General features: G+C 40.7%; 1 long non-coding RNA gene, 2 other non-coding genes and 1 pseudogene across 4 annotated transcripts; all 4 read right to left on the reverse strand.

Annotated features, from left to right (window-relative positions):
• Positions 1-7249: 7249 nt before the first annotated feature.
• On the reverse strand, positions 7250-23138 carry LOC100457453 (pyruvate kinase PKM-like; annotated as a pseudogene).
• A 3311-nt stretch (positions 23139-26449) lies between these two features.
• LOC100455393 (uncharacterized) lies at positions 26450-28137 on the reverse strand. Of its 2 annotated transcripts, XR_002915407.3 has the most exons (6): positions 28063-28137; positions 27504-27558; positions 27324-27400; positions 27165-27238; positions 26798-26866; positions 26450-26557 (listed from the first exon to the last, which is right to left on the reverse strand). It is a non-coding gene; the product is annotated as an uncharacterized LOC100455393 (long non-coding RNA). The 2 variants fall into 2 exon arrangements; XR_655217.4 differs by having other exon boundaries at positions 27504-28100.
• On the reverse strand, positions 26670-26742 carry LOC112134045 (small nucleolar RNA SNORD50). Its single transcript, XR_002915629.1, has one exon. It is a non-coding gene; the product is annotated as a small nucleolar RNA SNORD50 (small nucleolar RNA).
• On the reverse strand, positions 26964-27033 carry LOC112134046 (small nucleolar RNA SNORD50). Its single transcript, XR_002915630.1, has one exon. It is a non-coding gene; the product is annotated as a small nucleolar RNA SNORD50 (small nucleolar RNA).
• Positions 28138-62830: the final 34693 nt, after the last annotated feature.

Here is a 62830-nt window from a genome sequence, read left to right on the forward strand (position 1 = left end):
CTACATGTGACTTGAGATGAACACATCAATGTAGAACTTTTCCAATCTTTGCAGAAAGTTCTACTGAACATGTTTCCTTAAAATAAATAATACTCCCTCCCTTTATTTGGCTAGATTGAGGTCTTTAATCTAGCACAAAAGGACCCAATTAGAATAGAGCCACTTGAGACTTAACCATTTATATAAATTAATTTCATTATTGTGTCTGTTTTTTCAACTCAGCTGATAAAATGTGACTAGTTCTTCTCTCCCTGTATTTGCATAGAGATTAGTGAAGAGATGAAAAGCCAGCAAGAAGCATATGAGGAAATGAAAGTCCTAGATAACTCAATCACAGAATTCTCCAAGAAGACAAGGACAATCATATAGTTTATCAGATTACTAACTTGTATATCTGTAGTCCTACTTTTATTTTAAATATTTTGTTATAAAAGATAATACATGCTCCAATAAAAAATTCAACCATTATATAAACACATAAAATAGAAGTAAAAATGTCCTGTAATCTCATTGCCAAATAGAGCTACTATATAAAAATATGTGTATTTCTTTCAGTTTCTTTCTCTCTAGATATTATTTTCACATGTTTAACAAGAATGGTTTCATATCATACATGTCATCTTATGACTATAACTAGCTTTTTCACCTAATATGTATATTTGGGAACGTTCTCTTGTCAGTATACTTCATACTTCATATACTTCAATTTTCAATAGTTGCATAGAATTTTACTTTATAGAAGTTTCATAATTTCTATAGCCATCCTATTACTGGTGAGCATTTGGATTGGTTTTTGTTTTTTTTTGTTGTTGTTGTTTTATCCATTACAAACAATTCCATAATAAAAGTCTTTGAGTATTTCTGTTATATAAGCATATTTTGATCTACCTCCTTTTTCATGATCTTGACAATTATTTAAATTTATTGTTAAATTGGCAATTTTATATAGAGGAATTTTCATGTAAATAAATGAAGAATAGAACTTTTACAATATTAAATCAGTTGCTAAACTGATTCAATCGTGTGTGTATTTACTTTGTGTAAATGTTGGTTAGGGAAAAGAGTACAAATACAAACCCCAAAGTCTAAAAATGCTCAAAACCCACTCTATAACTGGAAAAGAGGTACAAGTGTTAAAGTACAGAAAGGGTAGTCACTGGGCAGAAGGAAAATATAGCTTTAGGGATGGGAAGAAATAAAACTGCATGAAAAGGAAATAAAAGTGCCATAGGAGATTTTAATACTGCACTTTCCTAGGCTAAGGCTGACAATAAATAAAGAAGGACAATAATATTAAGTAATTTAATTAATTTAAAGTAGTATTTTATATATATGTTGAACTTGGTATTTTACAGAAAGTACAACTTTTCAAGCATTTAAAGAATACTGACAAAAGGCCGGGCGTGGTGGCTCACGCCTGTAATCCCAGCACTCTGGGAGGCCGAGGGGGGTGGATCACAAGGTCAAGAGATCGAGACCATCCTGGCCAACATGGTGAAACCCCGTCTCTATTAAAAGTATAAAAATTAGCTGAGCATGGTGGCGGAGCCTGTAGTCCTAGCTACTCGGGAGGCTGAGGCAGGAGAATCCCTTGAACACGGGAGGCGGAGGTTGCAGTGAGCCGAGATCACGCCATTGCACTCCAGCCTGGGTAACAGAGCGAGACGCAGTCTCAAAAAAAAAAAAAAAGAATACTGACAAAAATCATGCTCTAGGTCACAAAAAAACCTGCAACAAATTTTTTTTTCTTTTTTTTTTTGAGATGGAGTTTTGCTGTTGTTGCCCAGGCTGGAGTGCAATGGCGCCATCTTGGCTCACTGCAACCTCTGCCTCCCGGGTTCAAACGATTTTCCTGCCTCAGCCTCTCGAGCGGCTGGGATTACAGGCGCCCGCCACCACACCCGGCTAATTCTTTGTATTTTTAGTAGAGACGAGGTTTCACCATGTTGGTCAGGCTGGTCTTGAACTCCTTACCTCAGGTGATCCACCGGCCTCGGCCTCTCAAAGTGCTGGGATTACAGGCGTGAGCCACCGCTCGCAGCCAACAAATTTTAGAAAGCAAAATTGAATAGCCTAAATCTTCTGAATTCGATTTCATACCCCTACAAATTAACCACAAAAGTTTAGTCAAAGACTATGCCCCAGTTAGAATATTTAATTGGATTTTATTTATTTATTTATTTATTTATTTGAGACGGAATCTCGCTCTGTCGTCAGGCTGGAGTGCAGTGGCTGGATCTCGGCTCACTTCAACCTCCGCCTCCCGGGTTCAAGTGATTCTTTTCAGCCTCCCAAGTAGCTGGGACTACAGGCACGTGCCACCACGCCCAGCTAATTTTTGTATTTTTTAGTAGAGATGGGGTTTCGCCATGTTGGCCAGGATGGTCTCCATCTCTTGACCTAATGACCTGCCTGCTGCGCCCTCTCAGAGTGCTGAGATTACCTGCATGAGCCACCAAGCCCGGCCCAATTTGATTTTAAAACAAAAATTTAAATAAATTATTCTAAGTATATTTTGGATTAAACAAAAAATTAAAGATCAAAATAGAATTGCAATAAACATTTATTTGGGCTGAATAACAAAAAGCTGAGCATTAAAATCAATATTCAACAAGACCAAGGCCAAATATGAGTATCATAATGATAAAATAAACTTCTAGAACACAAAAATAAAACCTGATATTTTATTTTTTTAACTTTAATTATTGCCAGGAACAGTGGCTAGCACCTGTAATCTCAGCTACTCGGAAGGCTAAGACAGGAGGATCTCTGGAGCCCAGAAATTCCAGGCTGCAGTGAGCTATGATCTCGAACGGCACTCTAGCCTGGGCAAAAGAGTGAGTTCCATCTCTAAAAACAATTTAATTATTATTGCAATTCTATCATCAAATTATAAATGCCTAAGACTAGCATAGAGGAACACAAATTTCTCAGCACTGTTACCTGCTAGATTCCTCCTGCAGAAATCTGCTGCATGTTTGCCATACTAAATAGATGTTCGCTTTCAAGTAAGGCAGTCTGTACTGGGACCTCAAGTCTGAATAGGCATTATCTAGGTGAAGAGGTAGGGAAAGAGGAATCCAGGCTGAAGGAACAACACGTGTCAAAGCAGAGGGGTAAGATAAATATGGGGGCTTCTAGAAATGGAAAAAAGTTCATTGTAGTCAGAATGCAGAGTGGGCAAAAGGCAGGGCTGGGGAAGGAGAACTTCTTGCAAGATGTGATATTGGTGAGGTAATATACCATCATATTAGGAAAGCCTTGCACACCACCTAGAGCTGAGGCTTTCACACTTTTTTGACCATGACTAAAAGAAAAAGATATATTTCATAATACCACCAGCTTACACATTTCATGTATATGTATATAAGAACTATATTTCATGAGAATACTTTTACTATGTCCAAAGCTCTTTTGTATTTTCTATTTCATGTTCACTTTTACTTTTAAAAAATTCTGTTTGTCTTCTACTAGACTACACTGAGCCTTTGTGTGAATTAGAAATAAGTATTCTGTCTAGGCAGATATAGCTTAGAGACTGTGAAGACCAGGCCTTGAAGACTGGAAGGGGCAGTGGAAAGTGACTTTATCCAAAAAAGATGCCCCTTCCTCAAGTTGGATTAAGCTCCACATATTTGCCCCCAACATTTGGAGAGCGTGGGGCAAGAGTGCAAATGGAAGCCTACATACCCTTAAGTCTATTTAAAACCATAGACCAATCTAACCAATCAATAAATAAAATGTGTTCTGGCCGGGCGTGGTGGCTCACACCTGTAATCCTAGCACTTTGGGAGGCCGAGTCGGGCGGTTCACCTGAGTCAGGAGTTCAAGACCAGCCTGGCTAACATGGTGAAACCGCATCTCTACAAAAATACAAAATATTTGCTGGGCATTATGGCAGGTGCTTGTAATCCCAGCTACTCAGGAGGCTGAGGTGGGAGAATTGCTTGAACCTGGGAGGGGGAGGTTGCAGTGAGCTGAGATGGCACCGTTGCACTCCAGCCTGGACGACAGAGAGATTCCATCTCAAAAAAAAAAAAAAAGTGTTCTACCCTTCTACCTCAACTTATATAACTTCATAATGACCTCAAAGATTCAGGTTCCAATTTAGAATTCTTGGACTCAGAATTCAATGTAGGCACATAACTTCAAGCCTGCTCCCCTTCTTTTCCCACCCTGAATTCCACCCTATCCAAAAAGGGCTTTTTGTCCATTTACATCTGAACACTCTGTCCTAGTAATCCAAGTTGTATTCACCATTCCCTCTCCTCCCAGAAAATAGTTAGAAGTGAACTCTGAACTGTTTGAGTAGGAAAATATATAGTCCTGGGTAGCTGAACTAGAATAGTGTGTGTGTGTGTGTGCGTGTGTTCATGAGATAGAGTATTGCTATGTTGCTTAGGCTGGACACGAAATCCTAGGCTCAAGCAATCCTTCTGCCTCAGCCTCCTGAGTAGCTGAGACTACAGGCATGTGCCACCATGCCTAGTTGAAAATGGATTTTCATGTCAAAGTGGCATGGCATGAGAAATCCAAGAGCAAGTTCCTCTAAAGACTTGCTACTCAAAATGTGGTCCTTGGACGCAGCATGGAAACCCCTGGAGAGTGTGCAAAAATGAGGAACCTCAGGTGTCATCTCAGACCAATTAAATAAGAATCTGCAATCCCAAATTGATTTGCATACACTTTGGAGATTAGACACACTACTATCAAGTGGGGGGCCCAGACTAGTGGCTTCTTTTCGTTGGCCTAAGGTCATTACTGCACCCCCATGTCAGGATGCAAAGCAGAACAGGCAGAGTGCAGGCTGGATTTCTGATCCCTTTTTCCTTTTGAGTATCATTGTGTAAAATGCAACTGTAGGGGAAGGCTCTGGCAAGTCTCAGAAATGTTTGTTTTTTGTTTTTCTGAGACAGAGTCTTGCTCTGTCACCCAGGCTGGAGTGCAGTGGTGCCATCTCGGCTCACTGCAGCTTCTGCCTCCTGATTTCAAGGGATTCTCCTAACTCAGCCTCCCAGGTAGCTGGGATTACAGGTGTGCGCTGCCACATCCGGCTAATTTTTGGTAGTAGAGACAGGGTTTCGCCATGATGGCCAGGCTGGTCTTGAATTCGTGACCTCAGGTGATCCGCCTGCCTCGGCCTCCCAAAGTGCTGGGATTATAGGTGTGAGCCACCACTCCTGGCCCTGAAGATTCTTAGAATGTCATTGTCTTCTTTGTTTCTTCAAAGCAAGATCTGATTCCCCAGTGGAAAGCATGGCCTTTTTGTGCTCACTGAGACTCAGCACATTTCTTTTGTACTCACTTCGAGCCTTACTGAACTCCCACATACCATGGGTCCACTGGAATCCTGTGCTCATGAGGCATCATGGCTACTGTAAAGAAATGGAGGAGCAAAAAATGGTAGGCACACATATTGCATATATCTTCCCCTGCTCACACATGTACTCTATTGTCCATTAGACTTCACTTACAAAATACAAGTTTAAAGATAAAATTATTAAGAATTTCAAGTTGGCAACAGTAGAGCTTAAAATCAAGCATGGAGCCCTTTGAGTGCAAAGCACTAGGTGACTGCACAGGTCATCTGCCCATGAATCCCACTTTGAGAGCCACAGCAGAGGCAAGAAGACCAATATAGAGAGCACTATAATAATCAAGACGAAAAAAAGATGATGGCTAAGACTGTTATCTGTTGACATTGGCAAGGGCAAATTCAGTGGAGTGATGGAAGCAAAGGTGAGAATGCAGTGGGCAACAATCTGAGTAGATCAGCATACAAGGCAGATGTAGACAACTCGTTCAAGAAATGTGGCTGTAAAAGAAGAATGAGGGATGACTTGGTAGCTAGAAGGAAACTTGAAGGCAAGGAATATTATAATTTTTATGTAAAGAGATTTGGGACATTTAAAAGTGGGAGGAGCCAGAAGAGAGGGAGAAGTAGAAAATAGAGGATAAAAAAGAGATAATCTATATGTCTAGGCTTTTAGGAGGGCAGTTAAGCTCTACAGCAAGGGCAGAGATCTTCGTTTTGCTTACTATTTTGTGCCGATTATAGCACATTAATTTCCTAGGGCTTTTATAACAAAGTATCACAAACTGGGTGGCTCAAAACAATAAAAAGTTGTTATCTCACAGTCCTGGAGAGTAGAAGTCTGAAATCAAAGTTGGTAGAGCCATGCTCCCTCTGAAACATTTCTTGTCTCTTCTCAGCTTCTGGTGGTATTCAGGCAATCTATGGCATTCCTTGGCTTGCAACTACATAACTCCAACCTCTACCTTTATCATCACATGATGTTTTTTCTGTGTCTCTGTCTTTTTTATGGCCCTCTGTTATAAAGACTGCAGTCATATTGGATTAGGACCCACCCTACTCCAGCATCACCTCATTTTAACTCACTACATCTGCAATGATCCTATTTCCATTTTGTGGTACTAGGGATTAAGACTTCAACATATCTTTTTTGGGAAGACATAATTCAACCTACAACAAACTAGTAAATTCTGTATTTGTTGAATGAATGAATGTGATTCAGAGCACTGGAGGAGAAATTTGCCTTACCCCAGAGGACACCATACTTTGTAGTGAGAGGGAATGAAAAACAGTGGATACAAATGAAAGCTGGTGTGAGGAAATTGTGTCATCTGACAACATCAAAATTCTCCATGAAGGAGGTAAAATCATATTTTTAGGTGAGGAAAGAATTGAGATAGGGGAGAAAGGAGTGAAGAGATGTGGAGGAGAAAGGAAGTCTGAGGAACGAAAACTGACAAAGTGGCTGGGTGCGGTGGCTCATGCTTGTAATCCCAGCACTTTGGGAGGCTGACGCAGATGTATCGCAAGGTCAGGAGTTCTAGACCAGCCTGACCAACATGGTGAAACACCGTCTCTACTAAAAATACAAAAATTAGCCGGGTGTGTTGGCACGTGCCTGTAGTCCCAGCTATTTGGGAGGCTGAGGTGGGAGAATCACTGAACCTGAGAGGTGGAGGTTGCAGTTAGCCGAGACCATGCCATTGCACTCTAGCCTGGGTGACAGAGTGAGACTCTGTCTCAAAAAAAAAAAAAAAAAGAAAACTGAATAGGGAAATAAGAATTGCCTGTAGTATTGACAGCCTGGTTGAGTTGGAGACTATACATTTATGGTGGCATAAGTCTGTGCTGCCATGTGATTTAGGCAGCAAGGCTCAGTAATACTGGCATGTTATTGGGAAAGGCAATTGGTTGAATCAATCCATAGCTGGGGTTTTTCCAGGTAGTGTTACAGACCAATGGGTTCTTCTTGCCCACTGCACAGAAAAGCCAATACAATGAGATAGCAGTGTTGCAACAGAGAGTTTAATTATAGCAAGGCAACTAAATGGAAGGATGGGAGATATTTCTCAAATCTGACTCCCCGAGAACTCAGAGGCTAGGGTTTTGAAAGATAATTTGGTGGGCTGGGTCTAGGGAATGAATGCTGCTGATTGGTTAGGGATGAAATCATAGGGACATTGAAATTGTCTTTGTGCCCTGAATCAGTTTCTGCTTGGGGGGTGTCAGGGAATCACAGGACCCAGAGAGTCAGTTCTTTGGCATGGGTCACAGGTACAGCTAGCATCTGCCAGGATGCCAAAGTCGGAAATTATCTCAAAGACCAGTCTTAGATTTTACAATAGTAATGTTATTTATAGGAGCAATTAGGGTTACAAATCTTGTGACCTCCAGCTCTGTAACTCCTGAAGAGTAAACAATTATAGAAAAGCAAGCTAGGGAACAATGGCTTGTTATCGTTTAACTGTGTCTACGTCTTCACAGAATTCAGGCCACTCCCATAATTCTAACCTTGTGGACTTTCATTAGCTTTAGGGAGGCAGTTTTGGTTCCTGAACAATAAGGGGTTAGTTTTAAGAAGGGACTGCTGTCATCCTTGCTTTAAACTATAAACTAAAGTCTTCCCATAGTTAGCTTGAACTACGCCCGGGAATGAGCAAGAGTAGTTAGGCCTTGTGAAGTTAGAAGCAAGATAGAGTCAGTTATGTTAGATTTCTCTCATTGTTATAATTTTTGCAAAAGTGATTTCAGTAGTTGCCCAGGAAAGAAGACAGGGTAAGGAAGTTGGGAATATTGCATGAGAGGGCCACCGATAAACCTCGAAATTAGGCTGGATAGGAAGGGAAGTTAAAAACAAGTAGGATTTGATATGAAATGCAGAGGTCCTTAACTTTTCGTGCCATAGACCACTTTGCCAGTCTGGTGAAGCCTATTGACCCCTTCTCAAAACATATTTAAAAATGCATAAAAGATGCTCTTCCATTTACAATGAGGTTATGTTCCAAAAAACCCCATTGAAAATATTGTAAGTTGAAAATGCATTTAATATAACTAACCTACTGAACAACATAGTTTTCTTAGTCTACCTTAAATGTGCTCAGAACACTTACTTTATCTTATAATTAGGCAGAATCATCTAACGCAAAGTTAAAATGTTGACTATCTCATATGCTTTATTAAATACTGCAGTAAAGTGAAAAACAGAATGGTTGTATGAGTATTTGACCTACAGTTTCTACTGAAAATGTATTGCTTTCACACCGTTGTAAAGATGAAAAATCATAAGTTGAACCATTGTAAGTTGGGGACCATCTGTATAAGATTACAAATGAAACCCTTTACATTAAAATACAACTATCAAAATATTTAAACAAACCAAAAGTGTCCCATAGTAATATATGTGCTTCTTTGCATTAAATAACAAAATCTGTGACAGGCTTAAAGAGTATCATAATTTCTACATAGAAATAATGTAGAGGTTTACATATTTGTATCTGATCTCAACTGTAAGATATATGAAAATAGCTGTGGGTCTCAGTTCCTCTGGGAAGGTAAGAGCCTAACTCTGGTGGGCAAGTGGGCACCTTACTCCAATTTGCAATAATTGCCTTTCTAATTTCATGGACATTAGATGCCACATGGATGAAAGAGGCAAACACCATATCCACATCCCATTCTACCCCAAACTTCAGATCCTGGCTGTCCTTTTCTGACATGGCAAGCAGGTCGGCAGCCACCAGGAAGGTCTACACCCTTTTTGCTGCCCAAGGAGCCACAATTTTCCATTGCTATCACCAGGAGGTCAGTACCTTTCTGCTCCGACTGCAGAGAAATAAGTTATTACATCTGTGGATCTTGCTGCCCCTTTCCACTATCTTACAAATGTTCTTGTAGTCCAGCCACAGGAAGTTCTCATCATAGTTTTCCATGTAGGCATTATCCAGTGTGATCTGAAGGTGGCTCCCTTCTTCAGCTCCACCTCCATGGGGACACTGCTCTGTGTGAGCCCAGTTCAGATCTCAGGCCCGTTAGTGTCCAGAGCCACAGCAACTAGCCGCTAGAGATTGGGGTCAGAAACAAGGCTTTCCATAGTTGTGCACACGTTCCTGATGGTCTCTGCGTGGTATTCGTAAGTTCAGACAAGCCATATTAATTCCAGACTTAATCATCAACATTTCCACCAATCAGGAAGCTAGGCCAATAGTCCAGATGATGCCAGTGTTCTGGGCTGTGGGGGTGGCCAGTAAGTGTTCAGGCAGCACACATGCTACAGCAGTGTGTCAGCCACCACTGTGGGCAGCTGCTGAGTCTGAAATGAAGGCCCTCCTGGCTTCACTGTGGGGCTTCCACTTGGCTTCTGAGGTCTTCCAGCGTTTTCTGGCTCAGACTACTTGTAAATGCAGACAGGTCAGGAGCCTAGGGACATTCACTCCTGTCCATTATATATGTTTTATTTCCAGAATGTCTATTTGATTGTTTTCATGTCATCCAAATTATTTTTGATGGTCTTTCATTGCTGTATCATACACCAATGCCTTCCTTTATTTCTTTAAACATTTTAACATACTCATTTTATAATTTTTACTTAAAATTTCTGTATCTGAAGTCCTTGTGAGTCTGGTCTTGAGGTTTGAAGATTTTGCTAATTCTTATTCATGCTGGCTCAGTTCCTTGTGTGTTTTGGATTTTTTTTTTTACTTTTGAATGTTTTTAAGTTGACATATAATTGTACATATTCATGGGGTACATACTGATGTTTCAATATATATAATGTATAGTCATCAGATCAGGGCAATTAGCACATCCACCATCTCAAACATTTATCATTTCTTTGTGTTAGGAACATTCAATATCCTTCTTCAAGTTATCTGAAAGTATGTATTATTGTTAACTATAGTCATCCCACAGTGGTGTAGAACACTAGAACTTATTCCTCCTACCCAGCTATAATTTTATATGCTTTTTTTTTTTTTTTTTTTTTTTGAGATGGAGTTTTGCTTTTGTTGCCCAGGCTGGAGTGTAGTGGCGCAATCTTGGCTCACCGCAACCTCTGCCTCCCGGGTCAAGCGATTCTCCTGCCTCAGCCTCCTGAGTAGCTGGAATTACAGGTATGCACCACCATGCCCAGTTACTTTTTTGTATTTTTAGTAGAGACGGGGTTTCTCCATGTTGGTCAATCTGGTCTTGAACTCCTGACCTCAGGTGATCCGCCCACCTCGGCCTCCCAAAGTGCTGGGATTATAGGCATGAGCCACCACACCTGGCCTTAATTTTAAATCCTTTAACAAATCTCTCCCTATCTTCCCATCTCCCATACCCCTGCCAATCTCTAGTATCCTTTGTTCTACATTTTACTTCTATGAGATCAACTTATTTTTTTTTTTTAATTTTTTTTTTTGAGACAAAGTCTCACTCTTGTCGCCCAGGCTGGAGTGCAATGGCGCGATCTTGGCTCACTGCAACCTCCGCCTCCTGGATTCAAGCAATTCTCCTGCCTCAGCCTCTTGAGTAGCTGGGATTACAGGCACCCGCCACCACACCCGTCTAATTTTCATGTTTTTAGTAGAGACGGGGTTTCACCATGTTGGCCAGGCTGGTCTTGGACTCCTGACCTCAGGTGATCCACCCACCTCAGCTTCCCAATGTGCTGGGATTACAGGCGTGAGCCACCATGCCCGGCGAGATCAACTTTTTTTAGTTTCCACATGAGTGAGAACATGTGGTGTTTAACTTTCTGTTCCTGGCTTATTTCACTTAACATAGTGTCTTCCAGTTCCATTAATGTTACTGCAAATGACATGATGTCATCTTTTTTATGACTGAATAGTAGCCCATTGTGTATATATACACACCACATTTTCCATTTTTTTTCTTTTTGAGACAGGGTCTTGCTCTGTTGCTCAGGTTGGAGTGCAGTGGTGCTATCATGGCTCACTGCATGGCTCATTGCAGCCTCAATCTCCTGGGCTCAAGTGATCCTCCCACCTCAGCCTCCCAAGGAACTGGGACTACAGGCACACACTACTGTACTTAGCTAATTTTTTAAATTTTTCATAGAGATGGAATCTTGCTATGTTGCCCAGGCTGGTTTTAAACTCCTTGGCTCAAGCAATTCTCCTGCTTCAGCTTCCCAAAGTGCTGGGATTGCAAGTGTGAGTCACTGTGTCCAGCCTAAATTTTATTTATCCATTTATCTGTTGTTGGACACCTAGGTTGATTTCATATCTTAGCTATTGTGAATAGTGGTGCAATAAACATGGGGATGCAGATGACTCTTTGGAAAAAAAAATAGCTGTGCTTTCTATTGGTGACAAACCCATAGATATTGCTAGTACTATTGTGGTGTACAGTTTATATTTGTTATTGAAAGAAATGCTAAATTTCAGTTAGTGTTTAGTAAAAGTATACATATTTTCCCCTGTCCAAGTTCATAGACTTCTTGAATTTTATCCATGGCTCTCTATGGGACAGTGGAATCCCAGGTAAAAAGGACTGAAGTGGAGGGAGAAAGTGGAGGAAGTCAAAGAACTGATAAACCAAATTGTTTGGACATTGACATGTAAATATTAGAAATAGATATTACAGAATAGAGCCACGAACCTGGTACCAAACTCTTCAAAATTAATAAGGGGCAGTAACCACAAAGTAAGAAAATGATAGCCTTGAAGTAAGACAAAAGGTAACAAGCCAGGTGGCATGAACATGAAAAGATCAGGGGGGTTTTACATAAAGATGGAGGAGTAATTGTTAAGAAGTGGCAGTAGGGAGGCCGGGCATGGTGGCTCACGTCTGTAATCCCAGCACTTTGGGGGGCTGAGGCGGGCAAATCACTTGAGGCCAGGAGTTCAACACTAGCCTGGTCAACATGGTGAAACCTTGTCTCTACTAAAAATATATAAATTAGGCCGGTCATGGTGGCTCACACCTGTAATTGCAGCACTTTGGGAGGCAGAGGCAGGTGGATTACTTGAAGTCAGGAGTTCAAGACCAGCCTGGCCAACATGGTGAAACCCCATTTCTACTAAAAATACAAAAATTAGCTGGGTGTGGTGGCACACGACTGTAATCCCAGCTACTTGGGAGGCTGAGGCAGAGAATTGCTTGAACCTGGGAGGTGGAGACTGCAGTGAGCCGGGAGCATGCCACTGCACTCCAGCTTGGGCAACAGGGCAAGACTCCATCTCAAAAAAATAAAATAAAATAAAAAAAAATAAATAAAAATACATACATTGGCTGGGTGTGGTGACATGCATCTGTAATCCCAGCTACTAGGGAGGCTGAGCCATAAGAATCGCTTGAACCTGGGAGCCGGAGGTTGCAGTGAGCCGAGATTGTGCCAATGCCCTCCAGCCTGGGTGACAGAGTGAGACACTGTCTCAAAAAAAAAAAAAAAAAAAAAAAAAAAAGTGGCAGTACGGAGCAAGGAAGATAGTAACCTTAACTTCATACCTGAGGGAGGAAGCAAGCTGCAGCAAGAGAAAGCAGTACCCTAAGGAAGGAAGAATCAGATTTTAATTAGGGCAAGGAGGTGGAAGAAATGCATGCACACAAAAAAAATGGTCGAGGATATAGGGGTAGTTTCTTATCCCTGTAGACTGTGCAGTGGAAAGACTGAGAGAGAGAGGGCCATGTTGGGGGGTAGTGTAGACTAGAATGGCTGCAAATGGATATGAGAGGATAGATTACCAAAGAGGTTTAATTTTTTAATGGTAATATAAACCCACTAGCTAGATATTATTCTACTGTCCAGAGATAACCAGTGTATCATTAAACATTTGGACTATTTATTGCTATAAACTTTGTCATCATGATAAAATTAAAGGCAACCTAAATTTCTAAAATTGATTAAATAACCATTTAATATCTACAAAAATAAAATGCAGCCAGGCACAGTGGCTCACACCTGTAATTGTAGCACTTTGGGAGGCCAAGGCAGGTGGATCACTTGAGGTCAGGAGTTCGAGACCAGTCTGGCCAACATGGTGAAACCCCATCTCTACTAAAAATACAAAAATTAGCTGGGCATGGTGGCGTGCACTGCAGCCTGGGCAACCAAGTGAGACTCCGTCTCAAAAAAAAAAATTAAAAAATAATCCAGGCACGGTGGCTCACGCCTGTAATCCCAGCACTTTGGGAGGCCGAGGTGGGCAGATCTCAAGGTCAAAAGATTGAGACTATCCTGGCCAACATAGTGAAACCCTGTCTCTTCTAAAAATACAAAAAGTAGCTGGGTATGGTGGCACGTGCCTGTAGTCCCAGCTACTCGGGAGGCTGAGACAGGAGAATTGCTTGAACCCGGGAGGCGCAGGTTGCAGTGAGCCGAGATCGCGCCACTGCACTCCAGCCTGGCAACAGAGTGAGACTGTCTCAAAAAAAAAAAAAAGAATTAAAAAAATGCTCTCAATATTGCCAATGAAAAGAATGAGTAGGAGAATTTTTAATAATGTTGAAAATTGTCAGGATAGAAATTCAATGAGCTGGGTGTGGTGGCCTTCGCCTGTAGTCCGATTTACTGGGGAGGCTGAAGCCAAGAATTGCTTAAGCACTGGAGTTCGAGGCCAGCCTGGGTTACACAGCAAGATCCCGTGTCTAAAATAAATAAATATTTTTTAAAAAAGAATATTAAATGAAAGGAATCAGGATGACAAACTGTATATAATTCAAATTTTATTAAAATTTATATCTGCATAGAAAAATACATCAAAAATTGTATAACAGTTACCTCTGAGTGGTAGGATTATAGGTTATTTTAATCTTCATATCTTCTTTATTTTCACATTTCATATCTTTTATATATCTTTTTATAATTTTTATAGGTTAAAAAATAGAGCCTGTAGGAAATTAGATACAGTCAAACACCTCAAAACCTCATGCCTAAAAATTGAAAATGTATACTTTACTTACTCTGGAGGTATGTGTTCTCCAGAATAATTTTTTATTGAAGTTAAAATTTGATAAATAAATACCAAGAAAATGGTTAACAGAAAACTGTGTAGGACACAGTTTCTCTTATTTGGATTTCACTGGATCTCTCAAGCTTAATAGGTTGTATTTATTCTTTATTTTTGAGACAGGGTCTTGCTCTGTTGCCCAGGCTAGGATGCAGTGGCACAAACACAGCTCACTGCAGCCTTGACCTCCTGGACTTCTCACGCCTCAGCCTCCCAAGTAGCTGGGACCACAGACTTGTGCTACCATGCTTGGCTAATTTTTAAAATTTTCATAGAGACGGGTCTCACATTGTGTTGCCCAGGCTGGCCTTGAATTCCTATGCTCAAGTGATCCTCCCACCTTGGCCTCCCTAAGTGCTGGCATTATAGACATGAGCCACCGTGCCTGGCCAGTTGTATTTATTCTATATTATATAGAATGGTCAAATAAATTTAAGTTTCTATTATATGAATCATTCATTAACCATAAATCTACAAAGAATATTAACATAGTTTTTGAGCGTATTGTACTTCCTGAAATATGACTGTTTAGTAAGATAGGCAATAATACAATGGACAAGACTGGTATCACTAGTTGATAGGAACTGTTTAATGTGTACAGTTGACCCTCTATTTTTTTTTTTTTTGACGGAGTTTTGCTCTTGTTGCCCAGGTTGGAGAGCAGTGGTGTGATCTGGGCTCACTGCAACCTCTGCCTCTTGGATTCAAGCGATTCTTCTGCCTCAGCCTCTGGAGTAGCTTGGATTACAGGCGTGCGCCACCATGCCCAGCAATTTTTTTTGTATTATTAGTAGAGATGGGGTTTTACCATGTTGGCCAGGCTGGTCTCGAGCTTCTGACCTCGGGTGATCCACCTGCCTTGGCCTCCCAAAGTGCTGGGATTACAGGCATGAGCCACTGCACCGGGCCGACCCTCTGTATCTGTGGGTTTCATGTCCACGGATTCAACCAACTGCAAAACAAAAATATTAGGAAAAGAACAATTAAAAATAACAGTACAACAATAAGAAATGACAAAAATACAGCAACTATTTACAACATAGCATTTACATTGTATGTATTAGTTTTTTTTTTTTTTGTTTTTTGTTTTTTTTTTTTTTTGAGACCAGAGACCAGGTCTTTCTTGCTCTATCACCCAGCAGCTGCAGTGGAGTGGTGTGATCTTGGATCACTGCAACCCCTGCCTCCAGGGGTCAAGCGATTCTCTCACATCAGCCTCCTGAGTAGCTGGGATTACAGGCGCACGCCACCATGCCCGGCTAATTTTTTATTTTTATTTTATTTGAGACAGAGTCTCGCCCTGTCACCCAGGCTGTAGTGCAATGGTGTAGTCTCAGCTCACTGCAACCTCTGACTCCCGGGTTCAAACAATCCTGCCTCAGCCTCCCGAGTAGCTGGGATTACAGGTGCCCGCCACCATGCCCACCTATTCGTTGTATTTTTAGTAGAGACAGCGTTTTACCATGTCGGCGAGGCTAGTCTCACACTCCTGACATCGTTGGCCTCCCAAAGTGCTGGGATTACAGGCATGAGCCACCGCACCAGCCTAATTTTTATATTTGTAGAGATGGGGTTTCACCATGTCGCCCAAGCTAGTCTCGAACTTCCGGACTCAAGCAATTTGTCTGCCTTGGCCTCCCAAAGTAGTGGGATTACAGGCATGAGCCACTGCATCTGGCCACATTGTATTAGGTATTATAAGTAATCTAGAGATGAAAATTACTTAAATTACAATCACGCACAGTATAATGACCTTTTCTGGCCAAAGATGGACCTCATACATGATAGTAGTTCCATAAGATTACAATGCACTATTTTTACTGTATCTTTTTTATGTTTAGATACATATATACTTACTATTATTTTACACTTGTCTATAGTATTCAGTACAATAACATACTGTACAGGCTTGTACATATATATATACACACATATATATACACATATATCTCAAACCATCCTTTGCTGGCATTAAACTCTCCAGCTGTAAGTTCTTCACCTTGCCAACTGCAGTGGGAGCACTCCAGCACTTTGGGAAGCTGAGGTGAGAGGATCACTTGAGTCCAGGAATTTGAGACCAACCGGGGTAACAGAGAGAGACCCTGTTTCCACGAAAAAAGGAAAAAAAAAAAGCCAGTTGTGTGTGGTGGCATGCACCTGCTAGTTGCAGCTACTTGGGAGGCTCCTGGGCTCAAGTCATCTGTGTGTCTTGGCCTCCCAAAGTGCTGGACTTATAGGTGTGAGCCACCACTCCCTGCCATGCTGGTTTTTTTTGTTTTTGTTTTTTTTTTGAAATGAAGTCTTCACTCTGTGGCCCAGGCTGGAGTGCAGTGGTGCAGACTTCGCTCACTGCAACCTCCGCCTCCTGGGTTTGAGTGATTCTCCTGCCTCAGCCTCCTGAGTAGCTGGGATTATAAAAGCCTGCCACCACGCCTGGCTAATTTTTGTATTTTTAGTAGAGATGGGTTTTCGCCATGTTGGCCAGGCTGGTCTTAAACTCCTGACTTCGCAGATCACATATTTTTTTAACTGAAGGGATCTGATGGACTTAACTTATTCGAACGTAGTGGCTCACAATGTTGTGTTTACTGATATGCATAGAAACACCCAATTTTATTAACAGTTATAGCTAATGCATAATGACAAGCGCTATATTAAACATTTTATATGCATTATTTCTTTTCTTGTTCTTTTTTTTTTAGATGTAGTCTCCATCTGTCATCCAGATTGAAGTGCAATGGCGCGATCTAGGCTCACTGCAACCTCCACCTCCCGGGTTCAAGTGATTCTCCTGCCTCAGCCTCTCGAGCAGCTGGGATTACAGGCGCCCACCACCACGCCTGGCTACTTTTTGTATTTTTATATTTTTAGTAGAGATAGGGTTTCACCATGTTGGCCAGGCTAGACTTGAACTCCTGACATCCAGTGATCTGCCCACCTCGGCCTCCCAGAGTGCTGGAATTACAGGCGTGAGCCACCTCATCTGGCCTGCATTATTTCATTTAATGCATGTAAAGTGTCTCTAAAGCATATGCTCTGACTGGAATACCCTGAATTTAATCACAAAGAGAACATATGAGAGCACTGTAGAATCATGAAGACATTATATATCTATATGGACAGGTGGGCTACGTTTGTGGCAGCAGGAAATGGCCCTGTTCTGTTACAGCACTAGCCAGAACACAATAAAACCAAATTATGAAGAAACACAATATCTTTTGTTAGAAATTAAATCAACTTAAAAAATTCACAGATTAAAAAAATTTTATTCTATAAATTTCAAACATGTACAAAAATAGAGAAAGAGTATAATAAACTCCCAAGAGCCCATCATCCAACATTAACAATTATCAACTTCAGGCTAATCTTGTTTCATCTCTACCCTTCAACCACTTCCTTTGTTTTCTGTATTATTTTGCAACAAATCTCAGACATCAAATCATGTCATCCATAAACAACTCAGTATATATGTCTAAAAGATACAGCCTCTTTAACAACAAAAAGAGCCACAATGCCATTATCACACCTAACAAAGTCCCCATTATTTTTTAATACATGAAATAGCCTGTGTTTAAACATATAGCTCATAAATTCATTTTTTTTAACAATATTGAATGAGAATCCAACTGGGATGCAAACATTGAGAATGTTGATATATCTTTTCAGTTTCTTGATTTATAGGTTACCCATTCATCTCTTGTTTGGTTGGTTTCTTTCCTTGCAATTTATTTGTTATAGAAATCATTTGTAGAGTTTTCCATAGTCTGGATTTTGCTGATTGTATCTTTGTAATGTAGTTTAACATATTTCTTTGTAATCTGTAAATTAGTAATTATATCCAGAGGCTTTATCAAATTCATATTCATTTTTGTTGTTTTCAGACAAGAGTCTGAAATAGGCAGAGGCAAATTCTTTCTTCAGGGACATATAATATCTCATCACCTCTTTTTTGGATGTTAGCAGTCATTGATATTTATTGCCTATATATTAATTCATTAGAATGTTGCAAAATGATGATCTTCTAATTATGCCAATCTTTTTTCATTGTTAACTGGAATATATCAATAAAGACAAATTTTTTATCACCTTTTATTTGGTTATGTCAGTACAGTTAGTATTGGAAAGTCCCTTTATTTGCAGTTCTGAAACTGATGATTAGCATCCTTTAACACTTATATTAAATTCAGTTTTTAAAAGTATCATTCTGAATTCATAGATTTGAAGACATATTATGTCTTTTTCTCTATTTTTTCTCTATTACACTTCAATAATAGTCAAATTTTCCATCTTTGGAAAGTGAGAGACTCTCCAGGTTGACTCCTGAGTTCCTTTTTTTTTTTTTTTTTTTTTGGATCTCCCTCTGTCACCCAGGCTAGAGTGCAGTGGCGAGATCTCGGCTCACTGCAACCTCCACTTCCCAGGTTCAAGCAATTCTCCTGCCTCAGCCTCCTGAGTAGTAGGATTACAGCTGGGCCATGCTCAGCTAATTTTTGTATTTTTAGTAGAGATGGGATTTCACCACGTTGGCCAGGCTGGTCTCAAACTCCTGGCCTGAAGTGATCTGCCTGTTTTGTAGTCCTCGCTGGGATTACAGGTGTGAGCCACCGCGCTTGGCCTCCTGAGTTCTTTTAACACAACTCCAGCAGTCTGGCTACCTGTTATAGCAATGTACAACAAGCTCATCTTGTACATTTCCTGTCTCAGATCTGTTTCCTTTTAGTGGTAAGTGGTATTTAGAGGCCACAATCTGGGCCCTAGGGGTAGGGTTCATAGATTTTGATGTGTATGAATCATACTTGGAGTTTCTGTGTTTTCTTTCACAGTGGTTCCCATTTGACTAAGAGTGAAATCCTTTCAATGGCCCATTAAGCCCTACATAAGCTGCAGGCCTTGCTTCCTTTCTCACTATGCATACTCCTTCCTATGGGCCACTGCTATGGAAATGCCCTTTTCCCAGATATATGCACAGATCAATCTCTCACCCTCTGTTAGGTGAGAGATTGAGCTATGCACATGTCTAAATGTCTGCTTAATTAATCTCAACTTTTCATTGAAGCCTATTCTGTCAACCCCATTTACTTCAATTGCCTCTCAGACGAGAGAATCCCCATTTGAAACTGCAATACTAATTATCTCCCCAAACCCACTCCCAATGTCTCATATTCTATTTTTTCTGTGTCATTTCTCATTTTTTAACATAGCTTATAATTTATTTATTATATAATGTCCTTCTCCTCTTCCTACAATGTAAGCTCCACAAGGGCAGAGGTTTTTGTTTGGTTCACTACTGTATCTTTAGTGCCTAGGATAGTACCTATACATGGTAGGCATTCAGGATATTTGTGCAATGAACAAATGAATGCAAACCTTAGTATATTTCTGAATCATCACACACTTAGTCTATCAGTATGGTTCAATCTCCTGAGGAACAGATTAAATTGAAAGCAAGCAATATCCTTCAAGAAAGTGAGCTATATCAATATGTGGGGACAAGTCCACGAATTTCAAAACTATCCTGACATTTCTGGGCATGAGGCCAAACTCTCAACAATGTTTGTGTCCCTCCCTTCCTCCCTCCCTCCCTTCCTTCCTCTCTTTCTTTTTCTTTCTCTCCCTTCCTCCCTTTCTCTCTCTCTCTCTTTTCTCTCTTTCTTTCTCTTGAGATGGGGTCTTGCTGTGCCTAGGCTGGTCTTAAACTTCTGGGCTCAAGCGATTCTCTTGCCTCAGCCTCCGGAGTAGCTGGGATTACAGGTGCATGCCACCAAGCCAGGCTAATTTTTGTATTTTTAGTAGAGATGGGGTTTCACCATGTTGGCTAAGCTGGTCTCGAACTCCTGACCTCAAGTGATCTGCCCGCCTCGGCCTCCCAAAGTGCTGGGATTACAGGTGTGTGCCACCACGCCTGGCTGCTTTTTTCTTTTTTTAAGGGCTAGTCAGTGTACATTCACTTTTGAAAAAGAAATGTAACATAAACTCAGAATCTCCATCAGCAATGAAATTCAAGTCAGAATTACGATGTATCTCAAGGAGTACACCTTACTATTGCTCCAGAGTAGTTTAGTGTGTTTAATGTTTATGTTCTCATTGAAGCAATTAAACTAATCAACTATTAGCAACAATTCCCAAACTGTACTTTTGTTAGTTTTTATTTTACTTATTTTGTTTTTTGAGACGGAGTCTTGCTCTGTCACCCAGGCTGGAGTCCAGTGGCACCATCTTGGCTCACTGCAACATCTGCCTCCTGGGTTCAAGCAATTCTCCTGCTTCAGCCTCCCAAGTAGCTGGGATTACAGGCGTGTGCCACCACACCAGGCTAATTTTTGTATTTTTAGTAGAGATGGGGTTTCACCGTGTTGGCCAAGCTGGTCTCGAACTCCTGACCTCAAGTGATCTGCCTGCCTTGGCCTCCCAAAGTGCTGCGATTACAGGCGTGAACCACCGTGCCCGGCCTTAATCAACTACTTTTATACAAAAGTACAGGTTAGGGCCGGTGCGGTGGCTCACGCCTGTAATCCCAACACTTTGGGAGGCTGAGGCGGGCAGATCACGAGGTCAAGAGATCTAGACCATCCTGGCCAACATGGTGAAACCCTGTCTCTACTAAAAATACAAAAATTAGCTGGGCGTAGTGGCAAGCGCCTGTAGTCCCAGCTACTTGGGAGGCTGAAGCAGGAGAATTGCGTGATCCCAGGAGGCAGATGTTGCAGTGAGCCAAGATGGTGCCACTGGACTCCAGCCTGGGTGACACAGCAAGACTCCGTCTCAAAAAACAAAATAAATAAAATAAAAACTAACAAAAGTACAGTTTGGGAATTGTTGCTAATAGTTGATTAGTTTAATTGCTTCAATGAGAACATAAACATTAAACACACTAAACTACTCTGGAGCAATAGTAAGGTGTACTCCTTGAGATACATCGTAATTCTGACTTGAATTTCATTGCTGATGGAGATTGAGTTTATGTTACATTTCTTTTGTAGTCCCAGCTACTCAGGAGGCTGAGGCAGGAGAATCACTTGAACCCGGGAGGCAGAGGTTGCAGTGAGCTGAGATGGCACCACTGCACTCCAGCCTGGCGACAGAGCACGACTCTGTCTCAAAAAAAAAGTAGTTGATTAAAATTATTTGGTATAGGTGTGGCCACTCATATCCAATAATCCCAGCTACTCAGGAGGCTGAGGCAGGAGGACCACTTGAGGTCTAGAGTTCAAGACCAGCTTGGGCTACACAGTGAGCTCTCAAAGTGGCTAGGTAAGGAGACTCACACTTGTAATCTCCACACTTTTGGAGGCCAAGCTGGAAGGATCACTTGAGGTCAGGAGTTTAAGAGCAGCCTGGGCAACATAGTGACACCCCGTCCCTACAAAAAGTAATACAAATCAGCTGAGCTTGGTGGCACATGCTAGAGGATCTCCTGGTTATTTGGGAGGCTGAGTGGGAGGATCCCTTGAGCCCAAGAGTTCAAGATGGCAGTAAGCTATGATTAGGCCACTGCATTCCAGCCTGGGTGACAGAGTGAGAACCTGTCTCTAAAATAATTAATGATGATAATAATAATGATAATGTTATTTGGCCTATATTTTTGTTACTGCTCATATCCATATTTTTAATGTACTCAGTGTGTTTTTATTGACGGTATGGCCTTCAGTTATGAAAAATATGGATATGAGCATAATAAAGACACAGTGCAAATAACTTTAAATAACTTTTTCTTTTTTTTTTTGAGAAAGGGTCTCACTCTTGCCCAGCTAGAGTGCAGTGGCACAATCATAGCTCACTGCAGTCTTGAACTCCTGGGCTCAAGCAATCCTCCCATCTCAGCCGCCACGTAGCCAGATCCTCCAAGTAGCCCAGCTAATTTTTTAACACTTTGTAGAGACGGTCTTGCTATGTTGCCCACTGGTCTCAAATTCCTGGCTTCAAGTGATCTTCCCACTTTGGCCTCCCAAAGTACTGGGAGTTTACAGGTATGAGTCACTGCACCTGGCCTAATCAACTATTTTTGTACAAAGAACAATTTGGGGTTTGTTGCTAATAGTTGGTCACTTTAACTGCATCAATAAGAACATAGGCATAAAACACACTAAACTTCTCTAGGGCAATAGCAAGGCATGTTCTTTGGGGTATATCTCAATTCTGACTTTTGAATCTCATCACCGATAATGATTCTGGGCTTACATTATACTTGTTTTTGGGGTATTCAAAATATGAATTTTGGGGGTGTACAGTCAGGCCACAACAGCTTCCAACTTTTCTCATTTCTATCTCTTTTGGAGAATTTAAATCACACCACCAGTTCCACCCTAAAAAACATGTTGAACTCCATTCCATTAGATATTTTATGGATGCCATTACATTGTCCTAGGCACCAAGTTTAAACAGAGATTAAAGGGAAGTCTCTGCTTTAGAAGAATTGACACTCCAGGTCCAGAAGGGAGAAACCAATAATCACAACATGTTATATGGCTCATTGCATAGTATAATTGGAGAGGGGCTTATTCTACCCTGTTTTCAACGGCACATTTCTATAGCACATCTGATCCTCTGTCATTACCTGTGACAATTTTCCAGCCCTCTCCTGTTTTTTTTTTCCTTCCCTGATCAGCTTGGGATTACAAGGTCAATACAGTAATTTTAGCACTTTTACCTGCATCCTCAGTACTCCTGGCCCATTATTCCTCTGCTCCTCCTGGTCAGTTTATCCCTGATTTTGGATTAATCCAGTCTATCTGCTTTCTGCTCCCAAGGAGATAAGCACCACATGATACTGAAGAAATATGCTGATTATCTTTGTTAAAGTTGGTGGTTTTCAGCCTTAGCTAATACTTTATCAATGCTAGGCAAATTTATACCTTGTCCATGGTCAGCTCCATTTTCTCCAAATCTGCAGTGTCTGATGAAAAAGTCTTATCATACTTCCTAAATTCCTCATCTTATTCTCTCCTGAAGATCACTTTGTCTGTTACTTTGCAAAGTCATGGTCAGACACTAACTTCTTCAGTTTTCACCAATGGTCTGTGTTAAATCCAAAGCAATTTCCAGCAAGTTTTGCTTGGTTCTTATCCTTCTTTTTCTTGGCTCATTTCATTCCAGGCATCCTTGGTTTTCTACTTAGTTTCTGTTCCTAACAAATATGGCCCTTGAACTTGGCAGCAGATTCCTGCGTCCTGATTTTTGTCCCTTGGCACAAATTATTCTCTAGGATTTAAATAAACATGGAATGTCCTAATCCTGAAAGGCCACAGGGTTCAACTCTTGGACTTCTTTTTTCTCTATTGGTGATCTCATCTAATCTTATGGCTTTAAATATGCCTTCCATATGTTGATGACTCCCAATTTTATTTATTTAGTCAGGCCTCTCCTCTGAACTGTGGACCTCTATATCTAACTGCCTACTCAAAAATCCCAATTTGAATATCATATGCTATTTAAACTTAACATGTTCAAAATCAAGCCAACAGAACATTTTTGGGAGTGATGGATATAGTCATCATCTTGTGTTGATGGTTTCATGAGTATATTCCTATGAAAAAACCCATCAAATTGTATACTTTTTAAATGTACACACTTTTGCACATCAGTTATATTCACTACAGGAGACAAGGACAGTTTCCTGATCTCAGTGAAGTGATGCACATTTGTAAATTATTATCACCTTCAAATGATAGATTTTTTTGCATATTCCGAAGTGCCTTTTCCATTGCTCTTTTCAACTATAATAAATGAAGTAACAAGAAAGATAAAGTTCTCAAATAGGTTGGACTGGACTGTACTTGGTTTGGGATTCTGATTAAACCCTCGTAACTGACAACTCAGCTATATGGCATGCTGAGACCTCAGCAGTGGAATAGTAGTACGGGGAGGAGACCGGGACTCATGAGAGTAAGACAAGGAGTCTGGTTCTCATACTGAAAATGTATCCTCTTCTGCCCCAAGATGCTCTCTACAAGATGTTACTCTATAGGATGGAGTAAGATCGGAGGCAGTGGCAATATTCAGACAGTTAAGTCATGTATACTAATATATACTTATAACTAAGTACTGTAAGTATTGTTTGGATCCAGAACCAAGCTTTTGGAAAGGCAGGAAGGAGGGTCCCACTCCCATTAAAGGACTGGCAAAAGATAAGTAGGTTATTCTAGTAGGCTGATTCAAACAAAGGCTCTAATCCCAACTGGGGAACTGTTACAAAAACCATGAAAACAGCTAAAAGCTCTTTCATACACACAGGGCAGTGAGGATTGATGTTAGTTCACAGGACACTTGACTGGAGAGCCAAGCACAGTGGATATTGGGTTTCTGGCAATAGAACTAATTTTAGAAAGCACCAAATGGTAGGTTTGAGCTTACTGTATTTTAAGATTACCTGGAAGCCTGGTGTAAGGCAGAGGAAAAATTCCTGTTGGCTGAAGTCACTAAAGTCAGACACGTAAATTATCTTTCAACTTCTGAAACCAATCAGAGTCAAGCATATCCCAGTCTATTATAGTGAAGCTCCTTAAGGATTTTTTTTTTTTAGCCTGGTCGGTTGCCCAGGATAGAGGATAGAGGTGCAATCATCGCCAATTGTAGCTTCAACCTCCTAGGTTCAAGTGATCCTATCTCAGCCTCTTGAGTAGCTGCAACAAGCGCATGTCACCACATCCAGTTTTTTTTATTTGTAGAGATGACAACTTGCTGTTTCCAGGATGGTCTCTTCCTGGGCTCAAGCAGAGTGCCGGGATTACAGGCATGAGCCACTGCACCTGGTCCCAAGCAGCAGCTATGCTCTGGAGGGTAAACTTAGGCAAATGATCTTAACCAATATCGCCTGAGTTTTTGGAGGCTATTACAGACTAACAGCCTCCTGTGTGATTAGAAATTGCCATCAAGGAGTCAGTAACTGAAACTGAGCTTTCAAGTTCAATTCCATTCAAGTTAAACCTTTTTGGATCTGACTCTCATTACAGGAATAGTCTTACATTTGTAACTTCCTTGCTCAAGAATCTTAAGGTATTTATAACATCTCAGTTTTCTGTCCTACACTTATCCACCCTGTTGGTACCCAAATCCTCAATATTTGTCTCAGACTCTGAACCATACTGTCTTTGCTCAGTTATTTCTTAGGCCTATCGTCCCAACATCTGTGCTGGTTTACACTCAAATCCACTTGGTTCTATTTTCAAGAATTCTTCATAGGTTGACTTTTCCTTGGCATCTTGTGCCACTATTGACAAAACGGTGTTTTATTTCAGGAGTCTTGGCAGAGCCTCGCACAGGCCAATGCTTATAAATGTGGAGTACTAATTTCGATAGATAATGTGACACATTAAAAGATCTATTGGGAGGCAAGGGAGGTAGAAGGAGCTACAGGAAAAGCAGTCAGAGGGCTCCAAAGCAAATAGTCTATTTCACAACTTTGCCTTGTTTGCCAGCTTTAACAAAAGGGTAATGGCACTCTTCCTTGAAAACTAGAATCTCAATAGTCTTTTACCACATACTGTATAACAGTGCCTGGCCCTATTCTAGGCACTTTTGAACTAATGAAACACAGATCTTAAAATTTTATGCAGAAGTTGTGGGAGGGGGAGAAAGACAATGATTAACAGAGTTTTAAGTACAGTAGGTAAGGGCATCAGAGATCAAGGGTATAAATATAAACGCAAGCAATGCTTTCAACCGCCATCTTACACACACTACCTTCATAGTGAAGGTACATTTTCTATCTCCAAATGTTACATGCCTAAGGCTTCTCTCATTTTATTTGGTAGTATCAGATAGTATTATGTAACCCATCCTGCCAAATGACCTCTTCCTAGATTTTAGCAATCCTGAATATCTTTACCAGATTGTTTTATCAGTGACCTTCCCTCATGACCATACTTAATAAACTACTAATATTGTTCTATTGTGCTCTTTATTTTCTGTATCTCATTCCCCCGCTTCTCAACTTAAGCATCCAGGCTTTCAAAATTATAGTTACAACAAAACTAAACATTCCATGATTTGCTTAGTAACAATTACTTTTAATTCCTGTCTCTCCACTCTTACACTGATCCAAAAACCCTTACATCGTACCCTGCAAAAACCCGAAACATTCATTCAGAGTAATCTGATCACAAGGCTGGTTAGTGGATTTTCCATTTAATGCTCCCCATGTTATTTCAGGACCTATTTAGAAGTAATAACAAAAAGGAACATAATCCAAAATTACATGTTTTATTTTCATGTTTGTAAAACGAAGAGCTGTTTTCTGGATGGTTTTCTTATCAGCTTTTCACACAACAGTCAAGTAAACCTCGTGGCACTAGCCCTAGAAAAGGAAAAACACGAGATTCTTACAAGACTACCAACATTCCAACAGCTGATGTAAAAGCATTAAAAGTATTTAAAAAAAAAAAAAAGTATTGTCCTTATAACGGTCCATCTCAGAAGCCAGATCCGTAAAAGTTTTTTTTTCAACAGAAGTTCAGGTTCGGGATAAGATCATCACAGATAAGACCAAGGACACGATATTCACTAATCTCTAAGCAAACAGAAAAACTCAACTTACAGAAATCGTTGCAACTTTGGAACTTCCAAGACAATCTGGCCTCTATCAATGGGCAGACAGCGACCCTCACTGTTGGCAGAAAAAAAAAAAAACCCAGGATTTTATAACACAACTGTTAAAAAATCACGGCAACAAAATTTACTCCACCTCTGAATTACTGGTCTTAATCTCAGAAGCCGAATCCGTACTTATTTTTCTTCAGGTTATCAGCTTCGGGATAGGTTTCATCATTGATTAGACCAATGAGACCTTGTACATGTACACACATTAAACTGCACTTCTGTGACACTGACCACAAACCAAGGTAAAGCTAAAAGGCAAGTATTATAGTACAAACATTACAGAACTTTTAAGCCATACAACCTACTTCAAAATGAAGCTGCTAGTCAGTGACATCCGACATTCATTATCTTCACTGGCTACTCGTCCACACTCAGAATGCTGTTCAATGACAAAAAAAATTCGGTTTAGTCTAGGTGTGGATTAAATGCTATGCTCAATCATAAAGTACTAAAACAACACATACCTGTTAAGTGTCAGGTTTTAACCAAGCGATTTTCCATTAAATATTCTCCCAGATGTTCTGGAATTTTTTTCGTGTATCTAACAAAAAAAAGTAAATTTCAAACTATGCAACAGTTCCTATTCCTGTAAATCAACAGGTTTACTCCTTTAGTTTGGAAACTAAGCTTAACTAAGCTCTTACCTTTGCATCTTCACAGAACTGCTCCGCTGTGCCACTGAAGACAGCGCCATTGTTCCTGCGGGAAATCGGTATTTAAGCATTCTCGCAGAAATGTCACACTCCAAGGTGTTTTTCCACACAAAACCCTTCCCCTTCATTAATCCGAATTGCACACAACGCCGCCTTCGAACAGCTGTCTCAATACTGGGTCGAGGCTTCCCATTTTAAAACAACGCCGACGGAAGGCCTTCGCCATTTTAGTAAAGGCCCCTTGCTCTTAAAACTAACCCTCCGCCCCAACTGAGGTGGTTTTTCCGCCGCCGCTCAGGCACATGCCTGAGGCCAGCAAGTTCGGCGCCCGTAGCCGATCAGCGGTCTCCTCACGCCAAAACTCGGAGCCTGTGGCCGTCACGATTCAACCTCAGTACATGTGGCGGTCGCGCCGCACGTTTCCCACGTGCAAGCTTTCAACTCTCAGCACTCTAAGCTCTTCACCAAGATGGCTTCACAGGATTAAAGCTCTTAACTCGGCCTGCGCCACCATCTTTTGCTCGGGTACTAGCCCGCAACACCCACTCACCTACCACACTACCAAATGCTCGCGGAGGCCGACGTAAAAGACCGACAGGTGCAGCCAGTAGCTCCTTATATAGCCTCCCGGAGTCAGAACGAGGCCATCCCGCCCTCTCGCACCTATTGGACATGGAAGTAGACAGGGGTGTGGTCACGAATTAGCGGGAGCGCGCGCGGTGGCTTTTCTGAGGCCCGTTCCGCGTTGTGGAGCGCGCCGCAGGCCGGCCGCGCGCCCGGCCAGTTCCCGGCGCGCGCCCGGCCAGTTCCCGGCGCGCGCCCGCAGGCGCACTGCGAGGCGCGCTTGCGAGTCTGGCGGCCGACTCGGCCCTACGTGGCGCGGGTGTGGCGCCAGAATTCAAACAGCTGCAGTTGGAAACGACGCTTTCGCCTGCCACGAGCCAAGTCCGTCCAGGACAGATTGGGTCCGAGAGTGGACACAAGTTTTGCAGCGCAGGGCGGCCTCAGCTAAGGACCGATTCGAGAAGCCGGGCTGGCTGTCCGGCGCTGGGCTGTAGTGGGCCCCCAGCGGAGGCCGCTTGAGGAGCGGGCGAGCCCTGGCCGCAGCACTCCGGGAGAGGGCAGTGGGCTGGCAGAAACGCTTGGGTGAAAAAGCGGAAAGAGCCACGTGAGAACAGACCCGGCGTGCAGCCCTGCAGGGCCTCAGGGCGGGCATCAAGGCCCCATGGGGACCCATTCCTCCTCACGCTTCCTCGTGCCAGGCATCCGGTTACACTAAACGTGACCATGCAAGTCTCCCTCAAACAGCGAACGTGAGGTTCAATACTCCATTTCGCAGAGGAGAAAACAGGCTTAAAACAGCCAGGTAATTTGCCTAAGGTCACACAGCTGAAATGCTTTGCTAAGTTTTAACTTCTTTGTACTCAATTAGTTATATTGAAAACGAGAGAAAGATTAATTTGAGAAGTATTCCTGAATACTTTATCCAGACGACAAACAAAATTCAAAAGCAGTGCTTTCATTGATTAGCATGTTTGAGTGAATATGTCTGCGTGTGTGTGTGTGCACGACATTTGAACATTTCAGTATTTGAAAATTCAGGTCGTTCTTCACTTCTGTATTTCAAAGCACTACTTATTAAAGTTGTTTATGTGTGCATTTGATTATGGTCCGATTCTGCTAGAGTGTGGGAGGAACACATCTGATTTTGTGCTCTGCTGTTTATTTTTTCTTAGAACAGTGCCTAGCATTAAGTAGGTTGTCGGTAATGGTTGAATAAATGGAATGAGTGAACAAATACATTCGGTGGCTTTTTAGAAAATTAGAATGAAGATCAAACTTCACATTCAAAGGTAGTAGTGAAAAGCACTTTTCTCTAACAGGAACCTATATGATGAAGTATTGACTGGGCCGGGCATTTTGTCGGTTTTTATATTACTTTGTAATGTCTAACATAAATTTGCATATTGCTCATAGTAAATAGTAAAACAAACAATACAGTACAAAAGGATATAAGAAGCAAAGTAGGCCGGGTGTGGTGGCTTATGCCTGTAATGACAGCACTTTTGGAGGCTGAGGTGGGAGGATTGAGCCCAAGACCCTGTCTCTATTGTATTAAAAAAAGTTTAAAAAGAGTTAACAAAAAAAGCATAGTAGTTGTACTCTTCAGCAATACCATTGTTAACAGTTTTCGAGACTTCCTATGCAAGTGCAAATATATGTACTTCGTTTTTCACATACAAATGGGATCTATATGTTCTGCAACTTATTTGTCCTTCTTGTAAATATCATAAACATCTTTCCATATCAGTACATATAGATCACTTTTTTTTCCAGACAAGGCCTCACTTTGTCACCCAGGCTGGAGTGCAGTGGCTCTATCTCCGTTCACTGTAACCTCTTGGGATCAAGTGATCCTTCTGCCTCAGCCCACCAACCATATGGGGCTACAGGCACGCGCCATCACGGCCTGTAATTTTTTTGTATTTTTCGTAGAGATAAGAGTTTCTGCCATTCTGAAGACCACAAACATCACCTGGTCAAAAGCCATATAAAACAGTGATTCCTTACCCTGACTTACCAGTTAAAATCTGGTAAGCTAAAAAATGTCAGATTTATGGGCCCAAACCTGGAACCTTGAAAGCATAATGTTCAAAAGTGGGACCCAAAAAACCACATTTTAAACAAGCATTAGAGGCAATACTGTCCAATTGGAATATAATATGAACCACAAATGCAAGCTACACATGTAATTAAAAATGTACTAGTAGCCATATATATATATATATATTTATTTATTTTTTGAGACTCTCTCTTTGTCACCCTGGCTGGAGTGCAGTGGCTCGATTTCGGCTCACTGCAAGCTCTGCCTCCTGGGTTCACGCCTTTCTTCTGCCTCAGCCTCCTGAGTAGCTGGGACTACAGGCGCCGGCCACCACGCCCGGCTAATCTTTTGTATTTTTAGTAGAGACGGGGTTTCACCGTGTTAGCCAGGATGGTGTCGATCTCTTGAGCTCGTGATCCGCCTGTCTCAGCCTCCCAAAGTGCTGGCATTACAGGCGTGAGCCACAGCGCTCGGCCTAGCCACTTTTTTTTTTTTTTTTTTGAGACTAGTCTTGCTCTGTCGCCCAGGCTGGAGTGCAGTGGCGCTATCTCGGCTCACTGCAACCTCCGCCTCCGGGGTTCACACCATTCTCCTGCCTCAGCCTCTGGAGTAGCTGGGACTACAGGTGCTCGCCACCACGCCCGGCTAATTTTCTTTTTTGCATTTTGAGTAGAGACGGGGTTTCACCATGTTAGCCAGGATAGTCTCGATATCCTGACCTCTTAGTCCGCCCGCCTCGGCCTCCCAAAGTGTTGGGATTACAGGCGTGAACCACCACGCCAGGCCACACATTTTTAAAATGTAAAAAGGATCAGATGGGCCGGGCGTGGTGGTTCATGCCTGTAAGCCCAGCACTTTGGGAAGCCAAAACGGGTGGGTTGCTTGAGCTCAGGAATTTGGGACCAGCCTGGGCAACATGGTAAAACTCCGTCTCTACAAAAAAAAAAAAAAAAAATTAGCCGGGTGTGGTGGCTGAGGTGAGAGCATAGCTTGAGCCCAGGAGGCAGAGGTTGCAGTGAGCTTGTGCACTGAGATTGTGCCCCTGCCTTCCAGCCTTGGTGACAGAGCCAGACCCTGTCTCAAAAAAAAAAAAAGAAAAATGAAATTAGTTCTAATCTATTTTATTTAACCCAAATATAGTCAAAGTTTTTTATTTTGACATAGAAACAATGTAAAAATATTGAAGTATTTTCCATTTGTTTTTTGTATGCAGTAAGTGAAATCAGGTGTGTATTTTTTACTTACATCTCAATTTGGTCTGTACATTTATTATTTTTTAACTTTTAGGTTTGCGGACACATGCACAGGTTTGCTATATATAGGTAAACTCGCATCACAGGGATTTTTTTATACAGATTATTTTGTCACCCATGTGTTATGCCTAGTACCCAGTAGTTATTTTTTCTGCTCCCTTCCATCCTCCAACCCTTCACCCTCAAGGAGGCCCTAGTGTCTGTAGTTCCCTTTTTTGTATTCATGAGTTCCCATCATTTAGCTCCCACTTATAAGTGAGAACACGCAGTATTTGGTTTTCTATTCCTGGATTAGTTTGCTAAGGATGATGGCTCCAGCTCCATCGATGTTCCTGCAAAAGACATGATCTCATTCTTTTTTATGGCTGTATAGTATTCCATGGTGTATATGTACCACATTTTCTTTATTCAATCTGTCATTGATGGGCATTTAGGTTGATTCCATATTTTTGCTATTGTGAATAGTGCTGCACTGAACATTTACGTGCATGCGTGGTCTGTACTTTTCAGGTGCTCAGTTGTCACATGTGGCTGGCCACAGCATTGGACAGCACAGGAGTAGGGTGATTCATATAGAAGTTTGAGAACCACAGTCTTAGGGTAAGAGAGGTACTACATATGTGATATATATTCCAATCTTTTTTTTTTTAAAAAACCTTCCATGTTATTATTTTTCTTTTTTATACGGACAGGGTCTTGCTCACTCAGGCTGGAGTGTAGTAGTGTGATCACAACTCACTGCAGCCTGGAACTCCTCAGCTCAAGTGATCCTTCTGGCTCAGCCTCCCAAGTAGCTGGGACTACAGGTGTGTACTACCACACCTGACCAATTTTTTTTTTTTTTTTGGTTGAAACAGGGTCTTGCTCTGTTGACCAGGCTGGTCTCAAACTCCTGGCCTCAAGCAATCCTTCCACCTGGACCTCCCAAAGTGTTGGGATTACAGACATGGGCCATCTTGCTGAGCCCTGACTTACTTTTGATTCAAAAACTAATAACTGTAACAAGGGCAATGCAAAAATGAAATTAACTCAGAGCCTGATAATTGACAACAGTGCCTTCCTGTGAACGTGGACAATGACTGTAAAGTCAGTACAGAACTCCTTTAAGATGTTTATCTCTTCAGGAAACAAAGATGAACTGAGGGATGAAGCCATCAGTTATTGCTCCCACACCTAAAACAGTCAAGTGAATTACTACCAAATATTTGAAGTGGCTTAATAAATATCTATACTGAAATTAAAAGTGTCTTGGAAGTCTTTATTATACTGAAAATAAATTCTTATATTCTATAACAAACTTCCTGATAAGATAATCACTTTAGTCATTTTTTTGAAGAAATGTTCACTGAACGCCTGGTGCATGCACTGTGCTTCAGATAAATCTAACATGAATATACAAAAATCAACCTTGAAGGAATTTATAGTTTAGTAAAAAGTAAAAGTGTGCACCCAACTTTTTACAAAGTTTAGAAATGAGATATTGTGAGGGACCATGGAAATGGAAGGTAGGGAAGAGTACAACATATGGTGAGCACTTGTTATATGCTGTTAGGTTCTTATATGTTTTAGATCATGTACTCTTCAAGACAATTCTGGTGTGTATTTTTAACTTTATATTAGAAATGAGCAAAGTGAGGCATGGAGATCTCAGTTAACTAATGTTCCCAAGTGTTTCTGACCTTAAATGCATAATCATGTCACCACGGCATTATGTAGCTGTGCTGAAGTAAGAAATGAAGGATGTGATGATGAGCTGCGGGAGAAGAGAGGAAGTGGAGTAATGCCCAGGTGGCTTAGAGAATGGCAGCTAGTTACTGGTTTGGGAGCAAGGAAAATAAGATAATTCCATTTTGGTTGTGTTAATTTTTGGGTGGAACATTGGTTGGTTACAGTTGTCCAGTGGACCATCAGAAATGTGGACCTGAAGGCAGAGAAGAATCAGCACTAGAGGAGGACCATTTGGCAAACACTAATGTAGAAGGGATGATTGAAGCTATGTGAACAGACGAGTGTGGAGAGAAAAGGAAAGAAGAGCCAATAGTGGTGGCCTAGAATTAGGATTAGTATTATAGTGTGTGCAAGTAGCTTATAGTAGACAGCCTTAAAAACATGGTCAATATAAAGATCTGGTCACAAAATTATAAGAAAAAAGTATACAAAGATTTTGGTTAAATCATGGGAGAAACATGTATAAGAAATTAAGTATTGCAGGCATAATTACCTTATTCCAAAACAGAAAAATAGCCTTAAAAAAATAATTATATGACAATTGAGAAACAAAGAATTCTATCTCTTAGTCTAATATTTTTTTAAAATTTTTCCCCAATATCTGATCTGGCAAGTAAATTCTAGATTCCATCGTAGGACAGCCAACTGAAAATCTTATGAATACTCCAAGAAATAGTAAAGTTAAAGAGTTAAATTAGGGAAAATATCTTGTGTATGTGGAAACATTAAGGAGGCAGTTTGGTTCTTCAGTCTGAAGATCAGAGGAGAGGTCAGGGCTTGAGTGTCATTGGCAAGAATAAGGAATTTAAAGCCTGACACAAGTGAGATCATCAGAGAAAATATAAATACAGAAGAGGAAAAAGCCCAGGACAGGACCCTGAAACACTGCAAAGTTTAGAGTTCTAGTAGAAAAGGAAGAGCAAACAAAGGAGACACCTTGGGAAAACTGGAGAATATGATACCTCAGAAATGAAGTAAAAAATTTTAGGAAGAGGTAAGTGAATTGGGTTCAATGTTTCTGAAAGATCAAGTAAGAACAGAAATGACCACTGGATTTGGCAACATGAAGATCACTGGTGATCTTGTAAACACAATCTCGGTGGAATCATGATGATGGAAGTCTACTTGAAGAGATTGAGGTGAGAAGGCAGAAATGGGTCACTAGGTAGAGAAGGATGTAAGGACAATGCACTCCTTTGTAAATAGGAAATACTAGAGTATATATGTTCATGGGAGTTATTTAATAGAGGGACAATATTTATGATGCAGGACAAAGAGGCAAAAGTTATAGGAGCCAAACCCTTGAGAAATCAAGAGGAGATCCTTGCCAGAACACAAATGGAGATCTTTGATTGGAATAGGGACACTTCATCTGTTTCATTTGTTGAAAGAGAAGGCAGGCATTGGGAAAGGCTATCATGTGCAGCCTGTCCACCCATGCATGGCCACATGAGTGTGCCTTGTGACATGGGCCTGGAACACAATCACGTCATCTGCAAACAGGGACAATTTGACTTCCTCTTTTCCTGATTGAATACCCTTTATTTCTTTCTCCTGCCTGATTTCCTTGGCCAGAACTTCCAACACAATGTTGAATAGGAGTGGTGAGAGAGGGCATCCCTGTCTTGTGCCAGTTTTCAAAGGGAATGCTTCCAGTTTTTGCCCATTCAGTATGATAATGGCTGTGGGTTTGTCATAAATAGCTCTTATTATTTTGAGCCATGTTATATCAATACCTAATTAATTGAGAGTTTTTAGCATGAAGGGTTGCTGAATTTTGTCAAAGGCCTTTTCCGCATCTATTCAGATAACCATGTGTTTTTTGTCTTTGGTTCTGTTTATATGCTGGATTACATTTATCAATTTGCATATGTTGAACCATCCTTGCGTCCCAGGGATGAAGCCCACTTGATCATGGTGTATAAGCTTTTTGATGTGGTGCTGGGTTCGGTTTGCCAGTATTTTATTGAGGATTTTTGCATCGATGTTCATCAGGGATATTGGTCTAAAATTCTCTTCTTTTGTTGTGTTTCTGCCAGGCTTTGTTATCAGGATGGTGCTGGCCTCATAAAATGAGTTAGGGTGGATTCCCTCTTTTTCTGTTGATTGGAATAGTTTCAGAAGGAATGGTACCAGATCCTCCTCGTACCTCTGGTAGAATTCAGCTGTGAATCTGTCTGATCCTGGACCTTTTTTGGTTGGTAGGGTATTAATTATTGCCTCAATTTTAGAGCCTGTTGTTTGTCTATTCAGGGATTCAACTTCTTCCTGGTTTAGTCTTGGAGTGTGTATGTGTCAAGGAATTTATCCATTTCTTCTAGATTTTCTAGTTTATTTGCGTAGAGGTGTTTGTAGTATTCTCTGATGGTAGTTTGTATTTCTGTGGGATCGGTGGTGATATCCCCTTTATCATTTTTTATTGCGTCTATTTGATTCTTCTCTCTTTTCTTCTTTATTAGTCTTGCTAGCGGTCTATCAATTTTGTTGATCCTTTCAAAAAACCAGCTCCTGGATTCATGAATTTTTTGAAGGGTTTTTTGTGTCTCAATTTCCTTCAGTTCTGCTCGGATTTTAGTTATTTCTTGCCTTCTGCTAGCTTTTGAATGTGTTTGCTCTTGCTTTTCTAGTTCTTTTAATTGTGATGTTAGGGTGTCAATTTTGGATCTTTCCCTTTCTCTTGTGGGCATTTAGTGCTATAAATTTCCCTCTACACACTGCTTTGAATGCATCCCAGAGATTCTGGTATGTTGTGTCTTGGTTCTCGTTGGTTTCAAAGAACATCTTTATTTCTGCCTTCATTTCATTATGTACCCAGTAGTCATTCAGGAGCAGGTTGTTCAGTCTCCATGTAGTTGAGCGGTTTTGAGTGAGTTTCTTAATCCTGAGTTCTAGTTTGGTTGCACTGTGGTCTGAGAGATAGTTTGTTATAATTTCTGTTCTTTTACATTTGCTGAGGAGTGCTTTACTTCCAACCAGGTAGTTAATTTTGGAATAAGTGTGATGTGGTGCTGAGAAGAATGTATATTCTGTTGATTTGGGGTAGAGAGTTCTGTAGATGTCTATTAGGTTGCTTGGTGCAGAGCTGAGTTCAATTCCTGGATATCCTTGTTAACTTTCTGTCTCGATCTGTCTAATATTGACAGTGGGGTGTTAAAGTCTCCCATTATTATTGTATGGGAGTCTAAGTCTCTTTGTAAGTGTCTAAGGACTTGCTTTATGAATCTGGGTGCTCCTGTATTGGGTGCATATATATTTAGGATAGTTAGCTGTTCTTGTTGAATTGATCCCTTTACCATTATGTAATGGCCTTCTTTGTCTCTTTTGATCTTTGTTGGTTTAAAGTCTGTTTTATCAGAGACTAGGATTGCAACCCCTGTCTTTTTTTGTTTTCCGTTTGCTTGATAGATCTTCCTCCATCCCTTTATTTTGAGCCTATATATGTCTCTGCATGTGAGATGGGTTTCCTGAATACAGCACACAGATGTGTCTTGACTCTTTATCCAATTTGCCAGCCTGTGTGTTTTAATTGGAGCATTTAGCCTATTTACATTTAAGGTTAATATTGTTAAGTGTGAATTTGATCCTGTCATTATGATGTTAGCTGGTTATTTTGCTCGTTAGTTGATGCAGTTTCTTCCTAGCCTTGATGGTCTTTACAATTTGGCATGTTTTTGCAGTGGCTGGTAGTGGTTGTTCCTTTCCATGTTTAGTGCTTCCTTCAGGAGCTCTTGTAGGGCAGGCCTGGTGATGACAAAATCTCTCAGCATTTGCTTGTCTGTAAATAATTTTATTTCTCCTTCACTTAGGAAGCTTAGTTTGGCTGGATATGAAATTTTGTGTTGAAGATTCTTTTCTTTCAGAATGTTGAATATTGGCCCCCACTCTCTTCTGGCTTGTAGAGTTTCTGCCGAGAGATCCGCTGTTAGTCTGATGGGCTTCCCTTTGTGGGTAACCTGACCTTTCTCTCTGGCTGCCTTAATATTTTTTCCTTCATTTGAACTTTGGTGAATTTGCAAATCATGTGTCTTGGAGTTGCTCTTCTCGAGGAGCATCTTTGTGGTATTCTCTGTATTTACTGAATTTGAATGTTGGCCTGCCTTGCTAGGTTGGGGAAGTTCTGAATATTCTGATAATATCCTGCAGGGTGTTTTCTAACTTGGTTCCATTCTCCCCATCACTTTCAGGTACACCAATCAGACTTAGATTTGGTCTCTTCACATAGTCCCATATTTCTTGGAGGCTTTGTTCATTTCTTTTTACTCTTTTTTCTCTAAACTTCTCTTCTTGCTTCATTTCATTCATTTGATCTTCAATCACTGATACCCTTTCTTCCAGTTGATCGACTCGGCTACTGAAGCTTGTGCATTTGTCACGTACTTCTCGTGCCATGGTTTTCAGCTCCATCAGGTCATTTAAGGACTTCTCTATACTGGTTATTCTAGTTAGCCATTCATCTAATCTTTTTTCAAGGTTTTTAGCTTCTTTGTGATGGGTTCAAACTTCCTTCTTTAGCTCGGAGAAGTTTGATCGTCTGAAACCTTCTTCTCTCAACTCGTCAAAGTCATTCTCCGTCCAGCTTTGTTCTGTTGCTGGCGAGGAGCTGGTTTCCTTTGGAGGAGGAGAGGTGCTCTGATTTTTGGAATTTTCAGCTTTTCTGCTCTGTTTTTTCCCCATGTTTGTGGTTTTATTTTCCTTTGGTCTTTGATGATGGTGATGTACATATGGGGTGTTGGTGTGGATGTCCTTTGTGTTTGTTAGTTTTCCTTCTAACAGTCAGGACCCTCAGCTGCAGGTCTGTTGGAGTTTGCTGGAGGTGCACTCCAGACCCTGTTTGCCTGGGTATCAGCAGTGGAGGCTGCAGAACAGCGAATATTCCTGAACAGCAAATATTGCTGCCTGATCATTCCTCTGGAAGCTTTGTCTCAGAGGGGTACCTGGCTGTGTGAGGTGTCAGTATGCCCCTACTCGGGGGTGCCTTCCAGGAAGGCTACTTGGAGGTCAGGGACCCACTTGAGGAGGCAGTCTGTCCGTTCTCAGATCTCAAACTGTGTGCTGGGAGAACCACTACTCTCTTCAAAGCTGTCAGACAGGGACATTTAAGTCTGCAGAGGTTTCTGCTGCCCTGCCCACAGAGGTGGAGTCTGCAGAGGCAGGAAGGCCTCCTTGAGCTGCGGTGGGCTCCACCCAGTTCGAGCTTCCCAGCCACTTTGTTTACCTACTCAAGCATCAGCAATGGCGGGCACCTCTCTCCCAGCCTTGCTGCAGCCTTGCAGTTCGATCTCAGATTGCTGTGCTAGCAATGAGTGAGACTCCTTGGGCGTGGGACCCTCCGAGCCAGGTGCGGAATATAATCTCCTGGTGTGCCATTTGCTAAGACCATTGGAAAAGTGCAGTATTAGGGTGGGAGTGACCTGATTTTCCAGGTGCCATCTGTTACAGCTTGCCTTGGCTAGGAAAGGGAATTCCCTGACCCCTTGTGCTTCCCAGGTGAGGCAATGCCTCACCCTGCTTTTGCTCACACTCGGTGGGCTGCACCCACTGTCCTGCACCCACTGTCCAACAAGCCCCAGTGAGATGAACCCAGTACCTCAGTTGGAAATGCAGAAATCACCCGTCTTCTGCGTTGCTCACGCTGGGAGCTGTAGACTGGAGCTGTTCCTATTTGGCCATCTTTAGTAATTTTTCAATACACTAAAAAGTTTTGCCAGCCATTTTTATCATGCAGCCATTGTGATGACTATCTATATTTTTAAATATTTTATAATTAAAAAGAATTATAATCTATTGTGTACCAAATGTCATGAATGTTTAGTTAATTTCCTTATTTTGCTTGTTTGTTTTTTGCGATGGAGCCTTGCTCTGTTGCCCAGGCTGGAGTGCAGTGGTGCGATCATGTGTCTCTGCAATCTCTGCCTCCTGGGTTCAAGCAATTCTCCTGCCTCAGCCTCCCAAGTAGCTGGGACTACAGGCGCGTGCCACCATGCCCAGCTAATTTTTTGCATTTTTAGTAAAGATGGGATTTCACCATGTTAGCCAAGATGATCTGGATCTCCTGACCTTGTGATCCACCTGCCTCGGCCTCCCAAAGTGCAAGGATTACCAGCATGAGCCACCATGCCTGGCTGTGGATAGTTAATTTCTTTACAAAATTTACAATGGAGTTGGGAATGGGTTATAGTGTGTGGCTTCCTAAAGATATATTTTTCACTTTACTCTTGTCACGCTGGTGCTTACTTTCCTGTTATGTTCTGGATGGCTTATTTCAGGTACATGGAGGAACTTGTATGTACTATGTCAAGGCAATGGATCAAGGAGACTTCAGCTCAGAAATGTGACTTAATGGCCTGTCATTAAGAGAATTTTCCTCGCTTATGTTGTGTGAATGATTAGAGCTTGTCAACTTTGTCCAATGATTATACAACGAGGGTTGTTAAATAGAAGGAAACTCAGAATTTCTTTCTAGAAGATGCTTATGTATAAGAACAGAACATGTGAGCTGGACATGGTGGCTCACACCTGTAATCCCAGTTAATTAAGAGGCTGAAGCAGGAGGATCGCCTGAGCCCAGGAGTTCGAGGCTGCAGTGAGCTGAGATCATGCCAGTGCAATTTTGCCTTCTCTTAAAAAAAGAAAAAAAAAGAAAAGAAGATTCTTCTCTATAAACAATAATATTAACACATGTAAGAAAATTATAATACTGTGTAATATCTCGTTCAAATTCATATTTCTCAATTGTCTACAAAATGTCTTTTTAACTAATGTTTTTTGGCCAGAATTTACCAAGCTTCATTCACTATATTTTGTTGTTGTGTCTCTTTAGTCTATCTTAATTCACAGAGGCTTTCTAATGGCCTCAAAAGTATAAATTATAGCTGATATTTGATGTGTATCCCCCAGGAGTGCAGTGTGTACATAAAGTCTGTTGGTATTGTTAATGAATCTTTGGATTTACTGAAACTCTTTCCAAATAAGTTGTTTTACAGTGTATTTTCCCTCCCTGCCTCCCTCCCTCCCTTCCCGCCTTCCTTTCTTCCTTCCTTCCTTTCTTCTTTCCTTCCTTCCTTCTTCCTTCCTTTTTGAAACAGGGTCTCACTCTGTTGCCTAAGCTGAAGTGCACTGAGTGGTGTCATCATGCCCACTGCAACCTCGACCTCCTGGGCTCAAGTGATCCTCCCACCTCAACCTCCTGAGTAGCTGGGACTACAGGCATAAACTACCATGCTTGGCTAATTTTTGTATTTTCTGTAGAGACAGGATTTTGCCATGTTGCCCAGGCTGGTCTTGAACACCTGAGCGCAAGTGATCTGCCCACCTCAGCCCTGCAAAGTGCTGGGATTAGAGGCCTGAGCCACCTCACCCAGCCTAGTGGAGAATGTTAGAACATATATGTTGAAATATTTAGAGGTGATGTTGGCCGGGTGCAGTGCTCACGCCTGTAATCCCAGCACTTTGGGAGACCGAGGTGGGTGGATCACAAGGTCAAGAGATCAAGACCATCCTGGCCTACATGGTGAAATCCTGTCTCTGCTAAAAATACAAAAATTAGCTGGGCGTGGTGGCACGTGCCTGTAGTCCCAGTTACTTGGGAGGCTGAGGCAAGAGAATCACTTGAACCAGGGAGGTGGAGGTTGCCGTGTCCTGAGATCGTGCCACTGTACTCCAGCCTCGTAACAGAGCGAGACTCCATCTCAAAAAAGAAAAAGAAATATTTAGAGGTGATGTCTAAACCTCACTTCATGATGTCTGTACCTCACTTTCAAATGGTTCAAAGAAATATATATATACACGTATCATATATTTGTTTTATTTCTATGTATAATATGTGGGAAATTGTTCAGCAATGTACGTGTGTGTATCTGTGTAGGCACACTGACATATATGTATGTATTTTACCATGTTCTCTTCCCTCCTATACACACACACACACACACACGCACACACACTTTTGTTGGTTCTGTTTCTCTGAAGAGCCTTAATCAATACATATGATTTATTTTATTGCTATTTGCTATTCTTTCTTCAATTACTTGCCTCTACTGGGAAATTTAGCCTTTGTCTGTTATTCTTAACTCTTTCAAAACTCTGGAAATCAAGTGTTGTATTCTTATTGAGTTCCTTTAAATTCTTTTATCTAATGTCTGTGATGGTTAGGAATTTTAGTCCAAAATGTTGGCATACAAAGAGTGTCACATTGTTTCATTTCTTTAAGAATCAAATCTGCTTTAAGCCTCCTCCTGTAACATGGCACTCAGCTGTGGGATCTCCTTACCCATTCTATTTGTTTATACAAGAATGTCGGTCTTATCAGAACACTAGGGAAGAGATTAGGTTGTTAATCCAAGGTGATTGCTAGCATTACTGAAACTTCTGCTACCTGATGCAGCTTTTCTGAAGCTGGTCCTCTGTCTTAAGTCATGTGTTCTTTGAGATGAGTCAGGTGGATTTCACAATGACCATAAGTTTTCTTGAATAGAACTTTTCTGTTGCTGTCAACTTTGTCCTAAGGGTTGAACCAAAGGTGGGCTCTGAGGGAGGTGGGCTGAATCAGCTTTTCCTGGACAGCTGGAAACCTCTCAGTTCAAGAGGTAATTGGGGAAGGGGAAGTCTAGAAGTCAGTAGCATTGGACAAATATCAAACATCAGGTCTGATATGGTTTGGATCTGTGTCCCCATCCAAATTTCATGTTCAATTGTAATCCCCAATGTTGGAGGTGGGGCCTGGTGGGAGGTTATTGGATCATGGAGGCAGTTTCTCATGGTTTAACACTATCCCCCTTGGGCCTGTCATCATGATAGTGAGTTCTTGGGACATCTGATTATTTAAAAGTGTGTAGCCCCTCCCTCTTCTCTCTCTTCCTGCTCCATCCATGTAAGACATGACTATTTCCCCTTCACCTTGCACCCTGAGGCCTCCCCAGGAGTAGAAGCTACTTTGCTTCCTGTACAACCTGAAGAACTAACAGCCAATTAAACTTATTTTTTAGGCTGGGTGTGGTGGCTGATGCTTGTAATCACAGTACTTTGGGAGGTCGAGGTGGGTGGGTCACTTGAGGTCGGGAGTTTGAGACCAGCCTGGCCAACATGGTGAAACCCCGTCTCTGCTAAAAAATACAAACACAAAAAATTAACCAGGCATAGTGATGGGCACCTGTAATCCCAGCTACTTGGGAGGCTGAGGCAGGAGAATCACTTGAACCTGTGAGGTGAAGGTTGCGGTGAGCCGAGATTGCACCACTGCACTCCAGCCTGGGCGACAGAATAAGGCCCTGTCTCAGAAAAACAAAACAAAACAAAAAAACTTATTTTAAAAAATAAATTGCCCAGTCTCAGGTATTTTTTAATAGCAGTGTGAGAATGGACTAATACAAGGTCCAAGGGACAAGTTCATTATTAACAGTAAATAATATAAGGAATCATCAGTTTACTCTCTGGCTCCTGGGTCACCTCTTTTTCTTGATTCAGGTGGTTTCTTAGCTTCCTTCTCTTTATCTATCTCTTTCTTAAATGTAGGCATTTCCTATGGTCTGTTCTTGGTTCTCTTCTCTTCTTATACTACACACTGTCTCTGAGTGATTTAATTCACTGAGTACCTTTTGTGTGCCAGGCACTGTTCTAGGAGTAGGGGTTACAACAGTGAATTGGTCAGACAAGTCATTGCTCTCATGATGCTTTTGTTTTAGTGGAAGACAGAAAAAGTAAATAATTAAGGAAGGTAATTTCAGATAATGATAAGTACTAGGAAAAATATAAAATAGGAAGATATAATAGATAATGGATTCGAAGGAGCACAGAAGCCCTCTTCATATAAGATGCGGGGTAAAATTACTCTAAACAAAAGACACATGTGAAGTCCCCCGACAGAAGGAAGAGTTAATGTAAAATAAAGTTAGCATACTCAAGAAACAGAAAGAAAGCTAATGTGACTGCAGTACCTTTAAAAAGGCAAAGAATGGCCAGGAACAGTCCTCATGCCTATAATCCCAGCACTTTGGGAGGCTGAGGCAGGAGGATTGCTTGAGGCCAGTGTCATGGGATCCTTGGGGTGTTGCTTTGCCAGCTGGAAACCTCTGTGGCTGGCAGTGCCTTCTGCCTCAGTATTGCTCATGCCCACTGGGCTCTTTTGTCCTACTTGGCCTGGCAGTTTGTGCTTGGCTTGTGCTATTGGCCTGGATCCCACACCTGCCAAGGGTGAGCCAGGCACGGAGCAGCCAGGGGGGTATGGGCCAGTGAGCATGGGGTCCAGCCACTGCACACAGCCAGGCATGCTGGCTGCTGCGGTGGGGCAGGTAATTCCAGGCACTGACACGGTGCCAACTCCGTGTGAGGCTGCAGCTGGACCAGACTACCGCATGCAGCTTCCACTGCAGGCACCACGCCTGGATGAGGGGAACATGGTGGTGCTCAGAAGCTTGGAGATGCCAGGAACTGCAAAGCCCAAAAGAAGATGTCACAGTCCTGGCCTGGGGAGCCCCTAGGTCTGAGCTCCCTGAGGGGCTGCAGCTTTTCTCTCCTTCTTGTCACCTGCAACATGGCAAATGAGGGTACATGTTTCAGCCCTGTTTGTGTTACAGCTCTTTCAGTCCCACCATTTGGCTGGTCCTGAATTCTTGTCCCAACTCCAGGAAGAATGAGGTATGTGGACAACTGGAGGGTGAGCAAGGTGGAGAGAAGCTTCATTGAGTGACAGAACAGCTCTCAGGAGACCCAAGATGGGTAGCTCCTTTCCACAGGCAGGTTGTCCTGATGAGTGTCCAGCTCTGAGTGGAGAGGAGGCCCACAGTGGGTAGCTCCTTTGTACAGGCAAGTTGTCCTGACAAGTGTCCAGCTCTCAGCAGAGAGGAGACCCACAGTGGGTAGCTCCTTTCTTCAGGTAGGTTGTCCTGATGGGTTGAGGAGACCTGCAGCTCCTTCCTGCTGCTGGTAGTCCCAATGTCTACTTAAATCTGGAAGAGTCTGGGGTTTTTATGGGCTCAGAAGGGAAGAAGTGCATGCTGATTAGTCCATGGGCAGCCATGGGAAGGCCCAGAAAAAGCACCACTTTGTTCCTGGCTTGAAGGTGAGGTTTCACTGGGGATCTACCCCTTTCTGCTTAGGAGCCTGTCTGCCTCCTGCTGCCATCAACATGCCATCCACTGTGCCCAGGCCGTTTGTGCCAAGGGGCACTTGCAGGCCCACACTGAGCCGCCCTCAGCCCCCACTCAGCCTCCCTCCTGTGCACATCAGCGCCCAAAGTCAGGAGGGGACCTAGATGGCAGGGAGCTGGTGTGTCAGCCCGGCCCTGAGTGTGCATACCCAGCCAGGTTGTGACAGCACCTGGGCTCAGTCACACTTAGCTCTGCTCTGTAGCAGGTACAGGGAGTGGGAGAGGCCAGAGAGCAGGAGCAGGTACTTCCGAGCCTGTGGGGGCAGGGGGGTTTCCTGAGCCCTTGAGTGCAGGGATGCTCAGGTCTGGAGCCATCACTGGGCAGCCACAGCTGCACCCAGGAGCGAGGGGCTCCCATCCTGCCAACTTGTTAGGGGACAGGGCTCTTGTCTGTTCCTGACACCTGCCAGTTCTGTGGAGTGTGCAGTCCTGGTCATGCCTCCTCTGCTGCAGAGGCATCTTCACAGCAGCCACTCCAGATGGGTCACTGCTGCCATCACCAGGAGTTCAAGACCAGCCTGGGCAACACAGTGAGACCCTCTTTCTATTAAAACAAAACAAAACAAAACAAAATGGAGAATGGAAGAATATGAGATTGGGAGAAAGGATTTTTTTTTTTTTTTTGAGATGGAACCTCGCTCTGTCACCCAGGCTGGAGTGCAGTGGTGTGATCTTGGCTCACTGCAGCCTCTGTCTCCCCAGTTCAAGAAATTCTCCTGCCTCAACCTCCCATGTAGCTGGGACTGCAGGCTTGTATTTTTAGTAGAGACAGGGTTTCTCCATGTTGGTCAGGCTGGTCTGAAACTCTCCACCTCAGGTGATCCGCCCGCCTCAGCCTCCCAAAGTGCTAGGATTACAGGCGTGAGCCACCGTGTCCAGCTGGAAGGAAGGAATTTTGATTTTGTTCAGATAGTGATGGAAAGTTATTGGAAAGTTTCAGGCACAGGGACAGCCTAATGTGATTTACATTTAAACATTTATTTTTATTTTAAATCTTTTTTATTGCCTAACATATTAGAGACAGAAAACTGTATACAATCAATGTATGCATTAATGAATTATTAAAAGTTGAGCATTCTTGTGACTCCTACCTAGGCTGAGATAAATAATTTGGCAGGCAGCCGAGGTGCTCTCTGTGTACCTCAGTGCAATCACAAACCCCTTCCTGCCTGCTGTGGTCTGAATGTTGGTGTCCCCCTCTATTAGTCTGTTTTCATGCTGCTGATAAAGACACACCTGAGGCTAGGAAGAAAAAGAGGTTTAATTGGACTTACAGTTCCATGTGGCTGGGGAAGCCTCAGAATCATGGCGGGAGGTGAAAGGCACTTCTTATATGGCAGCAGCAAGAGAAAATGAGGAAGAAGAAAAAGCAGAACCCCCTGATAAACCCATCAGATCTCATGAGACTTATTCACTATCACAAGAATAGCACGGGAAAGACCAGCCCCCATGATTCAATTACCTCCCTCTGGGTCCTTCGGTCCCTCCCACAACATGTGGTAATTCTGGGAGATACAATTCAAGTTGAGATTTGGGTGGGGACACAGCCAAACCATATCACTCCTCAAAATTCGTGTGTTGAAACTTAATCCCTAATGTGGTATGTTAAGAGGTGGAGACTTGGGGGAAGTGACTAAGCCATGTGGGCTCTGCCTCCTTCATCTTCTTTTTTTGTTTCCCCTCATATTTTATCTGTTGAAGAAATTGAGTCATTTGATTTATTGCTTCTTACAGTTTTGAGTTTACAGATTTCATGTTCATAATATTTATTTATTTATGTATTTATTTATTTTTGAGATTGAGTCTTGCTTCGTCACCCAGGCTGGAGTGTAGTGGCACAATCTTGGCTCACTGCAACCTCTGCCTCCTGGGTTCAAGCGATTCTTGTGCCTCAGCCTACCAAGTAGCTGGGACTGCAGGTGTGTGCCACCACGCCTGGCTAACTTTTGTATTTTTAGTAGAGATGGGGTTTCGCCATATTGGCCAGGCTGGTCTCAAACTCCTGACCTCAATTGATCCACCTGCCTTGGCCTCCCAAAGTGCTGGGATTACAGGAGTGAGCCACCACACCCAGCCTATTAATTTTTTTTTGAGATAGAATTGCTCTATCACCCCGGCTGGAGTGCAGTGGTGCAATCTTGGTTTACTGCAACCTCTGCCTCCTGGGTTCAAGCGATTCTGGTGCCTCAGCCTCCAAAGTAATGGCAATTACAGGTTTGCACCACCACGCCTGGCTAATTTTTGTATTTTAGTAGGGACAGGGTTTTGCCATGTTAGCCAGGCTGGTCTTGAACTTCTGGACTCAAGGGATCTGCCCACCTCGTCCTCCTGAAGTGCTGGGATTACAGGTGTGAGCCACCATGCCCAGCCTCGTAATATTTTAACACATTCTTCAGTCTTCTGTACTTTCAGTACATTGAATCTATAATCTTACTGTGATTCAGGAGACACAAAATGTCTGGCTGTCTTTGTTTTTTTTATTATACTTTAAGTTCTGGGGTACATGTGCAGAATGTGCAGTTTTGTTACATAGGTATTCACGGGCCATGGTGGTTTGCTGCACCATTCAACCTGTCATCTACATTAGGTATTTCTCCTAATGCTATCCCTCCGCTAACCCCCAACCGGCCCCGGTGTGTGATGTTCCCCTCCCTGTGTCCATGTGTTCACATTGTTCAGCTCCTACTTATGAGTGAGAACATGCGGTGTTTGGTTTTCTGTTCCTGTGTTAGTTTGCTGAGAATGATGGTTTCCAGCTCTACCCATGTGCCTGCAAAGGACATGAACTCATCCTTTTTTATGGTTGCATAGTATTCCATTGTGTATATGTGCCACATTTTCTTAATCCAGTCTATCATTGATGGACATTTGGGTTGGTTCCAAGTCTTTGCTATTGTGAATAGTGCAGCAATAAACATATGTGTACATGTGTCTTTATAGTATAATGATTTATAATCCTTTGGGTATATAACAAGTAATGGGATTGCTGGGTCAAATGGTATTTTTAGTTGTAGATCCTTGAGGAATCACCACACTGTCTTCCACAATGGTTGAACTAATTTACACTCCCACCAACAGTATAAGAGTGTTCCTATTTCTCCACATCCTCTCCAGCCCCTGTTGTTTCCTGACTTTTTAATGATCTTAATTCTAACTGGCATGAGATTGTATCTCATTGTGGTTTTGATTTGCATTTCTCTAGTGACCAGTGATGATAAGCTTTTTTTCATGTTTGTTGGCTGCATCAATGTCTTTTGAGAAGTGTCTGTTCATAACCTTTGCCCACTTTTTGATGGGTTTGTTTGTTTTTTTCTTGTAAATTTGTTTGAGTTCATTGTAGATTCTGGATATTAGCCCTTTATCAGATGGATAGATTGCAAAATTTTTCTCCCATTCTGTAGGTGGCCTTTTCACTCTGAAGATAGTTTCTTTTGCTGTGCAGAAGCTCTGTAGTTTAATTAGATCCCATTTGTCAATTTTGGCTTTTGTTGCCATTGCTTTTGGTGTTTTAGACATAAAGTCTTTGCCCATGCCTATATCCTAAATGGTATTGCCTAGGTTTTTTTTCTAGATTTTTTATGGTTTTAGGTCTCTAATCTATCTGGAGTCAATTTTTGTATAAGGTATAAGGAAGGGGTCCAGTTTCAGTTTTCTGCATATGGCTAGCCAGTTTTCCCAACACCATTTATTAAATAGGAATCCTTTCTCCATTTCTTGTTTTTGTCAGGTTTGTTAAAGATCAGATGGTTGTAGATGTGTGGTGTTATTTCTGAGGCCTCTGTTCTGTTCCTATTGTCTATATATCTGTATTGGTACTGGTACCATGCTGTTTTGGTTATTATAGCCTTGTAGCATAGTTTGAAGTCAGGTAGCATGATGCCTCCAGCTTTGTTCTTTTTGCTTAGGATTGTCTTGGCTATGTGGGCTCTTTTTTGATTCCATATAACTTTTAAAGGAGTTTTTTCCAATCCTGTGAAGAAAATCAATGGTAGCTTGATGGGGATAGCATTGAATCTATAAATTACTTTGGGCAGTATGGCCATTTTTACAATATTGATTCTTCCTATCCATGAGCATGGAATGTTTTTCCATTTGTTTGTGTCCTCTCTTCTGGTGTCTTTCTTGATTCTAGCTGACTTTGAATCTCAATGTCTATGAATTTAATTCTTTAGGAATTTCAAAACTATGATCCCTAAATCAATTATTTCTTCTTAATTTATTTGCTGCAATACTTCAATAAAGTATTTTCTTTAATCTTAGTTTGGTTATCCTGTGGCAAAATTGGTACAGGAAAGCAGAGTAAATACTGTACTCAATCCTTTTCCTATGTTTACCAGTTTTCAGAACAATTGGCTGGTTCCCTATCATAATTTTTGTTTTTAGTATTACTATGAACTAATGGATTTAAGTATATTTTCATGTGCCTCCATTCACACAGTTATAGTTCATAGATGCCCACCTATGGCCAAGGGAGCCTCTTCAAGTTGGCTTCTGAGTCATTTTGCAACACCATAGTAGTCTTTGTAGTTTTATGGCTATTGGGTCTGACAAGATGTTCTGGGCTCCTCATTTCCTGCCCAGAACTAAAGTTAGTATTTCTCTAAGAAATCCTGCTTTCTTTTAGTGGAACATGGTGCTTCAAGGTTACAACCTGGATGCTACTAGGCTAGTTGTTGTTTCTAGCTATTTTCTATGGACAGAACTAGGATACACACACACACACACACACACACACACACACACACACACACATGTTATGAGCTGAGTTATGTCCCTCACATACTTACATGTTATGAGCTGAGTTTTTCTCTCTTCTGTCACTATCACATAACACATACATGTTATGAGCTGAGTTTTTCTCTCTTCTGTCACTATCAGTTGCAAATGACAGGATCTCATTCTTTTTTATGGCTGAATAGTACTCCATTGTATATATGTACCACATTTCTTTATCCATTCATCTGTTGATGGACACTGAGCTTGCTTCCAGATCTTAGGTATTGTAAACAGTGCTGCAACAAACATAGGAGTGGAGATGTCTGTCTGATATACTGACTTCCTTTCTTTTGGATATATACCCAGCAGTGGGATTGCTGAATCATATGGTAGCTAAATTTTTAGTCTTTTGGGGACCCACTAAACTGTTCTCCATAGTTGTACTAATTTACATTCTCACTAACAGTGTACAAGAGTACCCTTTTCTCCTCATCCTTGCCAGCATTTGATACTGCCTGTCTTTTGGATATAAGCCATTTTAACTGGGGTGAGATGACATCTCATTTTCATTTTGATTTGCATTTCTCTGATGATCAGTGATGTTGAGCACCTTTTCTTTTTTTTTTCCTATTTATTTAATTTTTTTATTATACTTTAAGTTCTAGGGTACATGTGCACAACATGCAGGTTTGTTACATATGTATACATGTGCCATGTTGGTGTGCTGCACCCATTAACTCATCATTTACATTAGGTATATCTCCTAATGCTATCCCTCCCCCCTCCCCCCACCCCACGACAGGCCCCGGTGTGTGATGTTCCCCTTCCTGTGTCCAAGTGTTCTCATTGTTCAATTCCCACCTATGAGTGAGAACATGCGGTGTTTGGTTTTTTGTCCTTGCGATAGTTTGCTGAGAATGATGGTTTCCAGCTTCATCCATGTCCCTACAAATGACATGAATTCATCCTTTCTTATGGCTGCAAAGTATTCCATGGTGTATTTGTGCCACATTTTCTTAATCCAGTCTATCACTGATGGACATTTGGGTTGGTTCCAAATCTTTGCTATTGTGAATAGTGCCACAATAAACACACGTGTGCATTGTGTCTTTAGAGCGGCATGATTTACAATCCTTTGGGTATATACCCAGTAATGGGATGGCTGGGTCAAATGGTATTTCTAGTTCTAGATCCTTGCAGAATATCCACACTGACTTCCACAATGGTTGAACTAGTTTACAGTCCCACCAACAGTGTAAAAGTGTTCCTATTTCTCTACATCCTCTCCAGCACCTGTTGTTTCCTGACTTTTTAATGATTGCCATTCTAACTGGTGTGAGATGGTATCTCATTGTGGTTTTGATTTGCATTTCTCTGATGGCCAGTGATGATGGGCATTTTTTCATGTGTTTTTTGGCTGCATAAATGTCTTCTTTTGAGAAGTGTTTGAGGTCTTTGTAGATACTGGCAATAGCTAAAGTGTTTTTTTGGTTTGTTGTTGTTGTTGTTGTCGTCGTTGTTGCTGTCGTTTGAGAAAGGGTCTCACTCTGTCACTCAGGCTGGAGTGCAGTGGTGCAATCTGGGCTCATTGCAACCTCTGCTTCCCAGGCTCAAGGGATTCTCCAACCTCAGCCTCCTGAGTAGCTGTGACTACAGGGGTAAGCCATCACACTCGGCCAATTTTTGTATTTTTTGTAGAAACAGGGTTTCATCATGTTGCCTAAACTGATCTCGAACTCCCAGGCTCAAGCCATCTGCCTGCCTCAGCCTCTGAAAGTGCTGTGATTATAGGCTTGAGCCACCTTACCCAGTCAAGAGCTACAGTTTTTAAAATGATAGCAGTGGCAGTAAGTGGTTATTACTGCAAGGGATGAACTGTGAGCTTTCAGAATCACAGGTATTTGGGTTCTATCCTCTTCATTTCTCCTTCTTGGGCATTTAGGTAAGAGAGGCCTCAGATGTCTGACTGAGTCAGACAGAAACTGTAAAGCCATTGGCTAAGTTGTTCAAGGGGATGTTAGAGCCAAAGCCAAGGCTTGTCTAGTGGGCACTGGTAAGGCAGTTAAGAGCTTCCAGAGTGTTGCCACTGAAAAAAAAAATAATAAGGCTTCTGTGAAAGGATAAGCTGTTCACAGAATGGGCTAGTTGACATTAAGCCCCCAGTCTAGAGAAAATGTCTGTGTAGCAAGGTACACTGTGAAAGCACTATACAACCCAACCCTATGGCATTTCCTTCTTAGGCTTTTATTTCAGCTCTGAGAGATCAAAGATTCAATGTAAAAAAATGAATCATTAATTTCTAAACTAAGTACTCTGTCTATGCCTGTCTTTTGCATGTACAAATATTAGCTCCCAGAAGCTACATACACTTACAAAAATGGTGAAATCTTACTAAATATAATTTAGAATGATGATGGCCATTTAACAACACTACACTTTAAGATGTACATTTAAAAATGGAGGCTCCTGGCTGGGCATGGTAGTTCACACCTCTAATTTCAATGCTTTTGGAGGCCAAAGCAAGAGGATCACTTGAGGCCAGGAGTTTAAGACCAGACTGGGCAACATAGCAAGACCCCTTCTCTACAAAAAATTATCTCTACTTGGGAGGCTGAGGCAGAAGGATCACTTGAGCCCAGGAGTTCAAGATTACAGTGAGCTATGATCATGCCACTGCACTCCAGCCTGGGTAACAGAGTAAGACTCTCTCCCTAAAAAAAAAAAAACCTAAAATAAAACGAGGGCTCCACCCACAGATGCCCATTATTGTGCAGAAGCTTCTAAAATATTTCAAAAATGTTTTTATTGTCTCTTTCAAAAGACTACAAAACACAAATGAAAGGCTTAAGTGACTAATTGATAAGAAAAACTGGGCCGGGTGCAGTGGCTCACGCCTGTAATCCCAGCACTTTTGGGGGCCGAGGCGGGCGGATCACGAGGTCAGGAGATTGAGACCATCCTGGCTAACATGGTGAAACCCCGTCTCTACTAAAAATACAAAAAATTAGCCGGGTGTGGTGGCGGGCGCCTGTAGTCCCAGCTACTCCGGAGGCTGAAGCAGGAGAATGGCGTGAACCCGGGAGGCGGAGCTTGCAGTGAGCCGAGATTGCGCCATTGCACTCCAGCCTGGGCAACAGAGCGAGACTCCGTCTCAAAACAAAACAAAACAAAACAAACAAACAAAAAAAGAAAAACTGAGGCCAGTGGTAGTGGCTCATGCCTGTAATCCTAGAACATTGGGAGGTTGAGAAGGGTGGATCACTTGAGTCCAGGAGTTTGAGACCAGCCTGGGCTGGTATCTCATTGGCCACCAGAAATCCAATAGTCAAGTTCCCTCTTAGAGCACAAACTAATACTTGTTACCCCAAGGTCAAATGCTCTCTTACAGGACAAACTAACCCTGGATTCAAAAGCCAATAATATCAGGCAGCTGAATCCAAAAAGCAGAGTCCAACCTTACAGGAACTTACAGCGCTAAGGACTCCGTGAGGAAGACAGGGCGCCTCAAAAGGGGTAAACAGTGTCTTTCCTGCATCTCTCAAGAGGTCTTGTGAGTTGCCAACTATCTTCTTAAGGTCCCTTTTTATGGCTACCAGGACTGTCAAAAGACAAAACTGCAACAAACTCAAATATCTTTCTTGGGTTTTATCTGTAATTCTAGAATTGGGCAATATTTTATTCTGTAAAATAGGATGAGAGTTCCGATGAACTGAGCAGAAGAGGCTGGTTTTATAGGTAGAAATAAATTGAAGAAAGCAGAAACAGAAAACAAAAAGTGATTGGTCGTTTCAAAGTTACTTTTCTTGTAAAGGTTAAAGCAAAGGGGAGTTCCTTATCATGCTGGCTAAAACAGTCCTGCTTGGGGATTGGGCTATTATCTCTCTCTCGATGTCTTGGAAGGTCATATAAAACTCTTAGTAGCTTGGTGGCATGAAACTTAAGCATAAGTAGCCCCATTTTGGTTTGGTTTGGTTTGGTTTGTTGGGCGTCGTGTAGGAGCTTAGTCCAAACCAATGGCCTCATATAAAATTTATTTGACAGCACTTTACTTGTATTATATCATCTTGTTCATTCAACAACCACTGAGGGGACAGAATAATTTATACAAGGCCATATAGTGATGGAGAAGATTTTCAACCAAGATTTTTCTGATTACAGAGCCTGTGCTTTTCATCAGTGCAACATTTTTTTCCCAACTTTGTTTGCGCATAAGGTACATGTTATGCAGATTTCTAGGCCTCTTTCTTAGACATTCTGGGTTAGTGGGTCTGGTACAAAGTCCTGAAATCTTAATTTTTATCAAGATCCATAGTTTAGTCTACTGGGTAAATGAATATAGGAGATCTTGCTATATACTATACTCTCTAATATTAGGTAATGAAAATAAGCTTTTCTCCATTCCTAAATTTATATTGCTTACCTAAAGAAGTGAAACCAAATCAGAACATGCCATCTTACATGTAATGAGAGGCAAAAGCTTTTATCTAACAGATAGTTACAACTCTCCATTCCTTCTACATATAAACATGATCAAGTGTTCATCATCCTTATAAAATGGCTATCCCTTCCCTTTCTCCTGCCTTTCCCAACCAGGATTCTTGAAACAGAAACCTACCTTCATGGTCTCCAATTCCTTACTTATTTTGAGTTTCTCAACCCACTGTATTTTGGCTGCTGCTTTATGTCATCATAGAACTGCTCTTCACCAATAACTTCCTGTTTGTATTCATATCCACTCTTACCTAACCTGACTTTCCTAGAATAAGTATTAATTTCATTAAACTTTATCGGAAAATTGCTTGATCATTTTATCAGGCATTGTCATTTCTTCCCAGAAATAAGTTGTCAATTACATCACGCAAAAAGTTCTGTCCCCGGCCAGGTTTGGAACAATTCTTTTCAGTGGCAGCAGATTTGGAAAAGCAAGGGATAACATGTGCAGTACAAAGTAAGTGGTGAGATGAAAGCTGAAATGAACATCTGGAAGAAAAAAGCATGGCCAGATGGGGTAAAGTCCAGAAAGAAGAGTGAACAGAGCTGGAGGTACAATGCTAAACTGTGTCTCACTAAAATCTTCCAGCTCCGTGAAAAGGGCTGTGGCTTGATGTTTATAGATGTGTGGAAGGAAAGAGAAGTCTATAATAATCTACCTGTTGACACAATATACATTGGGAAGTTACAACTAAACAATTATTTTAATATCACTTCATTTTACTCAGGTATTTCAGGAAAATTTTTAAAAAGATTAACACTTTTACAATGTAACCCAAAAAGTATCTGAGACAGGTCTCAATGAATTTAGACATTTATTTTGCCAAGGATAAGGACAATGACTGGGAGAAAACACATGAAATGAGAGAAACAGTCTGTGGCCTGTGCCTTTCTCCAAAGATGATTTTGAGGGCTTTAGTATTTAAAAGGGTAAAACAGGTTGGTGGGTAAAAATGGAAGGTATGATCACATTACTGAATCCACCTGTTGCAAGAGAAAAGGAGTAGGTAGGGGAATAGTCAAGTTTTCATCTCATGCTCAGGCACTTTACATAAAGTAAACATAGAATAGCTACCTGTGGAAAAATTTTAAAACCTTTTACCTGTAGATATCTGCTTAAGAACAAAAGGAAAGGCAGCTTCTGGCATGACTCAGCTTTCAGATCATTTTTTTCCTTTTGGCATAGACAATTGGAATCCCAAGTTTTTATTTTCCGTTTATATTTCTTCCTCCTCTTCTTTTTAGAAATCTTCCAGAGGCAGTATTTTAGAAGAAAATGAGTTTCTGGTCTTGGGTTTTGTCTGATCTCTTGTGGCTAGGACAGTTTATTCCCAGACAAATAGGTCCCACACTGTTAGGAAAGCTAATTTTTAGCAGGTTATGAAGCCTCATGTCTTATGAAGAAAAAAATAGGGGCAGAAAGAGAGAAAGACAACTGTAAACAAACAAAAAAAGGAAGAACAATCCTGGAAAAGTGATGTAGGCCATATTACTCGGAAGTTCATACATCAATAGGCAGGCATAAAAGTGGTTTATATGTAAAAATAGGTTGCTGTTATTTTCTTCTGAAGTTTAAATTGTCCAGCTTCAGTTTACAAGGCTTTGAGAAAAGCATAGCTTAATTTTTAGTAATTTGAGATGAGGAAAAAAAGGGAAAAGAAAAAAGAAAAAAAAACCATTATTTTGGAGTCTCAGAGCCAGGAAAAACTTTAGAATTTGGTCTCAATTCTAAATAATAATAAAAATAAAAAAAAATTACTCAAGGCTAGAATCTAATAAGTCATACTATAGTTTGAATCATGATTTTTCTCTCTCCATCCCTATTTTAAGACAAAATTACAGTAGAACCAATTTGTTGCAGTATAATTTATTATACTTGGCCTGATTATTTGCATAAGGTGTAGCAAGAACAATTATTTGTCACATAGGCTCTTTTTAAATTGGCTTTGATGGAACTTTACAGAAATCTCAAATTAAATTTTTTAAAGCTTTGAGCCAAGCCACAGATTTATTTGTGCCTGAAAATACCTGTATGAGTTGGGTAAATTCCTCTTCTCTCAAGGTCCCAAGATAACTTAGTGTGCTTGGGCCTGTCAGAAAGTGACATTCTTTACTTGCTATAGGCTAGGAACCCTATATAGGGACTGTGTAGACAAAGTGTGAGGCCAGTTTTCCCAGGGGTGTTTTATTGACTCTATAAATCAATTTTGATTCCTTAAAGCAGTCTGTTTATATTTGAAAACATGTCATTGCAGTGAAAGCCTTGGTAAAATAACTAGTCTCCAATTGTGTCCTGTTACAAAAAATCAAAACAAAACAAAACAAAACAGATTCTTATTGCACTTATGCAAATAACTATATTGCCATAAGTTAAGAATAATCACAAATGGCTTCTGAATTGTAAAGAAATCAGGTAGAGAGAAAGAAATATGATCCAGATTCTTCTCACAAGAGTATACTTTAACCAGTTGCTAAAAGCTATAAATATCTCAAAAGTAAAAAGTTGTATTGACTTTAGAAAACAAAAAAGAAAGGATCAGCAGCATTTTAAGAAAAAAAGTATAAAAATACTCTCTTGGTCTTTTGTTAATTTAGTCCATGCTATTTTTGTTTTCCCCAATATTGGGCCAGCAGTTGTTATGAATATATTAGCTTTCTGTGAGAGTTCTGGAAATTGTTTTTGTTTTGTCCTTTTCTATTTTAATGGCACAATTTTCAAAGTACCAGAGATCTGCATTTAAGAGTACCCATCGGAGTCCCATGGCTGATTATAAACTGCTTTTTGAAAAGGACTGAAACAAGACAACAATTGTCTGTGAATGACAAAAGTTTTAGGACAGCCACAGTTAAAGACATAATTGACAAGGAAATCTGGTCATCTCTGTGGCACACAACAATTTAACATAACAATTATAATTATTACTGATAATATATACTAAGACATATCAGAATTATACAAATTTTATATAATGTTGTAACATACTAATAAAATATTTAAATGAATATAACTGAGAGAAAGCTAAATATCATTTTATATTTGACAATGCTTCTTACTTGATTTTAATATATCAAACAGCCAAATATGTCTCTTTTGGACATTGGAGGATCTAATATCTAAAAGGGTTAATCAGGTAAAACAAACTTATTTTGATTTTGATTTTGGAAAGTTTGTCAAATGTCAAAGGTTTAAAACACTTGATATTACAAAATAGAATCCACATCACTATAATGATATTTCAAGTGATCATTTAGTTAGCCAAAATGGAAACTCAAAGATCTAACAAAGGCAAAAACTTTTATTCTTCAGAGAGGAGACTTAATTTTCCAAATAATAAGCCCTGATTAAGACAGCATGAGGCCAATTAAATCTGCCTCTCAAACCTGATAAACAAATCTATAAAATTGTGAGCATCTTGATCATAGGATTTAATTTTTTTTTTTTGAGATGAAATCTCGCTCTTGTACCCCAGGCTGGAGTGCAATGGCATAATCTCGGCTCACTGCAACCTCCGCCTCCTGGGTTCAAGTGATTCTCCTGCCTCAGCCTCCCGAGTAGCTGGGATTACAGGTGGCTGCCACCACACCTGGCTAATTTTTGTATTTTTAGTAGATGGGGTTTCACCACATTGGCCAGGCTGGTCTCAAACTCCTGACCTCAGGTGATCCACCTGCCTTGGCCTCTCAAAGTGCTGGGATTACAGGCATGAGCCACTGCACACGGCCCCAGGATTTAATTTTAATAAACCTTTAATTTTTAAATTTTTTTTTTTAAATTTTATTTTGAGATAGAGTCTCTATTGCCCAGATTGGAGTGCAGTGGCATGATCATGGCTCACTGCAGCCTCATCCTCCCAGGCTAAAGTAATACCCCTGCCTCAGCCTCCTGGGTAGCTGGGACTACAGGCATATGCCACCACACCCAGGTAAATTTTTTTTTTTTTTTGTAGAGATGGGGTTTTGTCATGTTGCCCAGACTGGTCTCGAACTCGTGGGCTCAAGTGATCCTCCCACCTTGGTTGCCTTCCCAAAGTGCTGGGATTACAGATGTGAGCCACTGTGCCCAGCCATAAACCTTTTCATAAACTTTTATAATTAAAAAATGGGTTAATATTCCAAGACACCCTTTTTAAGCTGATGCAGGAGCTCAGAAACTAGTCTTGCATCAGTGTGCCTTTGCTATTAATACTTAATTTATAGATAGACTCTGAACTAATTTATCACTCAAAATTGGCCCTTACAATCTCCTGTGTCCACCTCTTCCCTGATAGTCCCTGGCCTAGAGGGGCTGAATAGTTTTAATTTCTGGTCCTGTGTCTCATGAACACAGTTTATTTTGACTGTCAACTTCTCCTGGGTCAGAAGATGAGGTTTTAACTACTGTCAATGTTTAAGATTCAGCAGAACTTGGTACTGTTTTTAGATCCAAGAGTCAAAGCCCTGTAACTTATCACCACAAGGACTTTAAAAGTTACATATATGTAATAACCTTACTTTAAAAAATTTTAATTTCAATTTTCATAAACCAAAACATAATCACAATTACACAGGAATTATTTTGATAAAACATAAAATCTGTTTGTTAGATCAGTTACCAAAAGGCAAAAAAGTCCTTCTGAAATATGATTGGTTTTCCCTATGAGGAGTCCATTTAGATAACATGGAAGTCAAAACTAATAAAAATAGTACTTGAATTAGTTAGACATAGGAAGAATGTACTCTGGGTCATAAGTGAAATTTTTCAGTTTTATAGAAAAGTTGAAAGCCAAAGCACAGAATGTTATATTGGAAGAAAACACTTTCTTTAGACTTTTAATATAAAACATTTTTAGCATCAGGCAACAACAGCAGTTGAAACCTGAGGAAAAGGTTACAACAGCTGATGAAGAAGTTGAAAGACAGAGGTATTACTTCAGGCCTTCTGAAAGGGGACATAAAGCTGAAAACAGTGAGGCACAATAAAAGTTGAACTTTTGGATTAAAAACAAAATTAAGGCCAGGCATAACTGCTCACGCCTGTAATCCCAGCACTTTGGGAGGCTAAGTTGGGTGGATCACTTGAGTCCAGGAGTTCAAGACCAGCCTGGGCAACATGGCAAATGCCCTCTCTACTAAAAATACAAAAAATTGGCTGAGTGTGGTGGCACATGCCTGTAGTCCCAGCGACTCAGGAGGCTGAGGTGAGAGAATCACATAAGCCCAGAGGTCAAGGCTGTTGTGAGCTGATTGTGCCACTGAATTCCAGCCTGGGTGACTGAGTGAAACCCTGCCTCAAAAAAGAAAAACAAGTACAGAATTAAAATCTCTTCTAATTTTATTGAGTAAATTAATACCTTAAGAAAATTTTGTTGTTCTAACCAATTCTTAGTGTATTAGTGTATTTTTAATATCCAAGTCCAATCTCTAGAAGGACTATTACAAATAATTCATACAAATTTATTTGCATAAATTTATATAAATATTGTAAATAATTTCCTTTTAATTATAAGCAACTTGATCAAGTTTTTTAAATCACAAGTTCTCTTTTTACAAACGTTATTACAACTTACACAAACCATTTACAACGTGCTTGGACTTGCCTGTTTTATTCTAAACGTCCCTCTTTTTTAAATAACCAGTCATTTTATTTTAGGGCAAAAGTTTACAAGATTATTTTTCATATAAAATTATTTTCCTTTTAACTTTTCTTACCAAAAAAACTCTACATTTATAACTTCCTTTACATGACCCTTATTTACTAGTTTCTTTTGCCCATTTTCATAAATAAGCTTTAAATAACCTTTGAATTAGACAAAAATAATTTTTCATTAAACAGCAACACTTTTTTTAAAGAAAATGTTTTCCTATAATTTTAAAAAGTTAAAATGATGTAGATATTTAATGAATGTGAGTTGTTTAATTCAATATAACTTTAGATTCTAACTTATACGGCAAGTTTATTTACAAGAATTTATTCCATTACATTTATCTAATTAATTAAAAATAGTTTACCTAGATTACTTATGAAAATTGTGATAGTCATCATTTGAAGTTATTTCCCTGTTAACCATTTTAATAGCTGGTGAATATCAGGCTTTTTCTTAAATAAGAACTTTAAGTGAATTTTTTTTTTGTCAGTAACTCAGGATTTAGTTGTTTCTAGTAAATCAACAATATTAAATTTCTTATTTATTAAAAATACACAAAGATAATTTTTCTCTTGGGCTGCAAGCTTTATAACCCTCATGCTAAATTCTGACACTTATAATGTCTAGCAGAGATAAATATTAGACTCCTTGACCAGTAAATCTAAACAATAACATATGTTGACTATTCTGAAGCCATTTCTAATTTTATTTTACCAATAATTTCAAACTAGCTTATTTATTTATTTATTTATTTATTTATTTATTTATTTATTTTTTGAAACAGAGTCTCCCTCTGCCACCCAGTCTGGGGTGCAGTGGCATGATCTTGGTTCACTGCAACTTCTGCCTCCCACGTTCAAGTGATTCTCCTGCCTCAGCCTCCTGAGCAGCTGGGACTACAGGCATGTGCCACCACGCCTGGCTAGTTTTTGTATTTCTTAGTAGAGACAAGGTTTCACCATGTTGGCCAGGCTGGTCTCAAACTCCTGACCTGAGGTGACCTGCCCACTTCAGCCTCCCAAAGTGCTGGGATTGCAGGCATTAGCCACTGCTCCTGGCCCAAACCAGCTTATTTATTAAGAATTTACTTAAGTCACATGAACTTGAAAAAGCATTTGGGCTCAAAATTTCTATTTTTCTGATACAGAGTTTATTTAAGTTTTTTTATGCTAATTAATCAGAACTCTTTTATATATTTTTGGTAGTGAAATATTATATACATGACACATAAATTCATATACACATTAGACATGCAGATAGAAGTCAATCTTATAGACTTATAAGACTTCCTTTTTTTTCCTATTTTAGTTTTCCAATTTCTTGATAACCTCTTTCATTACCCTAGGCAATTGTCATCTAGATAGTCCTAAGTTTGTATACTAAATGAATAAGTCCTTGGTGAACATCACAGCAAAATTTACTTCTCAAGATACAGAGACAGAGAGAAAGAGATAGAGAGAGAGAGTCTGGTGTGCCAGTGGTGATTAAAAATGGATGCCAAGTCAATCATAAAATTATAGAAATCTACCATAGGATTGCATAAGGAGACCAATTGTATTTAGATGGGTAGTTTTAAATTTAGCCTTTAGCCTCTATCTTTTAGATGCATCTCTGAGCTCTCGCCAGAGCTAACACTGAATCCTTATTATCCAAAAAGATAGCAATAACATGGAATTAGGTCATGTAATGATTTTATAGTGAACTTTGTTACAAAGACTTTTTTAACTGTCTAAACCCCACCCTTATCTTAAACACTCAAGAGTAGCTCCTGTTGTAATAATTATTTCATTCATAAAAGAAATCAGGGCCTGGTGTGGTGGCTCACACCTGTAATCCCAGTACTTTGGGAGGCCAAGGTAGGTGGATCACCTGAGGTCAGGAGCTTGAGACCAACCTGGCTAACATGGTGAAACCGCATCTCTACTAAAAATGCAAAAATTAGCCAGGTGTGGTGGCACATGCCTGTAATCCCAGCTACTTGGGAGTCTGAAGTAGGATAATCACTTGAACCTGGGAGGCAGAAGTTGCAGTGAGCTGAGATCACTCCATTGTACTCCAGACTGGGCGATAAAGTGAAACTCCATTGCAAAAAAAAAAAAAAAAAAGAAATCAGGTAACAGAGTACAAAAGCAAGAAGTTTAAGATCTGAGAGCAACTTGTCTGTTTATACTCTTGGGGTTCTATAAGGAAAAACAGAGGTTTCTTTTCAAAAAGGAATGTGTTACCATCTCTGTTTTCTTTAAGGAATCCTAGGCTGTTAGAAACTTTAGGTACCTCATGTAGCAGAGAATGGCAAAAGGAAAGAGAGACAGGCATAAGTAAATGGCGAAAACAGAATTCAATTGACTGGAGAAGAAAAAAAAAAACTTTCTCAGAAAAAAAGATTCTAGGAGTGAAGGAAAGCATAGAGGGCTCTTATATATATATATTTATATATGCATATATGTCTATATATGTATACATATATTTATAAATATATATATTTATATATACATGTATATATGTATGACATGTATACATATATGTGTATACATGTTGGATATTAGCTTTTTAAATTTTATTTTTATTTTATGTATATTTTTATTATACTTTAAGTTCTAGGATACATGTGCACAATGTGCAGGTTTGTTACATATGTATACACGTGCCATGTTGGTGTGCTGCACCCATTAACTTGTAAGCTTTTAACCATTAGGCTTTTTTTCTTTTTCTTTTTTTAAAATTTCAATAGTTTTGGGGATACAAGTGGTTTTTCGTTACATGGATAAGTTCTTTAGTGGTGATTTCTGAGATTTTGGTGCACCCATCACCTGACCAGTGTACACTGTACTTAATGTATAGTCTTTTATTTATCACCCCCGTCCCACCCTTTCACCTGAGTCTCCAAAGTCCGTTGTGTCATTCTTTGCATTTGTATCCTCATAGCTTAGCTTCCACTTATAAGTGAGAACATATGATGTTTGATTTTCCTTTCCTGAATGACTTCATTTAGAATAATGGCCTCCAATTCCATCCAGGTTGCTGTGAATGCCATTATTTCATTCTTTTTTATGGCTGAGTAGTATTCCATGGTGTGTGTGTATATATTTTATATATATATATATACACGTATATATATGTATACATGTGTATACATATATACGTATATATGTATATATGTATACATATATACATATATATGTGTGTATATATATATATATATATATATGCAACCACATTTTCTTTACAGACTTGTTGCTTGGTGGACATTTGAACTGGTTTCATATTTTTGCAATTGTGAATTGTGCTGCTATAAACATGCATGTGCAAGTGTCCTTTTTATATGGTGACTTCTTTTCCTCTGGGTAGATACCCAATAGTGGAATTGCTGGAACAAATAATAGATCTACTTTTAGTTCTTTAAGGAATCTCCATGCTGTTTTCCATAGTGGTTGTAGCAGTTTCCATTCTGGCCAGCAGCGTGAAAATGTTCCCTTTTCACCATATCCATGACAACATCTATTAATTTTTTGATTGTGGCCATTCTTGCAAGTATAACATGGTATCGCATTGTGGTTTTGATCTGCATTTTCCTGGTAATTAGTGATGTTGAGCATTTTTCCATATGCTTGTTGGCCATTCGTATATCTTTTTTGGGAATTGTCTAGAATCCCAGCACTTTGAGAGGCTGAAGTGGGTGGATTGCTTGAGCCCAGGAGTTTGAGTCAGCCTGGGCAGCATAGTGAAACCATGTCTCTACCATTGAGGCCTTGTTCCCC

Source organism: Pongo abelii, chromosome 5 (genome assembly GCF_028885655.2).
Source record: "Pongo abelii isolate AG06213 chromosome 5, NHGRI_mPonAbe1-v2.0_pri, whole genome shotgun sequence".
NCBI classification, from domain to species: Eukaryota; Metazoa; Chordata; class Mammalia; order Primates; family Hominidae; genus Pongo; species Pongo abelii.